The sequence below is a fragment of the Simochromis diagramma genome, unplaced genomic scaffold (genome assembly GCF_900408965.1).
Source record: "Simochromis diagramma unplaced genomic scaffold, fSimDia1.1 OVJJ01000420.1, whole genome shotgun sequence".
NCBI lineage: Eukaryota > Metazoa > Chordata > Actinopteri > Cichliformes > Cichlidae > Simochromis > Simochromis diagramma.
In genome coordinates, this window is record NW_024387071.1 from 29,898 (window position 1) to 101,986 (window position 72,089).

Here is a 72,089-nt window from a genome sequence, read left to right on the forward strand (position 1 = left end):
ACGGAAAATGTCGTTTATTTGGTTTTTTTTTTTTGTTTTCTTACCTTCGGGGCCTTATAAGCCTACACTGTTTTTTTTTTTATCCATGTTTAACTTTAGGCTTTTCTGTATAGTTTCTGGGATGCTTAGAACTCAAGTTGCACTGCTGGAAATAGTTTATTTTGATGCACATGCTGTGTTTTTGCAAATTTGCATTGTAATTTTATTTTCATTTTCCCGCAGTACATAAAAAATTGTTGTATCTCAAAAATAAATCTATGAAGACACGCAAAATAAATTCCCTGTTGTTGGAAACTATTTTGTGCAACTTTTTTCTATTTACAGTTTGAGGGATAAACCCCTTAAATTTCTGTAATTAGAAATATGTAAGGAAAACAAAAACGATTTTCAATTTCTTTGTAGTTTATTGCACTTTTTTGAAAATTACGTAGTTAATATGGTCTCAAGAATAATGTGTATGTGTTAGTCTTCATAGGGAAAATAATCCTCTGCCTTTAACCCATTCACCTAGTGAAGCAGTGGGCAGCCACCAATGCAGCACCTGGGGAGCAGTTTGTACGGACTGTACCTTGCCCAGGAATTACATCAGGGTAGCCGTTAAGTGGAGTCGAACCCCCAACTTTCTGATCATGGGCAACCACTCTACCTACTGAGCTACCCCGCGCTTATGGATACATATTATTCAAATTTTGGGCTATAACACTTGCATTGGTGTATAGCAACTAGAAATGCTCCCAAAAGTGTCACTACAGCATGTAAAAACATAAAGATAAGCTCTTGCGGACTTGGTTCAACGACAGGGCTTAAAGGGTTAAACAAAATTGATTATTAAACAAACATTGATTATTAACCAGACATTGATTATTAACCAAACATTGATTAACCAGACATTGATCCTGTGTTTTCTTTTTCTTTCTCCAAGAAGTTGCAGTTAATGAGAACGAGGAAAACTCCAACCAAGGTAAGACAATCTTGCCTGATTTGCTGTAAAGTATATTTCCATGATTTTTTGGACACAATCTAATTCATAGTTGTACTGTTAGGTCTGCACTCGCAGGCCTCGCTAACTCAGAGGCTTCTCACCATGAGCAAAGCAAGACAATAGGAGCTCAACCGGTTTTTACTTGCGCAAGGGAAGCCTGGTCGGGGTCTCAGAGTTACATGGTCTTCACCCGAGCTCAGCCGACTTCAAAATTCCAGCTTCCCCTCACAGCCTTTTGTTGAACCCAGTTGGATAGTTCTATAAATTCCATGTGTATAACCTGAAAGGGGTGACTGCAAAAATCTTTGATAAGGGATTGAATCCTACTGTATGAAATGTCATTCTAGTGCTGTTATCATCTCGCCTGTTGAGACATGACATCGCCCATGGCTCAATTGTAGCAGTCTTGTCTAAGTTCTTATCGTGCAAGCTTGCTCCTTTTGTGAGCCACATCTGTTTTCCTGCTGTCGGTTGAAGGGCAGAACACGTCGTACACCCCTGTAGTCTTCCTCAACGTCACTTTCCACCGTTGTTTTTGGATTTTGCTGTTGTTCAAAATCTCCTCATGACGATCTCTATGAAGCCAAGTGGTACAGCCCTCTGCCTTAACTCCTCTCTGGGTTGTCAGCTGTGCTGGAAATGGTCCCTGCTTCTCACTGGTTCTCTTGAAGCCTTCTGTCCTGGGCATCTGCACCTCAGTCTCTCCTTCCATACCATGCACGTCATGGTACCTACAATTTAAAAATGAAAACTACCCCGGAAAACCCTCTTTTGCCACATGGTCCTTGCCATGCGTCAACTCAGCCCAATTAGAGATGCACAATAAGTTGCACATTCTCTCTTAAAGATTCCAGGGCTTCTCCCCCGGATTAGTTCCGCCCCAGGCCTTTAAACCTGTGTCATGGTAAAACATTAGCCAGTGGCATTCATGTTAAGTCTGTTTAACTCCTAGCTCCGCCTGGAGCCTGCATCCACACCACTATTGCTTGGAAAACAAAATCTGTAAGTTAACAAAAACTTCACATTTGCAAGCAACTGTAGGCCACAAGAGCAATAAAGCATCCAACCCACAGAGACAAGTGTACCATGTGCAGTTCATTTCCCCAAATCATTAGAAACACTACTGTTTCCATAATGTGCCCAAATCATGGACCATCCTATGTATTTGTGCATAGCTACTGTAACCAGTGACTTTCCTTAAGTAATGTCACTCACTTATTTGAACCCTATGAGCTCAATAGTGGTATGATAATGAGCCCAACACTATAATCTGTTCTGTAATCACTGCACATCCTGCTTTATCGTCACTTATGTCTGTCTGTGTCTGTGCCAAATCCTCCACAAGGGCTCTTAGAGAGACAAAAAGGTTAGCAGTGGAGCATCCTGGAGGTTAGGCCGGCGTTAACCGATTCCAGAGGTGCTGCTGTAAATCATGTAGTCAACAAGCTGCCGTAAAAGGAGTGATACTGATTTTAACGCAGTATGTGTCTCACATTGTATACACATTATTAACTAACCAGACATTGATCCTGTGTTTTCTTTTTCTTTCTCCAAGAAGTTGCAGTTAATGAGAACGAGGAAAACTCCAACCAAGGTAAGACAATCTTGCCTGATTTGCTGTAAAGTATATTTCCATGATTTTTTGGAAACAATCTAATTCATAGTTGTACTGTTAGGTCTGCACTCGCAGGCCTCGCTAACTCAGAGGCTTCTCACCATGAGCAAAGCAAGACAATAGGAGCTCAATCGGTTTTTACTTGCGCAAGGGAAGCCTGGTCGGGGTCTCAGAGTTACATGGTCTTCACCCGAGCTCAGCCGACTTCAAAACTCCAGCCTCCCCTCACAGCCTTTGTTGAACCAAAACAGTTACACACAACCCCCCATTGTAAAACCCATATGGTGTGTTGTAAAGCCAAGGCACTGTGTGTGTGTATGTACGTGCAAGCATGTGAGTGTATGTGTGTGTGTGTATGTGTAAGTGTATAGATGACTTCCTGGTTACAACCGTTTTAACAACATCTCCAGTCATAAAAGGGTCATCTCCCCTCACCCCGTATATGGCTTAACCCCTTTAATGGTCCACCATTTACAAAGCACAGGTGAGCCCATAAAGGGCAGGAAGTAAACATTCCTTAGCAAATAAGGAAACCAGAAACTTAAATGCAATTTAACCAGAATCAGAGAGACTTTATTTATCCCCAAGTGGCTGTCCAGACTTGCTATCGTTGGAGATTTTAATATACACATTGATGATGTCTCTGACCCCTTTGCCAGAGGTATTCTTAGCCTCATGGACTCTTTCCATTTTACACAGCATGTCTGGTCCCACACAGCCTTTGATTTTACTTATTCTGAGGACAGTTTTTTTTTCCGGACCATCACTGTATTCTTTTTAATTTCTTTCCATCTGTTCCTCTCTCCTGCTCGTCATGTGGTTAGCTCTCGCATCAAAAATTCCTCTACTGCTGTTAAATTTTGGGATGCTTTTATGTTAGTTTTACCTCCTTATAACCATGTGGATTTACTAACAAATCTTTTTAATAACTCGTGTCTCTCTATTTTAGACAATGTTTGTCCTGTGAAAACCAGATTAGCTCCTGTTTCAAAGTCGTACCCCTGGATAAATGACGGCATTTGCTGTTTAAAGCGTTCCTGTCGCAAAGTTGAGCAACTATGGAGGAAAAACCGTTTACATGTTCATCTTCTTCACATAAAGGACCTTTCAGTTGTATTTAACACTTCAGTTCGTGATGCGAGGGCTGCCTATTTCTCAGACCTAGTATCAAAGAGCAGAGGTAACCCCAAGGTACTTTTAGTGATATTGTTGCTCCTGCTCCACCTGCTGTTTCAGTTACCTAGAATGAAGATTTCTTTGTTAAACAGTTAACCCTAACCCTAACCCACATTTTCTTGTGTCTTTGTTAAAAAGTTTATAATGTCAGGAATAATATCTCTTCATCTGTGTCTGTCTTGTCTGCTCCAACTCCACCTAGACCTGTTATCTTAGAACGATTTTTCCCTGTGTCCTGATCAAAGGTTAGTTTATTCGATGAAAGCGTCCTCCTGCTCTCTTGATATTTTACATGGATCTTTGTTTAAAAATGTCTTTCAGTCTTTCGGTCCCTGTGTGCTTGCAATTATCAATACTTCATTAGTTTTCTGGTCAGGTCCCTGGTTATTGCAAGAATGCTGTTATTCACCCACTTTTAAAAAAACCTAAGCTGACACTTCTCTTCTTAGCAGCTACAGATGAATTTCAAAAATTAGCATTCATGCTAAGATTTTAGAAAAGGTTGTTGCCTAAGCAGCTTATAGCTGTTCTAGATGAATACAACATTCTGGATGAATTCCAGTCTGGTTTTTGTAGAGCTCACTCTACGGAAAACTACACTTCTTAGAAGTCTCCAGTAACATCCTGATGAATTATAATGCAGGACAATGCTCTGTCTTACTGATGTTGGACCTGACCTCTAAATTACAGAGTCCTCTTTCTACTTCTCTCGAATATGGTGTGCCACAGGGCTCTGTTTTTGGGGCCTTTTATTGTTTTTGCTATTAGATATCCCTCTCCAGCACTTGTGTGTGTTGTAAATGCTAAGGCTCTGTATGTGTGTGTATGCACGTGCGAGCATTGTGAGTAAGTGTGTGTGTGCATGTTGTGAGTGTACAAGGAGTGCAGAATTATTAGGCAAGTTTGTATTTTGTTGAGGAATAATTTTATTATTGAACAACAACCATGTTGTCAATGAACCCAAAAATTCATTAATATCAAAGCTGAATGTGTTTGGAAGTAGTTTTTAGTTGTTTTTTTAGTTTTAGCTATTTTAGGGGGATATCTGTGTGTGCAGGTGACTATTACTGTGCATAATTCATTAGGCAATTAACAAAAAACAAATATATACCTATTTCAATTATTTATTTTTACCAGGTGAAACCAATATAACATCTCCACATTCACAAATATACATTTCTGACATTCAAAACAAAACAAAACAAATCAGCGACCAATATAGCCACCTTCTTTGCAGGACAACTCAAAAGACTTGCCATCCATGGATTCTGTCAGTGTTTTTGATCTGTTCACCATCAACATTGCGTGCAGCAGCAACCACAGCCTCCCAGACACTGTTCAGAGAGGTGTACTGTTTTCCCTCCTTGTAAATCTCACATTTGATGATGGACCAAAGTTCTCAATGGGGGTCCAGATCAGGTGAACAAGGTGGCCATGTCATTAGTTTTTCTTCTTTTATACCCTTTTCTTGCCAGCCACGCTGTGGAAGTACTTGGACGCGTGTGATGGAGCATTGTCCTGCATGAAAATCATGTTTTTTGAAGGATGCAGACTTCTCCTGTACCACTGCTTGAAGAAGGTGTGTCTTCCAGAAACTGGCAGTAGGAACTGGGAGTTGAGCTTGACTCCATCCTCAACCCGAAAAGCCCCACAAGCTCATCTTTGATGATACCAGCCCAAACCAGTACTCCACCTCCACCTTGCTGGCGTCTGAGTCGGACTGGAGCTCTCTGCCCTTTACCAATCCAGCCACGGGGCCCATCCATCTGGCCCATCAAGACTCACTCTCATTTCATCAGTCCATAAAATCTTAGAAAAATCAGTCTTGAGATATTTCTTGGCCCAGTCTTGACGTTTCAGCTTGTGTGTCTTGTTCAGTGGTGGTCGTCTTTCAGCCTTTCTTACCTTGGCCATGTCTCTGAGTATTGCACACCTTGTGCTTTTGGGCACTCCCAGTGATGTTGCAGCTCTGAAATATGGCCAAACTGGTGGCAAGTGGCAATCTTGGCAGCTGACAACGCTTGACTTTTCTCAGTTCATGGGGCAGTTATTTTGCGCCTTGGTTTGTCCACACGCTTCTTGCGACCCTGTTGACTATTTTGAATGAAACGCTTGATTGTTCGATGATCACGCTTCAGAAGCTTTGCAATTTGAGACTGCTGCATCCTCTGCAAGATATCTCACTATTTTTTGACTTTTCTGAGCCTGTCAAGTCCTCTTTGACCCATTTTGCCAAAGGAAAGGACGTTGCCTAATAATTATGCACACCTGATATAGGGTGTTGATGTCATTAGACCACAACCCCTTCTCATTACAGAGATGCACATCACCTACTATGCTTAATTGGTAGTAGGCTTCGAGCCTAATACAGCTTGGAGTAAGACAAACATGCATGAAGAGGATGATGTGGACAAAAATACTCATTTGCCTAATAATTCTGCACTCCCTGTACACTGGGAGAATCAGGGAATGGGAAAACAGGAGGGAGACACAGCTGGGAGAAATTACACTAACGAGACAGGGGAGAAGTTAAACTGAACACCACTGACATCAGGCTGGGACTACGAAAATAAACACCAAACTCAAAACAAATCACAAAGATGCAGACTTGACACTGAGAGGCAGGACTGAAAGAATATAACGCATGGAAGCCAGAGACGACATAGACTTAAGGAGAATTAACATCAAACTAAACTCATGACCAGAACCAAACTGAAACATTGATTTATAATAATAATCAAAACTGGATAGCTAAAGAATCAGACATAAATCATAATACAGAAAAAAACCAAAACATAAGAAACAGAAAATGCTGGGTCAAAATGACCCAGAACCGTGACAGATTATTGTAATTCTTTGTTCACGTGTTTGTGTAAAGCCTCTGTGAATCAATCTGCAAGTTGTTCAGAATGCTGCCGCAAAGCTTCTGACCAAAGACATTGACATTCATCGCTGTGCATAGGACAACACCACCTATATCAGAGATCTTTACATAAGTACTTCCCTCACATGTCCATGAGGTCATGTTATCAGGGCTTGTTGGTCGTCCAACATACAAGGCTGAAAACGAAAGGCGATAGAGCGTTTGTAACTGTGGCCCCCAGACTCTGGAACTCCCTTCCTTTGAACCTGAGATCTGTGGACTCAGTGGTTTCATTTAAAAAAAACAGCTAAAAATTCATCTTTGAAACTTCCATCCATCTCATCCATTTTATCCGGGGCGGGGGTCGCAGGGGGCAGCAGCCTAAGCAGAGAAAGCCCAGACCTCCCCTCTCCCCAGCCACCTCCTCCAGCTTATCCAAGGGAACACCAAGGCGTTCCAGGGCCAGCCGAGAGATATATCTCTCCAGTGTCCTGGGTCTGCCCCGGGGCTCCTCCAGGTGGGACATGCCTGGAACACCTCACCCAGGAGGCGCCCAGGGGGCATCCTTTGTCAGATGCCCGAACCACCTCAGCTGGCTCCTTTCGATGTGCAGGAGCAGCGGCTCTACTCTGAGCCCCTCCCGGATGGCCGAACTTCTCACCCTATCTCTAATTGAGAGGCCAGCCACCCTTCGGAGGAAGCTCATTTCTGCCGCTTGCATCTGCGATCTCGTTCTTTCGGTCACTACCCCCCCATAGGTGAGGGTAGTGATGGAGATCGACCGGTAAATTTAGAGCTTCGCTTTTACACTCAGCTCCCTCTTCACCACGACGGACCGGTTGCAGCGTCCGCATCACTGCAGCCGCAGCAACCAATCCGTCTGTTGATCTCCGGCTCCCTTCTCCCCATCACTCCGCGAACAAGACCCCGAGATACTTGAACTCCACCACTTGAGGCAGGAAACTCATCCCCAACCCGGAGTGGGCACTCCACCCTTTTCCGGCTGAGAACCATGGCCTCAGATTTGGAGGTGCTTGATTCCTCATTCCTGCTGCTTAGACACTAGGCTGCAAACCGTTCCAGTGCGAGCTGGAGGCCTTCACCCGATGAAGCCAACAGAACCACATCATCCACGAAAAGCAGAGATGAGATTTCTGAGGCCACGAAGTGAATTGCCCTCCGCCACTCTGGCTGCGCCTAGAAATCCTGTCCATAAAAATTATGAACAGAATCGGTTACAAAGGGCAGCCCTGACGGAGCCCATCCTTATTGCCGGCAATGCGAACCAAGCTCCTGCAACGGTTGTACAGGGATCGAATGGCCCGTAGCCATGGGCCAGACACCCCATACTCCCGCAGCACCTCCTACAGGACACCCCGAGGGACACGGTCGAATGCCTTCTCCAAGTCCACAAAACACATGTAGACTGGTTGGGCAAACTCCTATGCACCCTCAAATATCCTTGAGAGGATAAAGAGCTGGTCCAGTGTTCCGCGACCAGGACGAAAACTGCATTGTTCCTCCTGTAATCCGAGGTTCGACTAGCGGACGAACTCTCCTTTCCAGCACACTGGCATAGACTTTCCCAGGGAGGCTGAGGAGTGTGATCCCCCTGTAGTTAAACTTGCCTTTGGTTGATTTCTGTTTGTTGTTGTTTTAGCTTTTCTGTGAAGCACCTTGTGATTTTTATCTTGAAAGGTGCTATACAAATACATTTTACTTACTTTAACTTAAAAGAGTCAAAAAGCAGAGTGGCTTTGGGGACAAAGGTGGCTCTCCTCCTCTCAGTCCTGCAGGAAATGAAGCGGAGGTGCTGCCCAGAGGGGAGCCATTGAAATGTGGGGTGAAGAATGTGAGAGGGGTCATTAATAATTTGGGCTTCCTGTCTCAGGGCTTGTTGGCTGAAAACCTGTGCAAGAGTTCTGACAGGCAAGCCAATGATTTTAGAACTCCCTAATGCAGTGTGTTTGCAGTCTGTTCCTGTTCTTAAGGCTGAGGGAGTGGAACCAGCAGGTGATGGAGAAGGTGATGATGCTTTCCAGAAGGCATTGCAAAACTCATCATGATGTGTGCGCTGACTCCAAAGGAGTTGAGTTTCCTAAGGAGGTATAGCCATTGGTGGCAAGTCCTGAGATTCTCCTCTGTGTTGGCGGAGAATTTCAGGAGGTTGTCAAAGAAGGTTCCCGGGTATTTGTACTCCTCAACTACCTCCACTGGCTTCCCATGGATAGTGGTGGTGACTGAAGCAGCCAGATCCCTCTGCCTACTGGAGAAGTCACCACCATCTCTTTGGTTATGCTCACATTCAGTTCAATTTTGGAGCTGTCACACCATTCTACAAACTCCTGAAGAGCAGGTCCGTGGTGTTGTGAGGGGCCTGACTGCAATGAAAGGAGAACTGTGTCGTCAGCGTATTTCACCAGGTGACAGTTGGGAGAAAAGTTTTAAGACAGGCTTTACAACCAAACAACCAAATGAGTAATGAACCAAAGAGTAAAACAGTGAAATGTGGATTATTACGCATTAGGTCTCTCTCTTCCAAGTCTCTGTTAGTACATGACTTAATTATTGATCAACACATCAATTTACTCTGTTTACTTACCGAAACAGGAAGTAATGTCATTTTCACGGAAAATGTCGTTTATTTGGTTTTTTTTTTTTGTTTTCTTACCTTCGGGGCCTTATAAGCCTACACTGTTTTTTTTTTTATCCTGTTTAACTTTAGGCTTTTCTGTATAGTTTCTGGGATGCTTAGAACTCAAGTTTGCACTGCTGGAAATAGTTTATTTTGATGCACATGCTGTGTTTTTGCAAATTTGCATTGTAATATTTATTTTCATTTTCCCTGCAGTACCATAAAAAATTGTTTGTATCTCAAAAATAAAATCTATGAAGACACGCAAAATAAATTCCCTGTTGTTGGAAACTATTTTGTGCAACTTTTTTTCTATTTACAGTTTTGAGGGATAAACCCCTTAAATTTCTGTAATTAGAAATATATGTAAGGAAAACAAAAACGATTTTCAATTCTTTGTAGTTTATTGCACTTTTTTGAAAATTACGTAGTTAATTATGGTCTCAAGAATAATGTGTATGTGTTAGTTCTTCATAGGGGAAAATAATCCTCTGCCTTTAACCCATTCACCTAGTGAAGCAGTGGGCAGCCACCAATGCAGCACCTGGGGAGCAGTTTGTACGGACTGTACCTTGCCCAGGAATTACATCAGGGTAGCCGGTTAAGTGGAGTCGAACCCCCAACTTTCTGATCATGGGCAACCACTCTACCTACTGAGCTACCCCTGCGCTTAATGGATACATATTATTCAAATTTTTGGGCTATAACACTTGCCATTGGTGTATAGCAACTAGAAATGCTCCCAAAAGTGTCACTACAGCATGTAAAAACATAAAGATAAGCTCTTGCGGACTTGGTTCAACGACAGGGCTTAAAGGGTTAAACAAAAATTGATTATTAAACAAACATTGATTATTAACCAGACATTGATTATTAACCAAACATTGATTATTAACCAGACATTGATCCTGTGTTTTCTTTTTCTTTCTCCAAGAAGTTGCAGTTAATGAGAACGAGGAAAACTCCAACCAAGGTAAGACAATCTTTGCCTGATTTGCTGTAAAGTATATTTCCATGATTTTTTGGACACAATCTAATTCATAGTTGTACTGTTAGGTCTGCACTCGCAGGCCTCGCTAACTCAGAGGCTTCTCACCATGAGCAAAGCAAGACAATAGGAGCTCAACCGGTTTTTACTTGCGCAAGGGAAGCCTGGTCGGGGTCTCAGAGTTACATGGTCTTCACCCGAGCTCAGCCGACTTCAAAATTCCAGCTTCCCTCACAGCCTTTGTTGAACCCAGTTGGATAGTTCTATAAATTCCATGTGTATAACCTGAAAGGGGTGACTGCAAAAAATCTTTGATAAGGGATTGAATCCTACTGTATGAAATGTCATTCTAGTGCTGTTATCATCTCGCCTGTTGAGACATGACATCGCCCATGGCTCAAATTTGTAGCAGTCTTGTCTAAGTTCTTATCGTGCAAGCTTGCTCCTTTTGTGAGCCACATCTGTTTTCCTGCTGTCGGTTGAAGGGCAGAACACGTCGTACACCCCTGTAGTCTTCCTCAACGTCACTTTCCACCGTTGTTTTTTGGATTTTGCTGTTGTTCAAAATCTCCTCATGACGATCTCTATGAAGCCAAGTGGTACAGCCCTCTGCCTTAACTCCTCTCTGGGTTGTCAGCTGTGCTGGAAATGGTCCCTGCTTCTCACTGGTTCTCTTGAAGCCTTCTGTCCTGGGCATCTGCACCTCAGTCTCTCCTTCCATACCATGCACGTCATGGTACCTACAATTTAAAATGAAAACTACCCCGGAAACACCTCTTTTGCCACATGGTCCTTGCCATGCGTCCACTCAGCCCAAATTAGAGATGCACAATAAAGTTGCACATTCTCTTCTTAAAGATTCCAGGGCTTCTCCCCCGGGATTAGTTCCGCCCAGGCCTTTTTAACCTGTGTCATGGTTAAAAACATTAGCCAGTGGCATTCATGTTAAGTCTGTTTAACTCCTAGCTCCGCCCTGGAGCCTGCATCCACACCACTATTGCTTGGAAAACAAAATCTGTAAGTTAACAAAAACTTCACATTTGCAAGCAACTGTAGGCCACAAGAGCAATAAAGCATCCAACACCACAGAGACAAGTGTACCATGTGCAGTTCATTTCCCCAAATCAATTAGAAACACTACTGTTTCCATAATGTGCCCCAAAATCATGGACCATCCTATGTATTTGTGCATAGCTACTGTAACCAGTGACTTTCCTTAAGTAATGTCACTCACTTATTTGAAACCCTATGAGCTCAATAGTGGTATGATAATGAGCCCAACACTATAATCTGTTCTGTAATCACTGCACATCCTGCTTTATCGTCACTTATGTCTGTCTGTGTCTGTGCCAAATCCTCCACAAGGGCTCTTAGAGAGACAAAAAGGTTAGCAGTGGAGCATCCTGGAGGTTAGGCCGGCGGTTAACCGATTCCAGAGGTGCTGCTGTAAATCATGTAGTCAACAAGCTGCCGTAAAAGGAGTGATACTGATTTTAACGCAGTATGTGTCTCACATTGTATACACATTATTAACTAACCAGACATTGATCCTGTGTTTTTCTTTTTCTTTCTCAAGAAGTTGCAGTTAATGAGAACGAGGAAACTCCAACCAAGGTAAGACAATCTTGCCTGATTTGCTGTAAAGTATATTTCCATGATTTTTTGGAAACAATCTAATTCATAGTTGTACTGTTAGGTCTGCACTCGCAGGCCTCGCTAACTCAGAGGCTTCTCACCATGAGCAAGCAAGACAATAGGAGCTCAATCGGTTTTTACTTGCGCAAGGGAAGCCTGGTCGGGGTCTCAGAGTTACATGGTCTTCACCCGAGCTCAGCCGACTTCAAAACTCCAGCCTCCCCTCACAGCCTTTTGTTGAACCAAAACAGTTACACAACCCCCCATTGTAAAACCCATATGGTGTGTTGTAAAGCCAAGGCACTGTGTGTGTGTATGTACGTGCAAGCATGTGAGTGTATGTGTGTGTGTGTATGTGTAAGTGTATAGATGACTTCCTGGTTACAACCGTTTTAAACAAACATCTCCAGTCATAAAAGGGTCATCTCCCCTCACCCGTATATGGCTTAACCCCTTTAATGGTCCACCATTTACAAAGCACAGGTGAGCCCATAAAGGGCAGGAAGTAAACATTCCTTAGCAAATAAGGAAACCAGAAACTTAAATGCAATTTAACCAGAATCAGAGAGACTTTATTTATCCCCAAGTGGCTGTCCAGACTTGCTATCGTTGGAGATTTTAATATACACATTGATGATGTCTCTGACCCCTTTGCCAGAGGTATTCTTAGCCTCAGGGACTCTTTCCATTTTACACAGCATGTCTGGACCCACACAGCCTTTGATTTTACTATTCTGAGGACAGTTTTTTTTTTCCGGACCATCACTGTATTCTTTTTAATTTGTCTTTCCATCTGTTCCTCTCTCCTGCTCGTCATGTGGTTAGCTCTCGCATCAAAAATTCCTCTACTGCTGTTAAATTTTGGGATGCTTTTATGTTAGTTTTACCTCCTTATAACCATGTGGATTTACTAACAAATCTTTTTAATAACTCGTGTCTCTCTATTTTAGACAATGTTTGTCCTGTGAAAACCAGATAAGCTCCTGTTTCAAAGTCGTAACCCCTGGATAAATGACGGCATTTGCTGTTTAAAGCGTTCCTGTCGCAAAGTTGAGCGACTATGGAGGAAAAAACCGTTTACATGTTAATCTTCTTCACATAAAGGACCTTTCAGTTGTATTTAACACTTCAGTTCGTGATGCGAGGGCTGCCTATTTCTCAGACCTAGTATCAAGAGCAGAGGTAACCCCCAAGGTACTTTTTAGTGATATTGTTGCTCCTGCTCCACCTGCTGTTTCAGTTACTAGAATGAAGATTTTCTTTGTTAAACAGTTAACCCTAACCCTAACCCACATTTTCTTTGTGTCTTTGTTAAAAAATCTTATAATGTCAGGAATATATCTCTTCATCTGTGTCTGTCTTGTCTGCTCCAACTCCACCTAGACCTGTTATCTTAGAACGATTTTTCCCTGTGTCCTGGTCAAAGGTTAGTTTATTCGATGAAAGCGTCCTCCTGCTCTCTTGATATTTTACATGGATCTTTGTTTAAAAAATGTCTTTCAGTCTTTCGGTCCCTGTTGTGCTTGCAATTATCAATACTTCATTAGTTTCTGGTCAGGTCCCTGGTTATTGCAAGAATGCTGTTATTCACCCACTTTTAAAAAACCTAAGCTTGACACTTCTCTTCTTAGCAGCTACAGATGAATTTCAAAATTAGCATTCATGCTAAGATTTTAGAAAAGGTTGTTGCTAAGCAGCTTATAGCTGTTCTAGATGAATACAACATTCTGGATGAATTCCAGTCTGGTTTTTGTAGAGCTCACTCTACGGAAACTACACTTCTTAGAGTCTCCAGTAACATCCTGATGAATTATAATGCAGGACAATGCTCTGTCTTACTGATGTTGGACCTGACCTCTAAATACAGGTCCTCTTCTACTTCATCTCGAATATGGTGTGCCACAGGGCTCTGTTTTGGGCCTTTATTGTTTTTGCTATATATATTCCCTCTCCAGCACTTGTGTGTGTTGTAAATGCTAAGGCTCTGTATGTGTGTGTATGCACGTGCGAGCATGTGAGTAAGTGTGTGTGTGCATGTGTGAGTGTACAAGGAGTGCAGAATTATTAGGCAAGTTGTATTTTTGAGGAATAATTTTATTATTGAACAACAACCATGTTGTCAATGAACCCAAAAAATTCATTAATATCAAAGCTGAAGTGTTTGGAAGTAGTTTTTTAGTTTGTTTTAGTTTTAGCTATTTTAGGGGGATATCTGTGTGTGCAGGTGACTATACTGTAACAAAACTATTAGGCAACTTAACAAAAACAAATATATACCTATTTCAATTATTTATTTTTACCAGTGAAACCAATATAACATCTCCACATTCACAAATATACATTTCTGACATTCAAAAACAAAACAAAAACAAATCAGCGACCAATATAGCCACCTTTCTTTGCAAGGACACTCAAAAGACTGCCATCCATGGATTCTGTCAGTGTTTTGATCTGTTCACCATCAACATTGCGTGCAGCAGCAACCACAGCCTCCCAGACACTGTTCAGAGAGGTGTACTGTTTTCCCTCCTTGTAAATCTCACATTTGATGATGGACCACAGGTTCTCAATGGGGTCCAGATCAGGTGAACAAGGTGGCCATGTCATTAGTTTTTCTTCTTTTATACCCTTTCTTGCCAGCCACGCTGTGGAGTACTTGGACGCGTGTGATGGAGCATTGTCCTGCATGAAAATCATGTTTTTCTTGAAGGATGCAGACTTCTTCCTGTACCACTGCTTGAAGAAGGTGTCTTCCAGAAACTGGCAGTAGGACTGGGAGTTGAGCTTGACTCCATCCTCAACCCGAAAAGGCCCCACAAGCTCATCTTTGATGATACCAGCCCAAACCAGTACTCCACCTCCACCTTGCTGGCGTCTGAGTCGGACTGGAGCTCTCTGCCCTTTACCAATCCAGCCACGGGCCCATCCATCTGGCCCATCAAGACTCACTCTCATTTCATCAGTCCATAAAATCTTAGAAAAATCAGTCTTGAGATATTTCTTGGCCCAGTCTTGACGTTTCAGCTTGTGTGTCTTGTTCAGTGGTGGTCGTCTTTCAGCCTTTCTTACCTTGGCCATGTCTCTGAGTATTGCACACCTTGTGCTTTTGGGCACTCCAGTGATGTTGCAGCTCTGAAATATGGCCAAACTGGTGGCAAGTGGCATCTTGGCAGCTGCACGCTTGACTTTTCTCAGTTCATGGGCAGTTATTTTGCGCCTTGGTTTGTCCACACGCTTCTTGCGACCCTGTTGACTATTTTGAATGAAACGCTTGATTGTTCGATGATCACGCTTCAGAAGCTTTGCAATTTTGAGACTGCTGCATCCCTCTGCAAGATATCTCACTATTTTTGACTTTTCTGAGCCTGTCAAGTCCTTCTTTTGACCCATTTTGCCAAAGGAAAGGACGTTGCCTAATAATTATGCACACCTGATATAGGGTGTTGATGTCATTAGACCACACCCCTTCTCATTACAGAGATGCACATCACCTAATATGCTTAATTGGTAGTAGGCTTTCGAGCCTATACAGCTTGGAGTAAGACAACATGCATGAAGAGGATGATGTGGACAAAATACTCATTTGCCTAATAATTCTGCACTCCCTGTACACTGGGGAGTAATCAGGGAATGGGAAACAGGAGGGAGACACAGCTGGGAGAAATTACACTAACGAGACAGGGGAGAAGTTAAACTGAACACACTGACATCAGGCTGGGACTACGAAAATAAAACACCAAACTCAAAACAAATCACAAAGATGCAGACTTGACACTGAGAGGCAGACTGAAAGAATATAACGCATGGAAGCCAGAGACGACATAGACTTAAGGAAGAATTAACATCAAACTAAACTCATGACCAGAACCAAACTGAAACATTGATTTATAATAATAATCAAAACTGGATAGCTAAAGAATCAGACATAAATCATAATACAGAAAAAAACCAAAACATAAGAAACAGAAAATGCTGGGTCAAAATGACCCAGAACCGTGACAGATTATTGTAATTCTTTGTTCACGTGTTTGTGTAAAGCCTCTGTGAATCATCTGCAAGTTGTTCAGAATGCTGCCGCAAAGCTTCTGACCAAGACATTGACATTCATCGCTGTGCATGGACAAGCACCAACCTATATCAGAGATCTTTTACATCAGTACTTCCCTCACATGTCCATGAGGTCATGTGATCAGGGCTTGTTGGTCGTCCAACATACAAGGCTGAAAACGAAAGGCGATAGAGCGTTTGTAACTGTGGCCCCCAGACTCTGGAACTCCCTTCCTTTGAACCTGAGATCTGTGGACTCAGTGGTTTCATTTAAAAAAAACAGCTAAAAATTCATCTTTTGAAACTTCCATCCATCTTCATCCATTTTATCCGGGGCGGGGTCGCAGGGGCAGCAGCCTAAGCAGAGAAGCCCAGACCTCCCTCTCCCCAGCCACCTCCTCCAGCTTATCCAAGGGAACACCAAGGCGTTCCCAGGCCAGCCGAGAGATATAATCTCTCCAGTGTCCTGGGTCTGCCCCGGGGCCTCCTCCAGGTGGGACATGCCTGGAACACCTCACCCAGGAGGCGCCCAGGGGGCATCCTTGTCAGATGCCCGAACCACCTCAGCTGGCTCCTTTCGATGTGCAGGAGCAGCGGCTCTACTCTGAGCCCCTCCCGGATGGCCGAACTTCTCACCCTATCTCTAATTGAGAGGCCAGCCACCCTTCGGAGGAAGCTCATTTCTGCCGCTTGCATCTGCGATCTCGTTCTTTCGGTCACTACCCCCCATAGGTGAGGGTAGTGATGGAGATCGACCGGTAAATTTAGAGCTTCGCTTTTACACTCAGCTCCCTCTTCACCACGACGGACCGGTGCAGCGTCCGCATCACTGCAGCCGCAGCACCAATCCGTCTGTTGATCTCCGGCTCCCTTCTCCCATCACTCGCGAACAAGACCCCGAGATACTTGAACTCCACCACTTGAGGCAGGAACTCATCCCCAACCCGGAGTGGGCACTCCACCCTTTTCCGGCTGAGAACCATGGCCTCAGATTTGGAGGTGCTGATCCTCATTCCTGCTGCTTCACACTCGGCTGCAAACCGTTCCAGTGCGAGCTGGAGGCCTTCACCCGATGAAGCCAACAGAACCACATCATCCACGAAAAGCAGAGATGAGATTCTGAGGCCACCGAAGTGAATGCCCTCCGCCACTTGGCTGCGCCTAGAAATCCTGTCCATAAAAATTATGAACAGAATCGGTTACAAAGGGCAGCCCTGACGGAGCCCATCCTTATTGCCGGCAATGCGAACCAAGCTCCTGCAACGGTTGTACAGGGATCGAATGGCCCGTAGCAATGGGCCAGACACCCCATACTCCCGCAGCACCTCCTACAGGACACCCCGAGGGACACGGTCGAATGCCTTCTCCAAGTCCACAAAACACATGTAGACTGGTTGGGCAAACTCCTATGCACCCTCAAATATCCTTGAGAGGATAAAGAGCTGGTCCAGTGTTCCGCGACCAGGACGAAAACTGCATTGTTCCTCCTGTATCCGAGGTTCGACTAGCGGACGAACTCTCCTTTCCAGCACACTGGCATAGACTTTCCCAGGGAGGCTGAGGAGTGTGATCCCCCTGTAGTTAAACTTGCCTTTGGTTGATTTCTGTTTGTTGTTGTTTTAGCTTTTCTGTGAAGCACCTTGTGATTTTTATCTTGAAAGGTGCTATACAAATACATTTTACTTACTTTAACTTAAAAGAGTCAAAAAGCAGAGTGGCTTTGGGGACAAAGGTGGCTCTCCTCCTCTCAGTCCTGCAGGAAATGAAGCGGAGGTGCTGCCCAGAGGGGAGCCATTGAAATGTGGGGTGAAGAATGTGAGAGGGGTCATTAATAATTTTGGCTTCCTGTCTCAGGGCTTGTTGGCTGAAAACCTGTGCAAGAGTTCTGACAGGCAAGCCAATGATTTTAGAACTCCCTAATGCAGTGTGTTGCAGTCTGTTCCTGTTCTTAAGGCTGAGGGAGTGGAACCAGCAGGTGATGGAGAAGGTGATGATGCTTTCCAGAAGGCATTGCAAAACTCATCATGATGTGTGCGCTGACTCCAAAGGAGTTGAGTTTCCTAAGGAGGTATAGCCATTGGTGGCAAGTCCTGAGATTCTCCTCTGTGTTGGCGGAGAATTTCAGGAGGTTGTCAAAGAAGGTTCCCGGGTATTTGTACTCCTCAACTACCTCCACTGGCTTCCCATGGATAGTGGTGGTGACTGAAGCAGCCAGATCCCTCTGCCTACTGGAGAAGTCACCACCATCTCTTTGGTTATGCTCACATTCAGTTCAATTTTGGAGCTGTCACACCATTCTACAAACTCCTGAAGAGCAGGTCCGTGGTGTTGTGAGGGGCCTGACTGCAATGAAAGGAGAACTGTGTCGTCAGCGTATTTCACCAGGTGACAGTTGGGAGAAAAGTTTTAAGACAGGCTTTACAACCAAACAACCAAATGAGTAATGAACCAAAGAGTAAAACAGTGAAATGTGGATTATTACGCATTAGGTCTCTCTCTTCCAAGTCTCTGTTAGTACATGACTTAATTATTGATCAACACATCAATTTACTCTGTTTACTTACCGAAACAGGAAGTAATGTCATTTTCACGGAAAATGTCGTTTATTTGGTTTTTTTTTTTTTGTTTTCTTACCTTCGGGGCCTTATAAGCCTACACTGTTTTTTTTTTTATCCATGTTTAACTTTAGGCTTTTCTGTATCATTTCTGGGATGCTTAGAACTCAAGTTGCACTGCTGGAAATAGTTTTATTTTGATGCACATGCTGTGTTTTTGCAAATTTGCATTGTAATATTTATTTTCATTTTCCCTGCAGTACATAAAAAATTGTTGTATCTCAAAAATAAATCTATGAAGACACGCAAAATAAATTCCCTGTTGTTGGAAACTATTTTGTGCAACTTTTTTCTATTTACAGTTTTGAGGGATAAACCCCTTAAATTTCTGTAATTAGAAATATATGTAAGGAAAACAAAAACGATTTTCAATTTCTTTGTAGTTTATTGCACTTTTTTGAAAATTACGTAGTTAATATGGTCTCAAGAATAATGTGTATGTGTTAGTCTTCATAGGGAAAATAATCCTCTGCCTTTAACCCATTCACCTAGTGAAGCAGTGGGCAGCCACCAATGCAGCACCTGGGGAGCAGTTTGTACGGACTGTACCTTGCCCAGGAATTACATCAGGGTAGCCGTTAAGTGGAGTCGAACCCCCAACTTTCTGATCATGGGCAACCACTCTACCTACTGAGCTACCCCTGCGCTTAATGGATACATATTATTCAAATTTTGGGCTATAACACTTGCATTGGTGTATAGCAACTAGAAATGCTCCCAAAAGTGTCACTACAGCATGTAAAAACATAAAGATAAGCTCTTGCGGACTTGGTTCAACGACAGGGCTTAAAGGGTTAAACAAAAATTGATTATTAAACAAACATTGATTATTAACCAGACATTGATTATTAACCAAACATTGATTATTAACCAGACATTGATCCTGTGTTTTCTTTTTCTTTCTCCAAGAAGTTGCAGTTAATGAGAACGAGGAAAACTCCAACCAAGGTAAGACAATCTTGCCTGATTTGCTGTAAAGTATATTTCCATGATTTTTTGGACACAATCTAATTCATAGTTGTACTGTTAGGTCTGCACTCGCAGGCCTCGCTAACTCAGAGGCTTCTCACCATGAGCAAAGCAAGACAATAGGAGCTCAACCGGTTTTTACTTGCGCAAGGGAAGCCTGGTCGGGGTCTCAGAGTTACATGGTCTTCACCCGAGCTCAGCCGACTTCAAAATTCCAGCTTCCCCTCACAGCCTTTTGTTGAACCCAGTTGGATAGTTCTATAAATTCCATGTGTATAACCTGAAAGGGGTGACTGCAAAAATCTTTGATAAGGGATTGAATCCTACTGTATGAAAATGTCATTCTAGTGCTGTTATCATCTCGCCTGTTGAGACATGACATCGCCCATGGCTCAAATTGTAGCAGTCTTGTCTAAGTTCTTATCGTGCAAGCTTGCTCCTTTTGTGAGCCACATCTGTTTTCCTGCTGTCGGTTGAAGGGCAGAACACGTCGTACACCCCTGTAGTCTTCCTCAACGTCACTTTCCACCGTTGTTTTTGGATTTTGCTGTTGTTCAAAATCTCCTCATGACGATCTCTATGAAGCCAAGTGGTACAGCCCTCTGCCTTAACTCCTCTCTGGGTTGTCAGCTGTGCTGGAAATGGTCCCTGCTTCTCACTGGTTCTCTTGAAGCCTTCTGTCCTGGGCATCTGCACCTCAGTCTCTCCTTCCATACCATGCACGTCATGGTACCTACAATTTAAAAATGAAAACTACCCCGGAAAACCCTCTTTTGCCACATGTCCTTGCCATGCGTCAACTCAGCCCAATTAGAGATGCACAATAAAGTTGCACATTCTCTCTTAAAGATTCCAGGGCTTCTCCCCCGGATTAGTTCCGCCCCAGGCCTTTAAACCTGTGTCATGGTAAAAACATTAGCCAGTGGCATTCATGTTAAGTCTGTTTAACTCCTAGCTCCGCCTGGAGCCTGCATCCACACCACTATTGCTTGGAAAACAAAATCTGTAAGTTAACAAAAACTTCACATTTGCAAGCAACTGTAGGCCACAAGAGCAATAAAGCATCCAACACCACAGAGACAAGTGTACCATGTGCAGTTCATTTCCCCAAATCATTAGAAACACTACTGTTTCCATAATGTGCCCAAATCATGGACCATCCTATGTATTTGTGCATAGCTACTGTAACCAGTGACTTTCCTTAAGTAATGTCACTCACTTATTTGAACCCTATGAGCTCAATAGTGGTATGATAATGAGCCCAACACTATAATCTGTTCTGTAATCACTGCACATCCTGCTTTATCGTCACTTATGTCTGTCTGTGTCTGTGCCAAATCCTCCACAAGGGCTCTTAGAGAGACAAAAAGGTTAGCAGTGGAGCATCCTGGAGGTTAGGCCGGCGTTAACCGATTCCAGAGGTGCTGCTGTAATCATGTAGTCAACAAGCTGCCGTAAAAGGAGTGATACTGATTTTAACGCAGTATGTGTCTCACATTGTATACACATTATTAACTAACCAGACATTGATCCTGTGTTTTCTTTTTCTTTCTCCAAGAAGTTGCAGTTAATGAGAACGAGGAAAACTCCAACCAAGGTAAGACAATCTTGCCTGATTTGCTGTAAAGTATATTTCCATGATTTTTTGGAAACAATCTAATTCATAGTTGTACTGTTAGGTCTGCACTCGCAGGCCTCGCTAACTCAGAGGCTTCTCACCATGAGCAAAGCAAGACAATAGGAGCTCAATCGGTTTTTACTTGCGCAAGGGAAGCCTGGTCGGGGTCTCAGAGTTACATGGTCTTCACCCGAGCTCAGCCGACTTCAAAACTCCAGCCTCCCCTCACAGCCTTTTGTTGAACCAAAACAGTTACACAACCCCCCATTGTAAAACCCATATGGTGTGTTGTAAAGCCAAGGCACTGTGTGTGTGTATGTACGTGCAAGCATGTGAGTGTATGTGTGTGTGTGTATGTGTAAGTGTATAGATGACTTCCTGGTTACAACCGTTTTAACAACATCTCCAGTCATAAAAGGGGTCATCTCCCCTCACCCCATATATGGCTTAACCCCTTTAATGGTCCACCATTTACAAAGCACAGGTGAGCCCATAAAGGGCAGGAAGTAAACATTCCTTAGCAAATAAGGAAACCAGAAACTTAAATGCAATTTAACCAGAATCAGAGAGACTTTATTTATCCCCAAGTGGCTGTCCAGACTTGCTATCGTTGGAGATTTTAATATACACATTGATGATGTCTCTGACCCCTTTGCCAGAGGTATTCTTAGCCTCATGGACTCTTTCCATTTTACACAGCATGTCTGGTCCCACACAGCCTTTGATTTTACTTATTCTGAGGACAGTTTTTTTTTCCGGACCATCACTGTATTCTTTTTAATTTGTCTTTCCATCTGTTCCTCTCTCCTGCTCGTCATGTGGTTAGCTCTCGCATCAAAAATTCCTCTACTGCTGTTAAATTTTTGGATGCTTTTATGTTAGTTTTACCTCCTTATAACCATGTGGATTTACTAACAAATCTTTTTAATAACTCGTGTCTCTCTATTTTAGACAATGTTTTGTCCTGTGAAAACCAGATAAGCTCCTGTTTCAAAGTCGTACCCCTGGATAAATGACGGCATTTGCTGTTTTAAAGCGTTCCTGTCGCAAAGTTGAGCGACTATGGAGGAAAAACCGTTTACATGTTCATCTTCTTCACATAAAGGACCTTTCAGTTGTATTTAACACTTCAGTTCGTGATGCGAGGGCTGCCTATTTCTCAGACCTAGTATCAAAGAGCAGAGGTACCCCAAGGTACTTTTTAGTGATATTGTTGCTCCTGCTCCACCTGCTGTTTCAGTTACCTAGAATGAAGATTTTCTTTGTTAAACAGTTTAACCCTAACCCTAACCCACATTTCTTTGTGTCTTTGTTAAAAAGCTTATAATGTCAGGAATAATATCTCTTCATCTGTGTCTGTCTTGTCTGCTCCAACTCCACCTAGACCTGTTATCTTAGAACGATTTTTTCCCTGTGTCCTGGTCAAAGGTTAGTTTATTCGATGAAAGCGTCCTCCTGCTCTCTTGATATTTTACATGATCTTTGTTTAAAAATGTCTTTCAGTCTTTCGGTCCCTGTGTGCTTGCAATTATCAATACTTCATTAGTTTCTGGTCAGGTCCCTGGTTATTGCAAGAATGCTGTTATTCACCCACTTTTAAAAAACCTAAGCTTGACACTTCTCTTCTTAGCAGCTACAGATGAATTTCAAAATTAGCATTCATGCTAAGATTTTAGAAAAGGTTGTTGCTAAGCAGCTTATAGCTGTTCTAGATGAATACAACATTCTGGATGAATTCCAGTCTGGTTTTGTAGAGCTCACTCTACGGAAACTACACTTCTTAGAGTCTCCAGTAACATCCTGATGAATTATAATGCAGGACAATGCTCTGTCTTACTGATGTTGGACCTGACCTCTAAATACAGGTCCTCTTCTACTTCTCTCGAATATGGTGTGCCACAGGGCTCTGTTTTGGGGCCTTTATTGTTTTTGCTATATATATTCCCTCTCCAGCACTTGTGTGTGTTGTAAATGCTAAGGCTCTGTATGTGTGTGTATGCACGTGCGAGCATGTGAGTAAGTGTGTGTGTGCATGTGTGAGTGTACAAGGAGTGCAGAATTATTAGGCAAGTTGTATTTTTGAGGAATAATTTTATTATTGAACAACAACCATGTTGTCAATGAACCCAAAAAATTCATTAATATCAAAGCTGAATGTGTTTGGAAGTAGTTTTTAGTTTGTTTTTAGTTTTAGCTATTTTAGGGGGATATCTGTGTGTGCAGGTGACTATTACTGTGCATAATTATTAGGCAACTTAACAAAAAACAAATATATACCTATTTCAATTATTTATTTTTACCAGTGAAACCAATATAACATCTCCACATTCACAAATATACATTTCTGACATTCAAAAACAAAACAAAAACAAATCAGCGACCAATATAGCCACCTTTCTTTGCAAGGACACTCAAAAGACTGCCATCCATGGATTCTGTCAGTGTTTTGATCTGTTCACCATCAACATTGCGTGCAGCAGCAACCACAGCCTCCCAGACACTGTTCAGAGAGGTGTACTGTTTTCCCTCCTTGTAAATCTCACATTTGATGATGGACCACAGGTTCTCAATGGGGTCCAGATCAGGTGAACAAGGTGGCCATGTCATTAGTTTTTCTTCTTTTATACCCTTTCTTGCCAGCCACGCTGTGGAGTACTTGGACGCGTGTGATGGAGCATTGTCCTGCATGAAAATCATGTTTTTCTTGAAGGATGCAGACTTCTTCCTGTACCACTGCTTGAAGAAGGTGTCTTCCAGAAACTGGCAGTAGGACTGGGAGTTGAGCTTGACTCCATCCTCAACCCGAAAAGGCCCCACAAGCTCATCTTTGATGATACCAGCCCAAACCAGTACTCCACCTCCACCTTGCTGGCGTCTGAGTCGGACTGGAGCTCTCTGCCCTTTACCAATCCAGCCACGGGCCCATCCATCTGGCCCATCAAGACTCACTCTCATTTCATCAGTCCATAAAATCTTAGAAAAATCAGTCTTGAGATATTTCTTGGCCCAGTCTTGACGTTTCAGCTTGTGTGTCTTGTTCAGTGGTGGTCGTCTTTCAGCCTTTCTTACCTTGGCCATGTCTCTGAGTATTGCACACCTTGTGCTTTTGGGCACTCCAGTGATGTTGCAGCTCTGAAATATGGCCAAACTGGTGGCAAGTGGCATCTTGGCAGCTGCACGCTTGACTTTTCTCAGTTCATGGGCAGTTATTTTGCGCGTTGGTTTGTCCACACGCTTCTTGCGACCCTGTTGACTATTTTGAATGAAACGCTTGATTGTTCGATGATCACGCTTCAGAAGCTTTGCAATTTTGAGACTGCTGCATCCCTCTGCAAGATATCTCACTATTTTTGACTTTTCTGAGCCTGTCAAGTCCTTCTTTTGACCCATTTTGCCAAAGGAAAGGACGTTGCCTAATAATTATGCACACCTGATATAGGGTGTTGATGTCATTAGACCACACCCCTTCTCATTACAGAGATGCACATCACCTAATATGCTTAATTGGTAGTAGGCTTTCGAGCCTATACAGCTTGGAGTAAGACAACATGCATGAAGAGGATGATGTGGACAAAATACTCATTTGCCTAATAATTCTGCACTCCCTGTACACTGGGGAGTAATCAGGGAATGGGAAACAGGAGGGAGACACAGCTGGGAGAAATTACACTAACGAGACAGGGGAGAAGTTAAACTGAACACACTGACATCAGGCTGGGACTACGAAAATAAAACACCAAACTCAAAACAAATCACAAAGATGCAGACTTGACACTGAGAGGCAGACTGAAAGAATATAACGCATGGAAGCCAGAGACGACATAGACTTAAGGAAGAATTAACATCAAACTAAACTCATGACCAGAACCAAACTGAAACATTGATTTATAATAATAATCAAAACTGGATAGCTAAAGAATCAGACATAAATCATAATACAGAAAAAAAACCAAAACATAAGAAACAGAAAATGCTGGGTCAAAATGACCCAGAACCGTGACAGATTATTGTAATTCTTTGTTCACGTGTTTGTGTAAAGCCTCTGTGAATCATCTGCAAGTTGTTCAGAATGCTGCCGCAAAGCTTCTGACCAAGACATTGACATTCATCGCTGTGCATGGACAAGCACCAACCTATATCAGAGATCTTTTACATCAGTACTTCCCTCACATGTCCATGAGGTCATGTGATCAGGGCTTGTTGGTCGTCCAACATACAAGGCTGAAAACGAAAGGCGATAGAGCGTTTGTAACTGTGGCCCCCAGACTCTGGAACTCCCTTCCTTTGAACCTGAGATCTGTGGACTCAGTGGTTTCATTTAAAAAAAACAGCTAAAAATTCATCTTTTGAAACTTCCATCCATCTTCATCCATTTTATCCGGGGCGGGGGTCGCAGGGGCAGCAGCCTAAGCAGAGAAGCCCAGACCTCCCTCTCCCCAGCCACCTCCTCCAGCTTATCCAAGGGAACACCAAGGCGTTCCCAGGCCAGCCGAGAGATATAATCTCTCCAGTGTCCTGGGTCTGCCCCGGGGCCTCCTCCAGGTGGGACATGCCTGGAACACCTCACCCAGGAGGCGCCCAGGGGGCATCCTTGTCAGATGCCCGAACCACCTCAGCTGGCTCCTTTCGATGTGCAGGAGCAGCGGCTCTACTCTGAGCCCCTCCCGGATGGCCGAACTTCTCACCCTATCTCTAATTGAGAGGCCAGCCACCCTTCGGAGGAAGCTCATTTCTGCCGCTTGCATCTGCGATCTCGTTCTTTCGGTCACTACCCCCCCATAGGTGAGGGTAGTGATGGAGATCGACCGGTAAATTTAGAGCTTCGCTTTTACACTCAGCTCCCTCTTCACCACGACGGACCGGTGCAGCGTCCGCATCACTGCAGCCGCAGCACCAATCCGTCTGTTGATCTCCGGCTCCCTTCTCCCATCACTCGCGAACAAGACCCCGAGATACTTGAACTCCACCACTTGAGGCAGGAACTCATCCCCAACCCGGAGTGGGCACTCCACCCTTTTCCGGCTGAGAACCATGGCCTCAGATTTGGAGGTGCTGATCCTCATTCCTGCTGCTTCACACTCGGCTGCAAACCGTTCCAGTGCGAGCTGGAGGCCTTCACCCGATGAAGCCAACAGAACCACATCATCCACGAAAAGCAGAGATGAGATTCTGAGGCCACCGAAGTGAATGCCCTCCGCCACTTGGCTGCGCCTAGAAATCCTGTCCATAAAAATTATGAACAGAATCGGTTACAAAGGGCAGCCCTGACGGAGCCCATCCTTATTGCCGGCAATGCGAACCAAGCTCCTGCAACGGTTGTACAGGGATCGAATGGCCCGTAGCAATGGGCCAGACACCCCATACTCCCGCAGCACCTCCTACAGGACACCCCGAGGGACACGGTCGAATGCCTTCTCCAAGTCCACAAAACACATGTAGACTGGTTGGGCAAACTCCTATGCACCCTCAAATATCCTTGAGAGGATAAAGAGCTGGTCCAGTGTTCCGCGACCAGGACGAAAACTGCATTGTTCCTCCTGTATCCGAGGTTCGACTAGCGGACGAACTCTCCTTTCCAGCACACTGGCATAGACTTTCCCAGGGAGGCTGAGGAGTGTGATCCCCCTGTAGTTAAACTTGCCTTTGGTTGATTTCTGTTTGTTGTTGTTTTTAGCTTTTCTGTGAAGCACCTTGTGATTTTTATCTTGAAAGGTGCTATACAAATACATTTTACTTACTTTAACTTAAAAGAGTCAAAAAGCAGAGTGGCTTTGGGGACAAAGGTGGCTCTCCTCCTCTCAGTCCTGCAGGAAATGAAGCGGAGGTGCTGCCCAGAGGGGAGCCATTGAAATGTGGGGTGAAGAATGTGAGAGGGGTCATTAATAATTTTGGCTTCCTGTCTCAGGGCTTGTTGGCTGAAAACCTGTGCAAGAGTTCTGACAGGCAAGCCAATGATTTTAGAACTCCCTAATGCAGTGTGTTGCAGTCTGTTCCTGTTCTTAAGGCTGAGGGAGTGGAACCAGCAGGTGATGGAGAAGGTGATGATGCTTTCCAGAAGGCATTGCAAAACTCATCATGATGTGTGCGCTGACTCCAAAGGAGTTGAGTTTCCTAAGGAGGTATAGCCATTGGTGGCAAGTCCTGAGATTCTCCTCTGTGTTGGCGGAGAATTTCAGGAGGTTGTCAAAGAAGGTTCCCGGGTATTTGTACTCCTCAACTACCTCCACTGGCTTCCCATGGATAGTGGTGGTGACTGAAGCAGCCAGATCCCTCTGCCTACTGGAGAAGTCACCACCATCTCTTTGGTTATGCTCACATTCAGTTCAATTTTGGAGCTGTCACACCATTCTACAAACTCCTGAAGAGCAGGTCCGTGGTGTTGTGAGGGGCCTGACTGCAATGAAAGGAGAACTGTGTCGTCAGCGTATTTCACCAGGTGACAGTTGGGAGAAAAGTTTTAAGACAGGCTTTACAACCAAACAACCAAATGAGTAATGAACCAAAGAGTAAAACAGTGAAATGTGGATTATTACGCATTAGGTCTCTCTCTTCCAAGTCTCTGTTAGTACATGACTTAATTATTGATCAACACATCAATTTACTCTGTTTACTTACCGAAACAGGAAGTAATGTCATTTTCACGGAAAATGTCGTTTATTTGGTTTTTTTTTTTTGTTTTCTTACCTTCGGGGCCTTATAAGCCTACACTGTTTTTTTTTTTATCCATGTTTAACTTTAGGCTTTTCTGTATAGTTTCTGGGATGCTTAGAACTCAAGTTGCACTGCTGGAAATAGTTTATTTTGATGCACATGCTGTGTTTTTGCAAATTTGCATTGTAATATTTATTTTCATTTTCCCTGCAGTACATAAAAAATTGTTGTATCTCAAAAATAAATCTATGAAGACACGCAAAATAAATTCCCTGTTGTTGGAAACTATTTTGTGCAACTTTTTTCTATTTACAGTTTTGAGGGATAAACCCCTTAAATTTCTGTAATTAGAAATATATGTAAGGAAAACAAAAACGATTTTCAATTTCTTTGTAGTTTATTGCACTTTTTTGAAAATTACGTAGTTAATATGGTCTCAAGAATAATGTGTATGTGTTAGTCTTCATAGGGAAAATAATCCTCTGCCTTTAAACCCATTCACCTAGTGAAGCAGTGGGCAGCCACCAATGCAGCACCTGGGGAGCAGTTTGTACGGACTGTACCTTGCCCAGGAATTACATCAGGGTAGCCGTTAAGTGGAGTCGAACCCCCAACTTTCTGATCATGGGCAACCACTCTACCTACTGAGCTACCCCTGCGCTTAATGGATACATATTATTCAAATTTTGGGCTATAACACTTGCATTGGTGTATAGCAACTAGAAATGCTCCCAAAAGTGTCACTACAGCATGTAAAAACATAAAGATAAGCTCTTGCGGACTTGGTTCAACGACAGGGCTTAAAGGGTTAAACAAAAATTGATTATTAAACAAACATTGATTATTAACCAGACATTGATTATTAACCAAACATTGATTATTAACCAGACATTGATCCTGTGTTTTCTTTTTCTTTCTCCAAGAAGTTGCAGTTAATGAGAACGAGGAAAACTCCAACCAAGGTAAGACAATCTTGCCTGATTTGCTGTAAAGTATATTTCCATGATTTTTTGGACACAATCTAATTCATAGTTGTACTGTTAGGTCTGCACTCGCAGGCCTCGCTAACTCAGAGGCTTCTCACCATGAGCAAAGCAAGACAATAGGAGCTCAACCGGTTTTTACTTGCGCAAGGGAAGCCTGGTCGGGGTCTCAGAGTTACATGGTCTTCACCCGAGCTCAGCCGACTTCAAAATTCCAGCTTCCCCTCACAGCCTTTTGTTGAACCCAGTTGGATAGTTCTATAAATTCCATGTGTATAACCTGAAAGGGGTGACTGCAAAAATCTTTGATAAGGGATTGAATCCTACTGTATGAAAATGTCATTCTAGTGCTGTTATCATCTCGCCTGTTGAGACATGACATCGCCCATGGCTCAAATTGTAGCAGTCTTGTCTAAGTTCTTATCGTGCAAGCTTGCTCCTTTTGTGAGCCACATCTGTTTTCCTGCTGTCGGTTGAAGGGCAGAACACGTCGTACACCCCTGTAGTCTTCCTCAACGTCACTTTCCACCGTTGTTTTTGGATTTTGCTGTTGTTCAAAATCTCCTCATGACGATCTCTATGAAGCCAAGTGGTACAGCCCTCTGCCTTAACTCCTCTCTGGGTTGTCAGCTGTGCTGGAAATGGTCCCTGCTTCTCACTGGTTCTCTTGAAGCCTTCTGTCCTGGGCATCTGCACCTCAGTCTCTCCTTCCATACCATGCACGTCATGGTACCTACAATTTAAAAATGAAAACTACCCCGGAAAACCCTCTTTTGCCACATGGTCCTTGCCATGCGTCAACTCAGCCCAATTAGAGATGCACAATAAAGTTGCACATTCTCTCTTAAAGATTCCAGGGCTTCTCCCCCGGATTAGTTCCGCCCCAGGCCTTTAAACCTGTGTCATGGTAAAAACATTAGCCAGTGGCATTCATGTTAAGTCTGTTTAACTCCTAGCTCCGCCTGGAGCCTGCATCCACACCACTATTGCTTGGAAAACAAAATCTGTAAGTTAACAAAAACTTCACATTTGCAAGCAACTGTAGGCCACAAGAGCAATAAAGCATCCAACACCACAGAGACAAGTGTACCATGTGCAGTTCATTTCCCCAAATCATTAGAAACACTACTGTTTCCATAATGTGCCCAAATCATGGACCATCCTATGTATTTGTGCATAGCTACTGTAACCAGTGACTTTCCTTAAGTAATGTCACTCACTTATTTGAACCCTATGAGCTCAATAGTGGTATGATAATGAGCCCAACACTATAATCTGTTCTGTAATCACTGCACATCCTGCTTTATCGTCACTTATGTCTGTCTGTGTCTGTGCCAAATCCTCCACAAGGGCTCTTAGAGAGACAAAAAGGTTAGCAGTGGAGCATCCTGGAGGTTAGGCCGGCGTTAACCGATTCCAGAGGTGCTGCTGTAAATCATGTAGTCAACAAGCTGCCGTAAAAGGAGTGATACTGATTTTAACGCAGTATGTGTCTCACATTGTATACACATTATTAACTAACCAGACATTGATCCTGTGTTTTCTTTTTCTTTCTCCAAGAAGTCGCAGTTAATGAGAACGAGGAAAACTCCAACCAAGGTAAGACAATCTTGCCTGATTTGCTGTAAAGTATATTTCCATGATTTTTTGGAAACAATCTAATTCATAGTTGTACTGTTAGGTCTGCACTCGCAGGCCTCGCTAACTCAGAGGCTTCTCACCATGAGCAAAGCAAGACAATAGGAGCTCAATCGGTTTTTACTTGCGCAAGGGAAGCCTGGTCGGGGTCTCAGAGTTACATGGTCTTCACCCGAGCTCAGCCGACTTCAAAACTCCAGCCTCCCCTCACAGCCTTTTGTTGAACCAAAACAGTTACACAACCCCCCATTGTAAAACCCATATGGTGTGTTGTAAAGCCAAGGCACTGTGTGTGTGTATGTACGTGCAAGCATGTGAGTGTATGTGTGTGTGTGTATGTGTAAGTGTATAGATGACTTCCTGGTTACAACCGTTTTAACAACATCTCCAGTCATAAAAGGGTCATCTCCCCTCACCCCGTATATGGCTTAACCCCTTTAATGGTCCACCATTTACAAAGCACAGGTGAGCCCATAAAGGGCAGGAAGTAAACATTCCTTAGCAAATAAGGAAACCAGAAACTTAAATGCAATTTAACCAGAATCAGAGAGACTTTATTTATCCCCAAGTGGCTGTCCAGACTTGCTATCGTTGGAGATTTTAATATACACATTGATGATGTCTCTGACCCCTTTGCCAGAGGTATTCTTAGCCTCATGGACTCTTTCCATTTTACACAGCATGTCTGGTCCCACACAGCCTTTGATTTTACTTATTCTGAGGACAGTTTTTTTTTCCGGACCATCACTGTATTCTTTTTAATTTGTCTTTCCATCTGTTCCTCTCTCCTGCTCGTCATGTGGTTAGCTCTCGCATCAAAAATTCCTCTACTGCTGTTAAATTTTGGGATGCTTTTATGTTAGTTTTACCTCCTTATAACCATGTGGATTTACTAACAAATCTTTTTAATAACTCGTGTCTCTCTATTTTAGACAATGTTTGTCCTGTGAAAACCAGATAAGCTCCTGTTTCAAAGTCGTACCCCTGGATAAATGACGGCATTTGCTGTTTAAAGCGTTCCTGTCGCAAAGTTGAGCGACTATGGAGGAAAAACCGTTTACATGTTCATCTTCTTCACATAAAGGACCTTTCAGTTGTATTTAACACTTCAGTTCGTGATGCGAGGGCTGCCTATTTCTCAGACCTAGTATCAAAGAGCAGAGGTAACCCCAAGGTACTTTTTAGTGATATTGTTGCTCCTGCTCCACCTGCTGTTTCAGTTACCTAGAATGAAGATTTTCTTTGTTAAACAGTTAACCCTAACCCTAACCCACATTTTCTTTGTGTCTTTGTTAAAAAAGCTTATAATGTCAGGAATAATATCTCTTCATCTGTGTCTGTCTTGTCTGCTCCAACTCCACCTAGACCTGTTATCTTAGAACGATTTTTCCCTGTGTCCTGGTCAAAGGTTAGTTTATTCGATGAAAGCGTCCTCCTGCTCTCTTGATATTTTACATGGATCTTTGTTTAAAAATGTCTTTCAGTCTTTCGGTCCCTGTGTGCTTGCAATTATCAATACTTCATTAGTTTCTGGTCAGGTCCCTGGTTATTGCAAGAATGCTGTTATTCACCCACTTTTAAAAAACCTAAGCTTGACACTTCTCTTCTTAGCAGCTACAGATGAATTTCAAAATTAGCATTCATGCTAAGATTTTAGAAAAGGTTGTTGCTAAGCAGCTTATAGCTGTTCTAGATGAATACAACATTCTGGATGAATTCCAGTCTGGTTTTTGTAGAGCTCACTCTACGGAAACTACACTTCTTAGAGTCTCCAGTAACATCCTGATGAATTATAATGCAGGACAATGCTCTGTCTTACTGATGTTGGACCTGACCTCTAAATACAGGTCCTCTTCTACTTCTCTCGAATATGGTGTGCCACAGGGCTCTGTTTTGGGGCCTTTATTGTTTTTGCTATATATATTCCCTCTCCAGCACTTGTGTGTGTTGTAAATGCTAAGGCTCTGTATGTGTGTGTATGCACGTGCGAGCATGTGAGTAAGTGTGTGTGTGCATGTGTGAGTGTACAAGGAGTGCAGAATTATTAGGCAAGTTGTATTTTTGAGGAATAATTTTATTATTGAACAACAACCATGTTGTCAATGAACCCAAAAAATTCATTAATATCAAAGCTGAATGTGTTTGGAAGTAGTTTTTAGTTTGTTTTTAGTTTTAGCTATTTTAGGGGGATATCTGTGTGTGCAGGTGACTATTACTGTGCATAATTATTAGGCAACTTAACAAAAAACAAATATATACCTATTTCAATTATTTATTTTTACCAGTGAAACCAATATAACATCTCCACATTCACAAATATACATTTCTGACATTCAAAAACAAAACAAAACAAATCAGCGACCAATATAGCCACCTTTCTTTGCAAGGACACTCAAAAGACTGCCATCCATGGATTCTGTCAGTGTTTTGATCTGTTCACCATCAACATTGCGTGCAGCAGCAACCACAGCCTCCCAGACACTGTTCAGAGAGGTGTACTGTTTTCCCTCCTTGTAAGCCTCACATTTGATGATGGACCACAGGTTCTCAATGGGGTTCAGATCAGGTGAACAAGGTGGCCATGTCATTAGTTTTTCTTCTTTTATACCCTTTCTTGCCAGCCACGCTGTGGAGTACTTGGACGCGTGTGATGGAGCATTGTCCTGCATGAAAATCATGTTTTTCTTGAAGGATGCAGACTTCTTCCTGTACCACTGCTTGAAGAAGGTGTCTTCCAGAAACTGGCAGTAGGACTGGGAGTTGAGCTTGACTCCATCCTCAACCCGAAAAGGCCCCACAAGCTCATCTTTGATGATACCAGCCCAAACCAGTACTCCACCTCCACCTTGCTGGCGTCTGAGTCGGACTGGAGCTCTCTGCCCTTTACCAATCCAGCCACGGGCCCATCCATCTGGCCCATCAAGACTCACTCTCATTTCATCAGTCCATAAAACCTTAGAAAAATCAGTCTTGAGATATTTCTTGGCCCAGTCTTGACGTTTCAGCTTGTGTGTCTTGTTCAGTGGTGGTCGTCTTTCAGCCTTTCTTACCTTGGCCATGTCTCTGAGTATTGCACACCTTGTGCTTTTGGGCACTCCAGTGATGTTGCAGCTCTGAAATATGGCCAAACTGGTGGCAAGTGGCATCTTGGCAGCTGCACGCTTGACTTTTCTCAGTTCATGGGCAGTTATTTTGCGCCTTGGTTTGTCCACACGCTTCTTGCGACCCTGTTGACTATTTTGAATGAAACGCTTGATTGTTCGATGATCACGCTTCAGAAGCTTTGCAATTTTGAGACTGCTGCATCCCTCTGCAAGATATCTCACTATTTTTGACTTTTCTGAGCCTGTCAAGTCCTTCTTTTGACCCATTTTGCCAAAGGAAAGGACGTTGCCTAATAATTATGCACACCTGATATAGGGTGTTGATGTCATTAGACCACACCCCTTCTCATTACAGCGATGCACATCGCCTAATATGCTTAATTGGTAGTAGGCTTTCGAGCCTATACAGCTTGGAGTAAGACAACATGCATGAAGAGGATTAAGTGGACAAAATACTCATTTGCCTAATAATTCTGCACTCCCTGTACATAACACAAAACATCACATGGGGAAGACAGGTCAGAGAGGTATAACAATGGAAAATGCACCACATGAGGAAAGATAAGGAGAAAATAATAACTCCCCCCAGACTGAGCTCCAACAGGGAGATCAGTTTGAGAACAGAAAAAAACACCTCTGCACATAGCACATGAAAAAACTCTTAATACACCAAAGAAACACATGACAAGCAACAGGGGTGGGTAAAGGGTGAGAGACAGCCAATGTAGACAATACATCAGGGCCTGCAGCCTATGCGCTGGTCTCCTTGATCCACCGTCAGCATCGGAAGGGAATAAGCGTCGAAGGCATTTGGAGGGGGGAGGGGGCACGAGTGTATATCTGCATGTGTATATGTCTGTGCGTGTGTGTGTGCGTGTCCAGAGTTCAGCTGAGACAGTGTCCTTGGCCCTGCCAGGCTAAGTAAACAGTCTTTCAGCCAACCCAGGTGGCCTTGCATAGAATGGGAAGAACAGACTAAACACAGTCGGTATCAGGTTGTTGTTGTTCAGCTCCAGCCTTGAGACCGCAGCTGGCGCCAAAGGGGTATCCGCATGAAGTAACGGTGGTTTTTACTTTAGTGCAAACAACTCATATGAATTTCAAAGCTGTTCTAACACACTGGTCTCTCAATCTCCCGTTGGAGAGCCGTGGGCTTCTCCATGATGTTATCAAACTTACGCTCCGTGATGTTGTCATTCTTGTGCTCAAAGAGCCAATTTCTGAGAACTCACGACCGCAGTGAGCTTCTCCCAAGATGTGATCCAATTTGCGCTCAGAGGTGTTATTCCGAGCGAGCCCCTCCAAGATGTAATCCAGTTTGCACTCAGAGATCTTATTCTGAGTATTCACGGCAGCCGTAAGCTTCTCCAAGATCTTATCCATGCTGCACTCAATGAGCCCATTTTGAGAAACTCACGCCTCGTCCCATCGTCTCAATCCCAGCGGGCAGCCTTATGGGGGTTTGAACAGCCAGTTCCGCTCCCTTAATTCTTCGATAAGCCAGGGCCAAGCGCAAGAGATGGAATTGAGGGTCTCTGTGGCACATTTTTGTTTTATCAGAATGTTAAGGTGAATCTGCTAGCTAAACACAAAAGACTAGTAGTATCCTGAGCAGTCACATTATCTGTCTTTCTGCTTTTTATCTTGCAGGTCCCTCAGATGATGACGAGAGTGGAACGAGGGTAGGAAAGTCCACATCTCACAAGATCTTAAAGACTATTTCTATTTTATCGCTTTTTAAAATGTTGTATTCTGTAATCTATATTCTTGCTTGCAAAGAAACATAAACATCTAAATTTGTAAGTTCAGGGTGCATTCACTGTCTGCATTCACGGCCTCTTGTCGTCTTCCAGGCTGGGAAGGGTTGGTTTGGAGATAAGACCTGTTTCACTTAGTGCAGACATCACGTTCTTCTGTTGTTTAGGGCTTTTAAACAGTGCTGCAGTATAATATATCCACTGAATCAAGTTCTTCTAGTATTCCTGACAATGTCGCAGATTTTGTAGGAGAACCTAATTAAAGTCCTTACCTAAACTAGAAAAAGTGTGACTCACTAGGAACTGTTTAACTTGCCAAGTCCTGCTTTATTGATGGACAATAATTAAATTCTGGCCTATATTACTGATGCTTTGGTGATCCAGCTGTAATATTTGCACCTTTTTCACACTTAGAATTAAAAAGGAAACAAAACTCTGCTCTTACTGGTTTATTTTCCAAACAGCAGTAATGTCAACCACTTTCGGGGGATGCACTCAAAAATTACCCATATGTTTCCAAAGTTAGTCACCTACAGGTTTAAGGACACAACTGTAATGCAGTGGTCCCTCGTTTATCGTGGGGGTTACGTTCCAAAAATAACCCGCCATAGCTGAAATCTGTGAAGTAGCAAACTTTATATTTTACAATTATTATAGATGCTTCAGGCTGTAAAACCCCTCACTACACGCTTTATACACTTTTCTCTGACAGGCATGAACATTTTCACAATTTTCTCTCTTGTTTAAACACTCTCAAAGTTCAAGCCTTCGTAGGAAAAACAAAGTCCAGTATTACAGAATGAAACCAAAGACACCCACGGTTGCCTTTGATGGTGCAAAATGTTTTGTCGACATTTTTGTATTCGTTGTGTAGAAAACAAACATACATGTGGCACGGCTGCAGTAGGAAATTTTGCACCGGAGCTGCATTGGCTCATCACGTCGCTCTGCATAAGTTGTACTGGGTCCTGAGTGGGAGTGTTGTTGTTGTGGTTGATGTGTGCGGCTGGCAGCAGGAGTGCTGCAGCCGAGTGTGTACACCAACCGTGGTGAAACAAAGTATGCTGAAAAGCATTAATCCACATTAATGCATTAACGTTGACAGTAGGGGTGGAGCTGAACCCAAATACAGTATTCGGAAAGGCACAAATAACATGCTTTTAATGAATATTAATTTTGAACAAATACTACATCACCATTTTTGCTGAATAGATTTTTTTTTCTACCATAACTGGTTCGGGAGGCAGTTTATAACTTTTGTGAAGATCAGGAGATTATTCCATTACACTGCATTATTGACGTCTGCTGTCGGGTGCTCTCATGTTCGCCATGTTTACGTAGCTCTGTTAGCTTGGTAATTTAGACAATAGGCTGTTGACAGAGTAATGCTAACATTCGGTTAAAAAGGTTAAAACAATGCTTGTGTAGTTGTATGCACTTGTGGGAGTTATATTGTATGTTTAAGTTACTCTGTATTTTGCAGACAGCAAGATGTAGACTATAGCGCAGTTAACATTAGCAAAGCTTCCCGTCACTCATTAACTTAGCTGAAGGTCCCCACATGGATTTGGGAAACCAAATAGAAAAGAGTGCTGCTGCTGCTGAGCCATCTCTTGGTCCTCCAGCAGCCAAAAAACTTGCTCAATTTTTGTGTGGAAGCATTTTACAGTCAATGCTGCAGATGAAGCAAAAGTGATATGTAATGTGTGCAAAAGTCAAATCAGCAGAAGGCAGATATATCAAACATCTGTCAACATCTGCTATGCATAATAACATGGAACTTAAAGTATCCTCTGCTGGTACTGTCTGCCAACTCCCCCCACCAGCACCAATTCATCATCACGACCATGTTCTGCCCCTGCAGGTCAGTTTCTGTCAGGGCTAATGAGCGGTATGGATTCAGGCGCTGAGCTCTGGGTTGAAGCCGACAGTGCGTTTAATTACAGTGCTTGAAATACAGTCTTCAAACAGTGAGATATCCAACAATGTCCTTTCTCTAAATTCCCAAAAGTGGTGAAGGTGAGTTTCCCCATGAGTTCGGTGTGCACTCCTTCCGTGTGAATTCCTCCTCCCGAAAACACCAGTGAATCCCTTTTCTCCACTCCTCCGTCCGGTACTTCTCCACCTGAGAGACGAGCAAACACAACAGCGGATAAGAAGGCTTGCCTTGCTATGCGGGTTATAAGATCACGAGCACACTTATCTACCGAGCTCCGAGTACAATCCAGCGTCGACTGCCGTCTGGACACACCGTTAAATATCTCCGTGTAGTGAGGAATGATTAGCGGCAGCTGGAGCTGAAGATTACTCTTCCGGGTCAGAGGTCGGCCTTTCTCGCTCTCTCGGAGACGCCGCCCCTAGGCATAGCCCGACCCGCAGAATAGGGAGGAAGACAGAAAGAGAGGAAGGCGCACACACATCACAAATAAACAAGCAGGTCGTCCGGGGAGGACCGTCCGACTGTGACAGTTTCATTGTCTGTTCAGTGCCCTCCGAGAAGGTAGGGTTGTGGGGGGGGGGTTCATAATGTTCACAATGGTATTTTGTTAACAATGGATGAGGCAATGGCTGTTATGTTATTTTCTTTTCAATGATGTTACATGTTCATTGCTGGATTTATGGAAAAACATCAACTAATACTGCATATCCATAATTATTAAAATGGATGTAATTAAAGAATACTTACACTATAACTTTAATTAGAAGTTTAATGCAAAAAAAAAGGATTTTTAAGCATATTTTGAATTTTACTCGAATACAAATACTTTTCCTCCTCAACAAATACAGATACAGATACAAATATTGGCTGCTTTGCACATTTGTAGTTGACATGTTTTTATTGTCTTCAGTGTATTTATTGAGCTTTTAACTTTACACTGACACCATCATTAAACAACACAAAACCAACAGAACAGAACAAAATAAAAGAGATAAAACAAAACAAACAACCCGGCTGAAGAATACAAATAAATAAATAGAAAATCCACAAACTTCGGTTATGAGATAATAGGAAATCTAGGGACACATATTCCAGTACCGTCCAGTGCCACTGAATCCTAGATGGGGTAGTGAATGTGATCCAGTTCAAAAGGACATATTTCCTTGCACAGAACATTAATAGTGCGTAGAGCTGCTTTCCAAACGTCCCCCTAATCTTGTCATTTGCCAATCCAAATGCATATTGGATTGCATTCAGTGTCAGTGGTAAAATCTTATCCAGTTCACACTTCATGACAAACCAAAATTCTTATATTTTCCAGCAGGACCACAGAGAGTGCATGAGGTTGCCCACCTCTATTTTACATTTAGGGCACCGTGGAGAAAGGTCTGAATTGTATTTATGGCGTTGAGAAGGTGATATGTCAGCTCTGTGTAGAATTTTAATTTGGATTGCCTTTACTTTATTACAGACGCTCAGAGATTTAGCGTTCTCCCAGACTTCGTCCCAGGCCTTGTCACTAATCTCTATATATAATTCCTTTCCCCAGCCCTCTTCAAATTAGTTGTGTCCGTCACCCCAAATTCTGTTAACAGGTCATGACAAATTTTTATAGAAGTTCTGAGATTTGGCTCAAATATCTGCTTTTCACAGTTAGAGACAGTTTGATTATTATGTATTGTTATAGCCCTTTGGATATGGTCCCACACTTGTAAATATCTAAAGAAGTCACATCTAAAAGCAACCTTTCCAACACTCCATTGACTGGAACACAAGTGAAGAGAAATGTAACATCGTACGAGACCATGGTTTTATCTGGTTCCATAATGAACCAGATATGTCACCAGCAGGAAAACTATTTGATGATGCTTTAATGTCTTTTTAGTTTGGCTTATACAATCCCTTCTGATGTTAGGTTAGTTTTAATTATGTAACACATAAAGTAAGCTAGACCAGTGCAGGCCAGCTTGAGTTACCTATCAGAGCTCAGCAGGTTATGTGCAACAATGTCATTAAAACCTGCAGTCAGCTGAGACTTTAGAAGTCACTTGGATGAGTGATGAAACCTTTCTCCCACTGACAATGCTACGTCCAGATGAGCAGAATCAACCTTTTGGGATTTTCTTACCTGGATGACTGAGCATGAATCAAGACATTGTTAAAAATCATTACCATATTTTTATTAGCAAAGTCAGAAACATTTTAAACGACATTCAATAAAGTGCACACAGCAGGTCCTTCAGAGAGAAAAAAAATTAAAAAAAACTTTTACATTTGAACTATTGAAAATAGAAGGGATTTCAGTACATGTAAATACAAATTTTAAATTGAAGGTTTACTGGTACTGTTTTTATAACAGTCAGTTTCCTTATATCTTCGAACAAATTAGTTCATGTCCAACTGCCCTAAATAATATTTAAATCCTTTATCACAAACTTTGATCTTAATGTAACTGCTTTCACATCCAAAGTTTTGTTATCAGAAATCTGAAAACTGACCTACAGTTTGGACTCCTGAGTAAAAAGGAGCAGCAAGGGTTAAGCATCACGTCTCTCAAACACAATCAAACTTTACCCATAAAATGAAAACACTAAACTGTCAGCACTGTTACAAGTTGCTTAGGTTTGTTATTAAATTCATGTTTACATTTTCATGTTTTTTAATTGCAGATGACAGAAGATGTGATTAAAGTCCTTGGAAAATTAAGGCCTTTGGTAACACGAGATTGTTTTCAGTGTATGTATGGCTACACTCATTCATTTGATGAGTTCAGAAACAAATCTTTTTTTTCCCCATTTTTTTTAAATAAATAGTATTATTATGTGTATTTTATTTACCATGTGAAATATTGTGATTGAGTGTCTTTTCTTTGTAGATGCTGAAAATTTATTGAAGAAGAAGAAGCCAGTTAACCCGAATGAACTAGTGATGCTCTGCAGTTATTTTGTGGAACAACTACAACAAGCATGCAAAAGTGAGTTTGAAGCAAACATAAAATCTGGCCAGGGCCTTTCTGTGTGGAGTTTGTATGGTACCCCACCAATTTGTATTGCAATAATAAATTCCAAACATATTTGAAAGTGGTTGTGACATGCTCAAAGGCATTAAAGTAAGAATCAACCTCATTTTCTCTGAAAGGTGGCACTAAGGCAATTTATTTTCAATTCAATTCATTTCCGTTTTATTTAAATAGCGCCAAATCACAACAACAGTCACCTCAAGGCGCTTTATATTGCACTGTAGATCGTACAATAATAAATACTGAGAAAAACCCAACAATCATATGATGCCCTATAAGCAAGCTATTTGGCAACAGATGAAAGGAAAAACTCCCTTGTAACAGGAAGAAACCTCTGGCAAAACCAGGTGTTGGGTTTGTTAAAGCATAAAACCCCCACTGGAACACAAGACCAACAGCTGCATGGCAAAACAACACACAAGACAGAGCTCTTTTGTATTTACACTTGCGAGGGAGGCCGGCCAAGGTTGAGAACTGTTCCCTTCATTTGAACCCAGCCAATCTCGGAATGGACTCCCGGTACCGCTTCTTTTATTGAGCACAGGCAGTTCATACATGAATATGCAATTACAAATACACATGACTGTCTTAAGCAGGCGTGTGTGTGTAAAGTATACGCCTGTGTGTGTGTGTGTGTCACTTCCTGTCACCATTTATGGTGTGACCCTTTAACGAGTGTGATCGTCTTGCTGAACTATAAAAACAGGAATTTGTAGCTCGCTATACTTGCAGTGGAAATTAGCAAAGCTGAAAATAAATCTTCTAATCGGCTAGAAGATTTATGGTGCACAATGACAACCATATTAGGACACATAGAAGCAATTTTCATGTGATTTCCTATATTCTGTCCTTCCAGAACATGTCTTTCTTGTGAGATGACAGGAACTGGCAGGCGCAGTCGTGGTTTCAGTTCCTCTATATTGTAGGACTCTGTGAGATTTTAAAAGGTTACAACATGAAACAGTCTGGCAGGTTTGATAGGTCATGTTATAACAGTTTATGTTTATAGGCATTTGTTTTTGATCATGTATTCTTTACACATAAATCATTCTCACTAATGGCAAACCTGAAATACTGATCCATATGCGTAGATTTGCGGTACACATCAGCTTTTAGATGTCCCCCATTACTGATGGAAATCTCAGAGTCTAAGAAGGCTAACCCGCCACTTTTCATATCCTCCCTGGTGAATTTCATGTGTCGGTCCTCCGAGTTATTGTGATCCATGAAATGTGGTACATCCCAAGATTTGATTTTCACCCAGGTGTCATCCACGTACCTGAAAAAATGACTTGGTGGTGTTCCAGGGTAGGATAGCAAAGCCATCTCTTTCCGCTTCTTCCGTGTACAAATTGGCAGTGATAGGTGAAACTGCGGAACCCAAGGCACACCCATGTTCCTGCCTGGAGAACTAACCCTTGTATGTGAAATTGGTGGAATGAAGACAGAGTTACAAAAGCTGACACATTTGATGCTGAGAGTGGTCCTGTTGCTGAGGTTGGGGTCATCCTGTAATTTCTTACAAACTACCTCCAACGCTTCAGTTGGAGGTAGAGATGTAACATCGTACGAGACCATGGTTTCATCTGCCTCCATAATGACATCTCACACCTTCTCAACAAAATCCAAGTTGGTCTGGATGTGGTGTTCAGAGCTGCCTACCAGCGGGTTGAGGATCGAAGCCAGGAACTTAGAGATGTTAGAGGTGACCAAGTTGATCATACAGACAATTGGTCTTGGGATGGGAAATGGGATGACACAAATTTAGAAGATCATCATTTGGCGAATGGAGAAATAGTTTGTTGCTTTATAAGAAAGCTCTCTGCAAAGCCAGAACATCTTACTACTCATCACTGATTGAAGAAAACAAAAACAACCCTAGGTTTCTCTTCAGCACTGTAGCCAGGCTGACAAAAAGTTGACCCAACTATTCCTTTAGCGCTAACATGTAATGAATTCTTGAACTTCTTTACAAATAAAATTTTAACCATTAGAGAGAAATAATAATCACAATCATCTCACAGTTGTAACATTATCTCCAGCAACTTTGTGTACCATTGATATCCATGTAGAATCTTTTTCTCCAATTGAGCTTTCTGAATTAACTTCAATAATTACTTCCTCCAAACCATCAAAGTGTCTTTTAGACCCCATTCCTACAAAACTGCTCAAAGAAGTCCTGCCATTAATTATTCCTTCAAATCTTAAATATGACCAACCTTCCTCTAATAATCTGCTATGTGCCACAGGCCTTAAAGCTGGCAGTAGTTAAACCTTTACTCAGAAAGCCTTGTCCAGACCCAGCTGTCTTAGCTAAATACAGGCCAATCTCCAACCTTCCTTTCATATCAAAAATTCTTGAAAGAGTAGTTGTCAAACAGCTAACTGATCATCTGCAGAGGAAGTTTCAGTTTCAGAGTCCATCGCAGTATGGCCTCTGACAGTGGACTCATCTCTGTGCTTGTCCTGCTAGACCTCAGTGCAGCGTCCGATACTGTTGACCATAATATTCAATTAGAGTGATTAAAGTATGCTGTAGGTATTACAGGTACTGCACTGCAGTCCTTTGTGTCATATCTGTCTGATAGACTCCAATTTGTTCATGTAAATGGAGAGTCCTCTTCACACACTGAGATTTCCTATGGTGTTCCAAGAAGTTTAGTGGTAGGACCAATTCTCTTTACATAATACATGCTTCCCTTAGGCAGTATCATTAGAAGACATAGCACACATTTTCAGTGCTATGCAGCTGACACCCAGCTCTATCTATGCATGAAGCAAGATAACACATGCCAATTAGTTAAACTGCAGGAATGTCTTAAAGACTAAAAGACCTGGATTTCTGCTTCTTAATTCGGATAAAACTGAGAATATTGTATTCAGCCGTTGAAAATCTTAGAAATATGTTATCTAACCAAATGCTTACTCTGGATGGCATTATCGTGACCTCCAGTAACACTGTGAGGAACCTTGGAGTCATTTTTGACCAGGATATGTCCTTCAGTGCACATATTTTTTTATAAGATTTATTTTCATTTTTAAATTGAAAAACAAAGAAACAAAGTGAACAAACAAACAAAAAGCTCACAGCTATGGCACACAGCAAACATCTACAACTAATCACAACATGGCAGGCCATCGTGACCACAGGAGCACTTCTAGGTGCACACTCTTATATCCATTCCATTCAAGGATAACCTCAGACATCTGAAAACCAAACACAAAAAGTAATAACATAATGAAAATAACAATAATAATAATAATAATATAATGACATTGGTAATTACAGAAAGAATTAGAACAAAAAAAGGGCAAAAACAAGAACTCAAAAAAGTCAGCAAAAAACAAAAAGCACAAAACACATCATGCGAACTCCTCCCACCCTCCCCCCATCCCTCTACCCCTGTATGGCTCTCAACCTCACATTTGTATATCCAGACAGCCCATATTTACACCTATCTATAGAAACTCCCATGCACAGGAATCAGCTCCCCCCACAATAAAACCACAGCATTCAGAAAGTCGAGTCAGGAAAGCCCAACCGGGGATCAACTCAAAGCAGACCCAGGGGGGTTTGCGTCACCTCTATGATCTGTTAGGTCCAGAGATGGTAGTACTGCCAGGAAGGGGCCCCAGATTTTTCCAAAGGTTCCATACTTCCCTTTTACACTATACGATATCTTCTCAGGTGTGCAGTAGGACACTAGCTCATTAATGCAGTCTCTCAATGTTGGAGAATTTTCAGATTTCCAATGTAGCAGAATACATTTTTTCACTGCTGTACTCGCAAGTAAAATAAAATATTTCTTATGGTAATTGATAGAACCTGTGTCACCTAGAATCCATAGTTTTGGGTCCAGTTCAATTTGGATCCCCATTACCCTTGAGATTATTTCAATGGCCTCCAAAATTCTTCTATCACTGGGCAATTCCATAGCATGTGTAGTAGATCGCCATCTGTCAGCTTACATCTCAAGCATCTGGGGGAATAATTACTATCAATTTTATGTAACCTGTAAGGGGTGTAATATATCCTATGGAGTATGTTAAATTGTATTTGCCTGTGTTTTGTAGAAATTAACATGGTCTGTGCCTGTTCCAATAAGTGGTGTCATTCTACCTCTTCATAGACATAGCCCAGGGGTCCGTTCTTCGTACCTCGCTTACTACATCCAAGATCAAATGACACATCCAAGATCAAATCATCGCGCTAACTTTGAGCTCCCTATTCCGGTTCTTCGAACACACCTGTTGTTGACGATTAGTATAGCTGGATGAAGTAATGTGAGATCACTGGGTGGCTTAACAGGGGCTACGCATCGATAGTAGAAACATTGATCGGCAACCCTTTGATTGGTCGGCGAAAATGTCGAAGGAGCGCGCTCGGTTTTTTTTTCGGCAGCAGATCAAGAACTCTTGATTGAGGGATTTCAGGAGTTTCAGTGTTTATTTCAACTTTGTTTTATTAATTTCAACAATGACATACAAAGTTAGCAACAGCTAAGTCAATCTTGATTTCAGAACAGTGGTATGTCCATTATACCCTCCAACCCCCCAACCCAAATTCTCCCCCTACCAGGTCTACAATAAACAAAACACTGCAGAAAACCAGTTTCTGCCCACACACACACACACACACACACACACACACACACACACACACACACACACACACACAAAAACCCAAAAAAAAAACAACAAAAAAAACAACAACACCTCAGGACCCATACACATAACAAGCATAACCCCCAAAAAACAACAACAACCACAACTCCCCCCCCTCTCCCCCCCGCCCCGTAACCAAACAGACAAACAAAAACAAACAAAACAAAAGCAAAGAAAACAATAGCAGAGAAAGGACCAAACAAAACAAAAGGAAAAACAAATAGATAAAGTATAATTAAGATTTAAAAAAAAAAAAAAAAACATTATAATATAGCTTCGCTCAGTTCACTTCAGACTCAGGAAGTAAAGTAATAGTGTCGACCAGCAGGAGAAATGATTTCCAGATTTTATTAAATTCCCTAATAGAACCTTTTAGAGAGAATCTAAGTTTTTCCAGCTTTAAGTTAAAGAGTACATCTCTCACCCAATGGTCATGAGTTGGGGGGTGGGGAAGCTTCCACTTCAACAGAATAAGCCTCCGGGCCAGTAAAGTGGTAAAGGCTAGGGCCTGTTTGAGGGGACCAGATAAATTCAAGTCGGGAGGAATGCCAAAAATTGCAGAGAGTGGGTTAGGAAGGACAGTCTGGCCATATGCTCGGCTAAGTGTGTCGAATATATTCCTCCAAAATGCACTCAGTTTCGAACATGACCAAAACATGTGGACATGGTTGGCAGGCGATAGTCCACATCTGCTACAGGCATCACTGATGGTTGGATAGATTTTAGATAATTTTGCGTTTGTATAGTGTACTTTATAGACCACCTTGCACTGAATCAAAGCATGACGAGCACAAATTGAAGACGAGTGAATCAATTTCAAAGCACAATCCCACTGCTGTTCTGGCAGGGTTGTCTGAAGCTCTTCCTCCCATCTTAGCTTAATATGAGAAATGGATTTGGGGACCAAAGCATCTAGTATTTTATACAAGACTGATATCAGTCTGTTTTGATGAGGGTTCGTCTGCAGGATGATATCCAGATTTGTTTCTGGAGGCCGATTGGGAAAGTGAGGGAACTGCGTTTTTACAAAATTTCTAGCCTGAAGATAGCGAAAAAAGTTGGAATTAGGCAGGTCGTATTTGGACGATAGGTCAGCAAAAGATAGAAAGGTGTCCTGACTGTACAAGTCCTTAACAGTCCTAAGTCCGTTATCTTTCCAACTACTAAAGGCCGCATCAGTGTTTGAAGGTGCAAAATTACAATTTTTTGATAAAGGTGTTAGCAAAGACGGTCCAAGTAGCCCGAAGTATTTTCTGAACTGTCGCCAAATAGTTACTGTTTCCTTAGCTATTGGATTATCCCCAACAAAGGTTGGAGAAAAAGGGAGTGGTGAGCTGAGTATTGATGATAATGAGTAACAGCTAGATGCAGTTTCCATTTGTACCCAGGCTGTTACAGGGGGGTCGTTATGAACCCATTGTAAAAGTTTTTGTATGTTAGCTGCCCAATAGTAGTGTCTAAAATTGGGCAGACCAAGACCACCATCACTTTTAGAGGACTGAAGAATAGATTTGCGAATTCTAGCTTGTTTCCCTCCCCATATGAAATGTGACAGAATCTTTTCTAACTTGTCAAAAAATGCCTTGGTAAGAAAAATCAGGACATGTTGAAAAAGATACAAGAATTTTGGGAGGACACTCATCTTTATCAGGTTAACTCTCCCTGCCACTGACAATGGTAGAGAAGTCAAACGGTCACAATCTTTCCCAACATTTTCTAGTAGGGATAGAAAATTCTCCCTCATCATTTTATGTATAGAAGAGGAAATAAAAACCCCCAAATATCTAAATCCGGTTTCTGTCCACTTAAAAGGCACTATTGAGTGGGGAAGAGCTCTGGCCAGGGAATTAAGGGGTTGCAACTCACTTTTTTGATAATTGACCTTATATCCTGACAGTGTACCATATTGGTCCAGTATGTCAAAAAGCACCGGGAATGAGTTTAGAGGGTCAGAAATATACAGGAGCAAGTCATCTGCATAAAGGGAGAGTTTGTGAGTCACACCGAACCTTGTAATGCCTTTAAATCTATCCTCTGAACGCAGCCATATTGCAAGAGGCTCGATAGCAATGGCGAATAGGAGGGGTGAGAGAGGGCACCCTTGCCTAGTGCCCCTCTCAAGTGGAAAAGGCAAAGACAGGTTATTGTTAGTACGAATACAGGTGGATGGCGAGGAATATAGTAGCTTAACCCAGAGAATAAAGTCAGCCCCCAAGCCAAACCTATCCATCACCTCATAGAGAAAGCTCCACTCGACGCGGTCGAAAGCTTTCTCCGCGTCAAGAGATACCACAACCTCTGGAATTGAGTTGCACGATGTATGGATAATATTCAAGAGGCGTCTTGAATTGTCATATGAGTGCCTGCCGGCCATAAACCCCGTCTGGTCAAAGGCGATAATTTGTGACAGAACACGTTGTAGCCTAAGTGCAAGGATTTTAGATAGTATTTTAAAATCAATATTTAAAAGAGAAATTGGTCTGTAACTACTGCACAACAGAGGATCCTTATCCTTTTTCAAGATTAAACAAATAGTAGCTTCGGACAAAGTCTTGGGTAATTGACATTTTGAAAAGGCTTCATTATACATATCTTTCAACAACGGTGCCATAAGATCAGAATTGACTTTATAGTATTCTGCAGAGTAACCGTCAGGGCCCGGCGATTTACCTGTGTTTAAGGATTTAATGGCTTCTTGTACCTCTACTACAGTAATAGGTCCCCCTAATCCTTTCGTCAGATCTCTATCTATTCTTGGAAAATGTATATTTTGGAGAGTTTCTTCTGATAGAGGGGGAGAGCTTGAAGTATACAGATTGGAATAGAAACTTACAAATACTTCATTAATTCCCTCTGGGTCTGATATTATGTCACCAGCAGCAGACTTGACCTTTGGGATTAGCTTGGAGGTTGCTTCGGCACGGGCTTGATAAGCCAGAAGTTTCCCTGCCTTGTCGCCAGATTCAAAAAAGCGTTGCTTAGTCTTAATTAATTGAACCATAGCTGTTGCGGTGGTGGTTAAATTGAGACTGGCTTGAACTTTCACACGTTCTGTATAGAGGTTAGGATCTGGGTTTGATGCATATCTGCCATCTAGATCTTTGATCTTATTCAATAAACTGGACGTGTAAGTTCACTCTTTCTTCTTTAAATTTGACACAAATCCTATAAGCTGGCCTCTCATGTAGGCTTTCGACGTTTCCCATAATACACCTCTTGACACTTCAGTAGAATCGTTCAACTCAAGGAAAAGTGAGAACTGTGATCTCAAAAAATGTGTGTAGTCATCCCTTATCAACAGGCTAGAGTTAAATCTCCAATGTTTAATGGGTCGAGACGGGGTCGCTAATACCACATCAAAAGAAACTGGTGAATGATCTGAAATGGCGATAGCATGATACTGACAATGGCTAATTTTACAGAGAAACCTAATATCAACAAGAAAAAAGTCTATACGTGTATATGTACGGTGGGGATGAGAGAAAAAGGAAAATGCCTTAGTAGTGGGATTCGCATGTCGCCATGGATCCACAATCCCCAGCTGAGTTTTGAAAAATTCTAGGGTTTTAGCAGATTTATTCAGGGAACAGGCCTTAGTTGACGATCTATCCAGCAGAGTGTCCTGAACCAAGTTAAAATCACCTCCAATAATAAGATGATAGTTTTCCAAATTTGGAAGTGAAGAGAAAAGTTTAGCTATAAAAGAGTCGTCATCCCAGTTCGGCCCGTACACGCTAGCCAGTATCACAAGTGAGCCCTGCAAGTTTCCTGACACAAATGTGAAACGGCCATCTGGATCAGCAATAACTTTATGTTGCTCAAACAGAATATGATTACAAATAAGTATGGCTGTCCCTCTAGCCTTGGCGTTAAATTTGGAATGATATATATTGCCGATCCAGTTTCTCTTGAGTCACCTCACTTCTCTGTTGCAGAGATGTGTCTCTTGAAGAAAAAACACATCTCCTTTAAGCTGCTGTAAATGCGCCATAACTTTGTTAACTTTGGTTGCATTCCCCACCCCTCTCACATTCCAGGAGACAATTCTAAGACCATTGATTGTGCTCGACATACCTTAATATATTCAGACAGGTCTTTGATTTGACAAGTTGACAGTGGCCAGGGGAAAGCTGGTGTCTGTATTTGAGGTAGTAGACTGTGAACAGAACAGGGGAAAAAAAAACAGAAAGAAAAATAAATAAATAAAATAAAATAAAATAAATAAGACACAACAACAACAACAACAACAACAACAACAACAACAACAACAAAAAAAAAACATAAAACAAGGCAATACATACATGCAGATCGAACAACATAAATTGGACCTGGAAACCCCCGAAAACAAAACTTGCAAGTGTCCATTGCACAGCAGGGTGTAACCATTCCCGTGTGAAGACTTCGCCATCACAACTCTTATCAAATGGCTTGCTTCCCTGTGGCAGCAAGGTCTCACTATGAAAATATGCCTTGTCAATATTCTGCTAGAAAAAACTGAGGAACTAGGATGTATCTTACTATACAAAAACGGACAGAAGAAAAGCGCAAAAAAGGCAGGCTGAGGTATTGTTGTCCTCCATTTGTACATGGCAGGAATCAAACTGTAGGAGAGGCAATAATAATGAAAGAATGTGTGTTTATATAAAGTAAAACAGTATATACATATATGTGTACGTAGCAGACTAGCGTGCCAATGGTGGCATTATAACAAAGTATAAACAGGGGTATTGTAAAGGAAAATGAGAGAAAAACAGAAAAAACAATGAGGTTAGAATTACTCAAACCATGCTGTCCTCTAGGTACCAAACATCAAACTAAAGTGTCATGAGCCCTTCTACGGAAGTGGCAGGAGCCAACCCTGACCCTCAGATCAGGTTTCCAGAATGTTAGAACTCAGGGGACGGTGTGAGGCGATGTAGCGCCGTGCATCGCCTGGTGACGCCAGTCGCTTCCGGTTCCCCTCGTCAGTCATAACGAACAGTTTGGCCGGGTAGCGAAGCTGAGGCTTGAGTCCAAGATTATACAACTCCTTCATAACTCCGCGGTAAGCGGACCGTTGTTCCAGCACCTCAGGGCAATAGTCCTCGACAATATGGATGGGGGTGTCCTTATATTTCAGTTTAACCCGCATTTCCCGAGCTTTGCGCACAACAAGCTCACGGGTCTGGTAGCTATGAAAACAGACAACAACCGCTGGGGGTTTCGCGTTGGAGCCTGGTCTTGCCACCAGCGCCCGGTGGGCTCGATCCAACTCTGGGGCCGTTTTCAAAACGTCCACTCCAAATATGTCCACAAGCACCTGAGAAAACAACACAGTTGGCCTGGGCCATTCAATATTTTCAGGGACCCCCAAGAGGCGAATATTGTTGTGGCGGCTCCTGCTTTCAACGTCAATTAGCCTAGCTCTCAGCTTATCGTTATCCTCCGCCACCACCGCTAACTTAGCCACCACGTCCTGGAGCTCCGCGTTTGTAGTTGTGGCCATGGTTTCCAAAGTTGTAATCCGTTGGTCATGGCTGTTGAGAGTCGTTTGGGTGCTGTCCAGCTTGTTTTCAAGTCGCTGAACGGATGTCTTGAATTCTGCCGAAAGCGAGGCTTTGTGCTCGTCCAGCGTGGTCTTTAGCATAGCCATGATAGCCTCATTAGCCGCACTGAGCTCATCTCTTTTTTGCTCCTGGTTCCTGGTGTTTCTACTGGTCATCTTGGCAGATTATGACACCAGACACACAATACCATCAATACAAGTCCACACTTTGTAGCGGGTAGTGAGAAATTATCAAGTAGTTGTGATAAATGTAGGAGCCCTACGATGAGCGACTATTCCGACATGCCGTCTACCGGAAATCGAGCCGCTGCAAAGGCTGCAAAAGCAAGGAGAGAGGGCTGGCAGAAAGTTGCTGACAAATTAAACTCGTAAGTAATTTAATAATAATAATAATAATGGATTGGATTTATATAGCGCTTTTCAAGGCACCCAAAGCGCTTTACAATGCCACTATTCATTCACTCTCACATTCACACACTGGTGGAGGCAAGCTACGGTTGTAGCCACAGCTGCCCTGGGGCAGACTGGCAGAAGCCAGGCTGCCATATCGCGCCATCGGCCCCTCTGGCCAACACCAGTAGGCGGTAGGGTAAATTTATTATATTATATTACATTATATCCTCTTTCACATTAGAGCCACGACAGGACCCACTAGAACATGGGAACAAGTAAAAGTGAAATATAAGAATATTCTACAGAATGGTAATATTTATCACTTATATTGCTTTTAGTCTCTTGAAAAGAGACCCTGAAATAATCTGTTTGTTTGTTTATAACAGCAACCAAGAAAAGGGCAGAGCAAAAAAAGACAGGTGGTGGTCCTGCACCCCCTCGTCAACAAGTTGGTTAAGTAAATAATACCCTCACGGGAAAATCGATATCTCTCTATGAGCACACTGTCGCGCTGAGCTAAAGGATCCTGTCTATCCCGCAATATACACTGAATTCTGAAAACTCTCCTTATCAATCTTGCACCTTCCGCAATGGGTGGCTCGCGTATACGGACAGGACATGGCTGCGACAGACTTCCCAAATCCACCTTCGCTTTTATAGCCGTGGTCTCTCATCTTGATTACACGACGTAATTTACAATTACAACTCTAAAATATGAATTACATCTGAAATAATCAAATACATGAAATAGAATGATTAATAGTACATTTCCCTTTTTTTAGGAAATGACCTGTATGTATCTGTATGGAATCAATAAAAGGATCAAGTACTGCATTATCTTTAGTTACATTGATAATATTTATTTATGGAAAAACAGTGGTAAAATATCGCTGTTGCTTTCGTATACATGAAGCGGACATACCTGAGTGGCCGCGATCTAATCTTGTTTACATAAAGTAAACCTGCTCCTGAGCAGGTTTACGCTTACGGATATGTTGCTATGACAGCAAGTCCCGGATGAGCTTCGGAGAACCGAACGATCCAAGATCACGCGAAATCGTCAACAATCAAATCCAGCTAACTTACTTAGCGAGGTACAAAGAACGGACCCCTGGTCTGTCTCCCATTTTCTTTTCATGGATACTTTGTTATGATCAGGTAACTTTTCATTGATAATAGCATATATAGAAGATGCTATTCCTTTTATTGACTTTCATGGTTTGGTGCAAAGATGGGTTTCAAGAGGAGTTTCTTTTGGTATCTCGGGGAATGCCCCTTTGGATTTCTCTTTGACCCACTCTCCTTTTTGTAGAAATTTGAAGAAACTTTGTCTTGGAAGTTTTAATTTTTCCTTTAGTTGTTGAAAGTCAATAAATGTATCGTTATTGTATAAGTCATGTCACGGTCCTGGGTTGGTTCTACCCAGCATTTTGAGTTTCTTATATTTTGGTTTATTTTTGCATTATGGATTATTTCTTATTCTCTGGTGCTTTGATTATGATTATAAATATGTCTTATTCTTGGTGAGGGATTAGTTCTTATGTTCATGGTATTTCTCGGGATTATGAGTTATATGCTGTTTACTTTGTGATATTGGGTTTATTATTGTATTAGTAGGTTTTGTTCAGTGTCAAGTCCGCCTTTCTGTCTAGCCCATGTCTTGGTAAAGTGTGGTTTCCTGTTTTATTGTGAAGGTCTGTGTCTTATGTTAGTATGTCCAGCTTCGCTCTCCCTGTCTCGTTAGCCCTGATCTCTCCCAGCTGTGTCTCCCTCCTGTCTTCCATTCCCTGATTACCTCCCTGTGTATATTAGCCCTGTGTTTGCCCTTGCTCAGTGTCATGTCGTACCTTCGGATTATGCCTGTGTGTTTTTGTGTTCAGTACTTTCATGTTCAGTACCATTGCTCAGTTGATGTTTTGTTTTCTGCCAGCAAATAAAGCTGAGGTTTTTTGGAGTTACAATTCAGTGTTCGAGTCCTGCATTTGGATCCTCCTCTCCGCCTGCCCTGACAGAACGACATGACCAGTATGGATCCAGCAGACTCACTGAGGAAGCGCAGCTCACCTTTTGACGGGACCCGGCTAGCGCTTGGAGGGCCTCCGTGCTGCTGTTCCTCGCTAGCAGCCTACCCTTCAGCCCACGTACCTGCTTATTCCCCCCGGACGCCCCGGTCTCACAGAAAACGCTCCAGCCGGTCCTGGGAGGATTACTATGAGACTGCGAGCAACCAGCTTACACCTGCACAAGCATTCTACAAGATGTTAGGGATTATTATCGTGCCACCCGACTCACCCAGCGTTTCCACATCACAGCAGGAGCAGCCACAGCTGAGTCTTCCCTCGTCACATTCAGCCAGCGCTGCTCCCTCTTCAACAGGGAAGCAGCGAACGCGCCGCCAGCACTCACAGCTCCAGCAGGAGCCTGGGATGCTTTGCAAGCAACCGCCTAGGGTGAGTGACAGAGTCTCCCTTCATTCACCTTTTATGTCAAGGGACAAACAGACTGTTTCCCCCAAGGCTGCGAACGCCAGCTTCATGAACACTAGAGCTCGTGTTTCTCCTGTTCGGGAAAATAAAAGTATTCGTTTTGAGAACGATTTTTTTCCCCTTGGTTCAAAAGACTGTGCTCCTGATGTTCCTTCGGACCCAGGAGTTAAGACTGTTTCATCTGGAACTGTTTATTCTTGGGATATGTTTTTTCAGGCAGCTGCCCGGCCACCTTCAGCTCAGTTACCTGCTCAACAGCCACCTGTAGCTCAGTGTCCAGTGTCCCCAGCTCAGTTTTCAGTGTCCCCTGCTCAGCAGCCACCTTCAGCTCAGTTTTCAGTGTCCCCTGCTCAGCAGCCACCCTCAGCTCAGTTTACACCCCCACCACAATCAGCACCGCTACCCGTAGCTCAGTCTTTAGCCCCGCTACCCATAGCTCAGTCTTTAGCCACTTAGTCACTACCACAAACAGATTTACTACAAACTTTGTTACAGCCCATAGCCCAATCAGTCGCTCAGTCAGTTGTTAGAGGAATCATTAGCTTTATCATCAGTTCAGTCTCCAGTGTCCTCATTACCTGTAGCTCAACCATCTTCTCCACCACCAGTTTCATTCTCACTTCAACCGGCACCTCAGTCTTTAGCAGCCCCGTCTCCTGTTTAGGGTTAGGGGTTCCAGGGGCCTGTGTGTTCCAGGGGCCCCTGTGCCCACTGGTCCTGTGACTGCCCCTGCTGGAGGGCCCGTGGAGCCCGTCCAGCCTCCTGCCTCGTTAGCGGGTGGGTCCGAGGAGCCCATTCTGCACTACGCCTTCTCAGCTTGGGGTCTTGGAGGACCCAGCCAGCACATCCTCATGTCTACTGACGGTTCCGGGGAGATCGTTCACCAGCCACCACCTGCTCCATCACCTGCAGCGTCCACATCGTCGCCTGCAGCATCACCACCTGCAGCATCACCGCCTGCAGCATCACCGCCTGCAGCATCACCGCCTGCAGCATCACCGCCTGCAGCGTCCTCATCATCAGCTTCCCCTGCAGCGTCTGCATCAGCTTCAGCTTCGCCTGGTCCAGCTTCCACCTCGTTTTTGCCGGCCGCTTTCCAGGCCTCTAGTTGGGTGTCATGGGGGTCGAGGTCGGCCTCCTGCACGAGGTCTTTGCCACCGCTGGCTTCGCGGTCGGCTTCCGGACCTGCTCTGTCGCCACCGCTGGTTTGGCGTGGCCGGCCTCCGGACCTGCTCTGTCTCCGCCACTGCCTTCCGCGTGGCCTGTCTCCGGATCTCCTCTGTCGCTGCTGCTGCTGTCCGCACGGCCAGCCCCCTGAACTGTTTTGGCACTGTGCTGTCGACCTCCGGGTCGACCCCCTGAACTTTTCTTGGACTCGTGTTACGAACCATTCTAGTTTTGTTTTGTATCTTTGATGTATTCCTGGACTGTTGCTCCTCCAAATACGTGAAACCATTATTACGCCACTGTAATGGTTCAGTAAGAGCTCTAATACGGCTATCTTGTATATTTAATGGCATGATCTTACTTTTGGTATAGTTTAACTTGTATCCTGAGGCTGCACTGTATTCTTTGAGACATTTCATTAAGGAGGGAATTGTTTTAAGTGGGTCCGTTATGTATAGTAGGAGGTCATCTGCGTATAGAGAAAGTTTATGTTCACTTGTACTAAATTTGATTCCAGATATGGAGGCACTAGTACGAATGGCATCGGCTAGTGGTTCAATCACAATAGCGAAGAGCAAGGGAAAGCTTGGACAACCTTGTCTGCAGCCTCTGGTTAAAGAGAACGTGCCTGATAGCACATCATTTGTTATGATATTGGCTCTAGGGGCATTAAAAACTGTCCTAACATAGCGGGTGAACCTCTCTCTAAAGCCCATAGCTTCCAATGCCCAAAATAGAAAGTTTGGCTCAATCCTGTCAAATGCTTTATTTGCATCGATAGAAATTATTAGCATGGGGTTTTGATTTTTTTGAGCAGTATTCAATATATGGCGCAAACGTCGTACATTATCTGCTCGATGCCTGTTTTTCATGAAGCCTGTTTGGTCAGTGTGTATTATCTTAGGCATAATGTCTTCCAATCTGAGTGCAATTATTTTGGATAATATCTTATAATCTGCATTTAAGAGGCTGAGGGGTGTGTAAGAGTAACATCTGTGTTTGTTCTTGCCCGGTTTTGGGAGTAATGTGATTGTTGTGATTTCCAATGATTCTGGTAATTTATTATTTTCTAAAGCTTCTATAATCATATTCGTGACTGGGGCCAGTAATTTATTTGAGAAAACCTTATAATAATCGACTGAGAATCCGTCTGGTCCAGGGGTCTTATTATTTTGTAAACAGTTGAGGGCTCGGAGTACCCCCATCTCAGATATATCTGCATCAAGCAGTTCTTTGTCCTCATTATGTAATTTGGGAAGGGTTATTCTATCTATATATCTTTTTGCAGCAGTACTGTCAGCCTCTTGCTCAGTTTTATACAAATCTTCATAGAATCGTTTAAACTCTGCATTTATGGGTGCTGATTCGTCAAGAAGTTTACCATCTTCCGTTAATATTGTCTGTATAAATGTGTCAGATGTTTCTTTCTTAATTTGCCAGGCCACTAGTTCACTCTTTTTGTTTCCAAATTCGTAGTAGTGATATCTAGTTCTGGCCATGGCTGCTTCCGCTCTGCTGGTGCATAAATTATCATATTGCATCCTTGTTTTTGTTAATGTATTGAGGTATTCTTCCTTTTTGGTGGCAATATATTCCTGCTCCAGGTTTTTAATGTCAACCTCCAATTTGGTTATCTTCTCTCTAATTTTTTTTAACCTTGTTGGCACCATATGACATAACCATACCTCTCATATAGCTTCACAGATATTGGCATGTGAAGAGGAATTTGAATTAGCATCTAGGAATATTTCAATATTAGTGTTCATATATGAGATGAAGTCAGGGTCTCCTAGCATGTAATTTTTAAATCTCCACCTGCAGGTTGTAGGTTGTGACATGTTAGTAGCCAAAGAGAGTTTGATGGGATTATGGTCCGAAAAAGTGGCTGCTAAGTAGGAGCAATCTATCACCGTCACCATCATATTTTGTGGTACAGAAAACATATCAATTCTAGAATGTGTGTTATGTACTGGTGAAAAAAAAGGAGAAGTCCCTCTGGCCTGGATGAAGGTTTCGCCACACATCAATTATGCCTATATCCTTCATACCTTGGTTCAGTGCTGTTGCTGCCTTCGATAATAAAGATGTTTTGGGTGAAGGCCGATTTAGGACTAAAATAAAGTCTCCAACCCACAATATACTGACCATCAATTGTAGCCAGTTTCATAATTAAGTTGTTAAAGAATAAGGGGTCGTCATAGTTGGGCCCATATATATTTACCAGAGTTATCTTATTTCTGTTTATTTCACAATCTACAAGTAAGAATCTGCCATTTTTGTCCTTTTCAACTGAGTTTAGTTGAAAGTAAGATAAGATAAGATAAGATAAGACTTTATTGATCCCACAACGGGGAAAGTTTTGCGTCACCTCAGCTCAGGTACAGATATATGAAGGAAATACAAAAATACAATTAAGTAAAATCAATGAAAAAAAGTAAGATAATACACTATATACAATGGTAGCATACACAGTATGTGATTATGGATATAGTTGGAAATATGGAAGACATAAACTATATAGCTTGGAAGGTCATGGAAGGTCCATTATGCATGAAGTGGTGACCGTGGATGTTCACAGTGTCCAGTGACTTATGACATCGTGATTGAGGAGTTATAGAGTCTAACTGCTGTTGGGATGAATGATCTGCGAAAGCGCTCCTTCCTGCAGCAAGGGTGTTTCAGTCTCTGACTAAAGGAGCTGCTCAGCCCACTCACATACTTATGCAGTGGGTGATGTGGGTTGTTCATGATGGATGTCAGCTTTACTAACATCCTCCCCTCACCAACCACCTCCACAGACTCCAGGGGACATCCCAGCACGGAGCTAGACCTCCGCACCAGTTTGTCAATCCTGCTCCTGTCCCTGTCCGTGCATCCACTCCCCCAGCAGGCCACTGCATAGAAAAGGGCAGATGCTACCACAGTGTCATAGAATGTCCTTAACAGAGTCCTGCAGACTCCGAAGGACCTCAGTCGCCTCAGCAGGTGGAGTCGACTCTGGCCCTTCTTATACAGGACGTCTGTATTTGTAGTCCAGTCCAGTTTATTGTTGAGGTGAACACCCAGGTACTTATAAGAGTCCACTATCTCAATGTCTTTCCCTTGGATGTTCACCGGTGTTGTAGGGGGTGACTTCCTTCTGAAGTCTATGATCATCTCCTTTGTCTTGCCGGCGTTGATTTGGAGTACGTTGGTCTCACACCAGCCAACAAAGTCACTGATGACCCCCCTGTATTCCTGATCATTCCCGTCTGATACGCATCCAATGATGGCTGTATCATCTGAGAACTTCTGTATATGGCAATCGTCTGAATTATAACAGAAGTCTGAAGTGTAAAGGCTGAACAGGAAAGGTGAGAGAACCGTGCCCTGTGGCGCCCCCGTGCTGCAGATTACCACCTCGGACACACAGTCATGGAGCCTCACATACTGTGGTCTGTTGGTAAGGTAGTCGATGGTCCATGCAGTCAGCTGTTTGCCTACTCCGGCTCCCTCCAGCTTCCCTCTCAGTAGTGCGGGTTGGATGGTGTTGAAAGCACTGGAGAAGTCAAAAAACATGATCCTCACAGTGCTCCCCGCCTGCTCTAAGTGAGAGAGGTAGATGACAGCGTCATCCACCCCAATTCCAGAACGGTAGGCGAACTGCAGGGAGTCCAACACTGTGGCTTAAGGTGGTGCAGGATGAGCCTTTCCATGGTCTTCATCAGATGAGAAGTCAAGGCAACAGGCCTGAAGTGCTTGGGCTCCCTGGGGTATGCGATTTTTGGCACCGGAACCACACAGGAAGTCTTCCACAGTTCAGGAACCCTCTCCAGGCTCAGGCTCAGGTTGAAGATGTACAGGGCCACCTGACAGAGCTGGTCTGCACAGTCCCCGAGCAGTCTGGAGCAGATTTCATCCGGACCTGCTGCCTTCCTTGCCTTCGTCCTCTTGAGCTGATTTCTCACCTGATCAGCTGTGAAGTAGATGTGAGGCTGGGCTGGAGTGGGGGGTGGGGCTCGCTTTGTTGTGGATAGATGTGTGGATAGGGGTGAAGCAGAATTGTGGTGAGAGGAGAGCTCAGGTGACAATGGCATTGCACCCGGAGGGGGGGGGCGGCAAATGGAGGGGGGTTAATAGAACCTGGGGGGTGGGAGAGGTGATAAGTGGGCCATTGTCAAATCTGTTAAAAAACAGATTCAAGTTGTTAGCCCACCCCCGGCCAGCAGACACTGTGGCTCCTCCATTGTCCTGGAAATGTCCAGAGATTTGTTTCATGTTCCTCCAGACTTCTCTGACGTTTTGGTTTTCCATCTTCCTCCTGAAGCACTCCTTGCCTTCTTGGATCTTGTATTTAAGATCCTTTTGGACTTTCTTAAGTTCCTCCTTGTCTCCCGACCAGAAAGCACTCTTCTTGTTGTTCAGCAGGGCCTTCAGTTCTGGAGTGACCCACGGTTTATTGTTTGAGAAACACTGTATCTTCTTGGTAGGCACAGTGTTCTCAACACAGAAATTAATGTAGTCCGTGATGCAGTGAGTGAGGGCGTCGATGTCCTCACCATGAGGCTTGCAGAGTTTCTGCCAGTCTGTGCATTCAAAACAGTCTCTTAAGGCCTCAGTGCATTCCTCAGACCACACCCTTATCACCTTCTTCGTGGGGGGGTTCCTCTTCACCATAGGAGTGTAGGTGGGGTGGAGAAGGACCAGGTTGTGGTCTGAGTGGCCAAGCGGGGGGAGGGGTGATGCACTGTAAGCCTGCTTTGTGTTGGCAAACAATAGATCCAGGGTTTTGCTGTCCCTTGTATGGCAATCAACGTACTGGGAGAAGTTTGGGAGAGTGACAGATAGTGAGACATGATTGAAGTCCCCAGAAATAATAATAAGGGACTGTGGATGTGCCATCTGTAGCTGAGAGACAGTGGAGTGAATGTAATCACAGGCTGCTGTAGCGTCGGCCGAGGGTGTGATGTAAACAGTCAGCACAATAACGTGTGAAAATTCCCTGGCCATTTCCATGGCCGGACGCTAACTGCCAACAGTTCAATGTCTTTGGTACAGCGCTGTTCCTTCACAGTGATGTGTCCTGGGTTACACCATCTCTCATTGACATACATTGCTAGTCCCCCACCTCTCCTCTTACCACTCTCCATTGCATTCCGGTCCGCTCTAACCAGTTGAAAGCCATCCAGAGTTATGACAAAGTCCGGTGTGTGGTACGTGAGCCATGTCTCAGTGAACAGGAGGAGGCTGCTCTGCTTGTACTCCCACTGCAGTCTGGTTAGCGCAATTAGCTCTTCCATTTTGTTGGGTAAAGATCTTACATTACCCATGAGAATGGATGGAATGCTTGGTTTGTACCGTCTCCTTCTTTCCTGGTATTTCACTCCAGCCCTGCGTCCCCTCCTCCAACATCGTAATTCCTTCGGAATCTTTCCTGTTGCCCAGTGCTAGCAGCTGCTCCCTACTGTAAACAATGGCTTGGCTTACAGATTCTCCAGAAGTGGTGGTAAAAAGTCCCAAAAGAGTAGAAGACATACTACTACTCTCACGAAAATTTGTGGGTCCATGTCCCGTTGCACAACAAATAAAACACGACCAAGAGTGTCGGGTAAAATAAGCTTAAAGCACAAGAAAAAACAGAAAGGAAAGGAAAAAGCTGGGAGCTGAGGAAACAGGCTGCCTACCGTGGCGCCATCTTGGATAGATGTTCAGGTGTTCAGGTGTTTATTAATAAGCAGGGTGACGCCCCTTGCTTTGGAAGTATATGACGAGTAAGAAACATTACCCACCCAGTCTCTACGTAATTTTAAATGTTCAGTATCTGTGAGGTGACTCTCCAGGATAAAAACAACATCTACACCCTGCCTCTTTAAGTATGTCAGCATTTTTTTCCTCTTAATTGGTGAATTGATCCCTCTACTATTCCAAGATATACAAGTTAGATGATCCCTAATTTAAGTTTTTGATATGAATATCTTGGATGGGTAAGTGTCATAGTATTCAACTCTGGGGATTTCTGAACACATTCCTGCTTTCCTTAGTTTCAATGTGGTGGAGCTCTGCACACGGGTATACAGTGGCTTGCAAAAGTATTCGGCCCCCTTGAACTTTTCCACATTTTGTCACATTACAGCCACAAACATGAATCAATTTTATTGGAATTCCAGGTGAAAGACCAACACAAAGTGATGCACATGTGAGAAGTGGAACGAAAATCATACATGATTCCAAACATTTTTTTACAAATAAATAACTGAAAAGTGGGGTGTGCATAATTATTCAGCCCCCCTAGTCAATACTTCGTAGAACCACCTTTTGCTGCAATTACAGCTGCCAGTCTTTTAGGGTATGTCTCTACCAGCTTTGCACATCTAGAGACTGAAATCCTTGCCCATTCTTTTTTGCAAAACAGCTCCAGCTCAGTCAGATTAGATGGACAGCGTTTGTGAACAGCAGTTTTCAGATCTTGCCACAGATTCTCGATTGGATTTAGATCTGGACTTTGACTGGACAATTCTAACACATGGATATGTTTTGTTTTAAACCATTCCATTGTTGCCCTGGCTTTATGTTTAGGGTGGTTGTCCTGCTGGAAGGTGAACCTCCGCCCCAATCTCAAGTCTTTTGCAGACTCCAAGAGGTTTTCTTCCAAGATTTCCCTGTATTTGGCTCCATCCATCTTCCCATCAACTCTGACCAGCTTCCCTGTCCCTGCTGAAGAGAAGCACCCCCAGAGCATGATGCTGCCACCACCATATTTGACAGTGGGGATGGTGTGTTCAGAGTGATGTGCAGTGTTAGTTTTCCACACATAGCGTTTTGCATTTTGGTCTCATCTGACCAGAGCACCTTCTTCCACATGTTTGCTGTGTCCCCCACATAGCTTGTGGCAAACTGCAAACAGGACTTCTTATGGTTTTCTGTTAACAATGGCTTTCTTCTTGCAACTTTTCCATAAAGGCCAACTTTGTGCAGTGCACGACTAATAGTTGTCCTTTGAACAGATTCCCCCACCCGAGCTGTAGATCTCTGCAGCTCATCCAGAGTCACCATGGGCCTCTTGGCTGCATTTCTGATCAGCACTCTCCTTGTTCGGCCTGTGAGTTTAGGTGGACGGCCTTGTCTTGGTAGGTTTACAGTTGTGCCATACTCCTTCCATTTCTGAATGATCACCTGAACAGTGCTCCGTGGGATTTTCAAGGCTTGGGAAATCTTTTTGTAGCCTAAGCCTGCTTTAAATTTCTCCATAACTTTATCCCTGACCTGTCTGGTGTGTTCTTTGGACTTCATGGTGTTGTTGCTCCCAATATTCTCTTAGGCAACCTCTGAGGCCATCACAGGGCAGCTGTATTTGTACTGACATTAGATTACACACAGGTGCACTCTATTTAGTCATTAGCACTCATCAGGCAATGTCTATAGGCAACTGACTGCACTCAGAACAAAGGGGCTGAATAATTACGCACACCCCACTTTTCAGTTATGTATTTTTAAAAAATGTTTGGAATCATGTATGATTTTTGTTCCACTTCTCACGTGTACACCACTTGGTATTGGTCTTTCACTTGGAATGTCGCGCTGACCTAGTAGGTGTGGCTGTTATTCCTCTCTTCCTCCTCCTGCCCACTACCTGTTCGGTGCTGCTGCTTGCGCATGGCCGCTGATTAGACCTTGGGTGCAATCAACAACTAAGCCCGGCCTGGTGTGCGCCGCCCTGCCAGGTGAGCCACATTAGAGCAATCAAGGGTGGGTGTGCCTAGTAGACCTTAAAATGCATGCAGCAGTCATTTGACCCGTGCGCGACATACTGAGAGGACAGCAAACAAAGTACGATCCACTTTTCCACTGTGAGGAAGACTTTGAACAAGACGGGCTATCGGTAAGCTCTTGAGCTCACATTTGCTGCACATATATTTGGAACTATGGAAGCTCAGTTGTGCAAATGTTTTACGCTTAGGGAAATAGTTGCTGCATTTAAGTTTAAAAAATTATATTGACAAAAACGAATGTTTAAGTTTGAATAAATTGTTTGTGCAGTTAGTGTTCCCACATATTTATGTTACTTAATATTAAAAATAGTTACCCCCAAATCCTTGGGTGGATCGTAAAACTAGTGAATAAATGTTTGGTTTTGATTTAAAGAAAATAATTCTTTGTAAAGAAAATCCTTAGTTAAAGTCTATTAAAATGTTTGTGAACTCTAAAATGTATACATTAAAATACAATTGTTTATAAAAAAGTGTTAAATGCAAAGAAGACACATTTTGTATATTTAAGAACCACAGTTAAATTAACACAATTAACCACATGGTAAATGGCTTTACTGAAGTGAATTTTGTTATTTCATCTGTCTTCTGTGTAATGCATGTAATTTATCTGAATGGTTACTGGTTAATGAAATGTTCTTTATTTTTGTGTTGAAAGGTTTTTTACCTGCTGCTACCTACCAGCTATCAAACTAGTTGGTCTAAATAAAGTTGAGTGAAATTCAAAGTCTGGTCTTTTTCAAGTCTGGACACCTCACAGGCAGAGAACACTTGACATGGAATTCAAATTGAATTGATTAATGTTAGTGGCTGTAATGTGAAAAAAATGTGGAAAAGTTCAAGGGGGGCGAATACTTTTTCAAACCACTGTGATAGTAAGATACAGCTTAGACCAGGGAGCTGTCTGAACAATTCAATTCAATTCAATTTTATTTATATAGCGCCAAATCACAACAAAAGTCGCCTCAAGGCGCTTCATAGATACAGAGAAAAACCCAACAATCATATGACCCCCTATGAGCAAGCACTTTGGCGACAGTGGGAAGGAAAAACTCCCTTTTAACAGGAAGAAACCTCCGGCAGAACCAGGCTCAGGGAGGGGCGGCCATCTGCTGCGACCGGTTGGGGTGAGAGAAGGAAGACAGGATAAAGACATGCTGTGGAAGAGAGACAGAGGTTAATAACAGATATGATTCAATGCAGAGAGGTCTATTAATACATAGTGAGTGAGAAAGGTGACTGGAAAGGAAAAACTCAATGCATCATGGGAATCCCCCGGCAGCCTACATCTATTGCAGCATAACTAAGGGAGGATTCAGGGTCACCTGGTCCAGCCCTAACTATATGCTTTAGCAAAAAGGAAAGTTTTAAGCCTAATCTTAAAAGTAGAGATAGTGTCTGTCTCCCGAATCCAAACTGGAAGCTGGTTCCACAGAAGAGGGGCCTGAAAACTGAAGGCTCTCCCTCCCATTCTACTTTTAAATACTCTAGGAACAACAAGTAGGCCTGCAGAGCGAGAGCGAAGCGCTCTAATAGGGTGATATGGTACTACAAGGTCATTAAGATAAGATGGGGCCTGATTATTTAAGACCTTGTATGTGAGGAGCAGGATTTTGAATTCAATTCTGGATTTAACAGGAAGCCAATGAAGGGAAGCCAAAACAGGAGAAATATGCTCTCTCTTTCTAGTCCCTGTCAGGACTCTTGCTGCAGCATTTTGGATTAGTTGAAGGCTTTTCAGCGAGTTTTTTGGACATACTGATAATAATGAATTACAGTAGTCCAGCCTGGAAGTAATAAATGCATGAACTAGTTTTTCAGCGTCACTCTGAGAAAGGATATTTCTAATTTTAGAGATGTTGCGCAAATGGAAGAAAGCAGTCTTACATATTTGTTTAATATGTGCGTTGAAGGACATGTCCTGGTCAAAAATGACTCCAAGGTTCCTCACCGTGTTACTGGAGGCCAAGGTAATGCCATCCAGAGTAAGAATCTGGTTAGATACCATATTTCTAAGATTTTCAGGGCCGAGTACAATAACCTCAGTTTTATCTGAATTAAGAAGCAGAAAGTTAGCGGCCATCCAGGTCTTTATGTCTTTAAGACATTCCTGCAGTTTAACTAATTGGTGTGTGTCATCTGGCTTCATGGACAGATAGAGCTGGGTGTCATCAGCATAGCAGTGAAAATGTATGCTATGTCTTCTAATGATACTGCCTAAGGGAAGCATGTATAATGTAAACAGAATTGGTCCTAGCACTGAACCCTGTGGAACTCCATAATTAACCTCAGTGTGTGAAGAGGACTCTCCATTTACATGCACAAACTGGAGTCTATTAGATAGATATGATACAAACCACTGCAGTGCAGTACCTGTAATACCTACAGCATGTTCTAATCGCTCTAATAGGATATTATGGTCGACAGTATCGAATGCTGCACTAAGGTCTAGCAGGACAAGCACAGAGATGAGTCCACTGTCAGAGGCCATAAGAAGATCATTTGTAACCTTCACTAAAGCTGTTTCTGTGCTGTGCTGAGCTCTGAAACCTGACTGAAACTCTTCAAATAAACCATTCCTCTGCAGATGATCTGTTAGCTGTTTGACAACTACTCTTTCAAGGATTTTTGATATGAAAGGAAGGTTGGAGATTGGCCTATAATTAGCTAAGACTGCTGGGTCTAGAGATGGCTTTTTGAGTAAAGGTTTAACTACAGCCAGCTTGAAGGCCTGTGGTACATAGCCGATCATTAGAGATAGGTTGATCATATTTAAGATCGAAGAATTAATTAATGGCAGGACTTCTTTGAGCAGTTTTGTAGGAATGGGGTCTAAAAGACAGGTTGATGGTTTGGAGGAAGTAATTATTGAAGTTAACTCAGAAAGATCAATTGGAGAAAAAGAGTCTAACTTAACATCAATGGTACTAAGAGTAGCTGTAGATAATATTACATCTGTGGGATGATTATTGGTAATTTTTTCTCTAATGATAAAAATTTTATTTGTGAAGAAGTTCATGAAGTCATTACTAGTTAACGTTAAAGGGATGGTTGGCTCAAAAGAGCTCTGACTTTTTGTCAGCCTGGCTACAGTGCTGAAGAGAAACCTGGGGTTGTTCTTATTTACTTCAATCAGTGACGAATAGTAAGATGTTCTGGCTTTGCGGAGGGCTTTCTTATAAAGCAGCAAACTATTTCTCCAGGCTAAATGATGATCCTCTAGATTTGTGACACGCCATTTCCTCTCCAGATTACGAGTCATCTGCTTTAGGGTACGTGTTTGAGAATTATACCACGGAGTCAGGTACTTCTGATTTGAGGCCTTAGTTTTCACAGGAGCTACAGTATCCAGAGTCGTACGTAGTGAGGAGGTGAAATTATTAACAAGATAATCGACCTCTGTTGGGGTAGCGTTCAGATAGCTGCTCTGCTCTGTGTTGGTACAGGGCATTGGAGATGATAACAGTGGGTGGATTATATTCTTAAACTTAGTTACAGCACTTTCAGAAAGACATCTACTTTGATAAAGTCTACTCTTCACCGCTGTGTAATCAATTATTGTAAAAGTAAATGTTATCAGGAAATGATCAGACAGGAGAGGGTTTTCAGGAAACACTGTTAAATGTTCAGTTTCTATGCCATATGTTAAAACAAGATCTAGAGTGTGATTAAAGTGGTGGGTGGGTTCTTTTACATTTTGAGAGAAGCCAATTGAGTCTAATAACAGATTAAATGCCATGTTGAGGCTGTCATTTTTAGCATCTACATGGATGTTAAAATCACCCACAATAATTATTTTATCTGAGCTCAGAACTAAATTAGATATAAAGTCTGAGAAATCAGACAGAAACTCTGTGTAAGGCCCAGGTGGACGATAGATGATAACAAGTAAGACTGGTTTCTGAGTTTCACAGCTGGGGTGGACAATGTTAAGCATCAGGCTTTCAAATGAATTAAAAGTCTGTCTTGGTCTTTCATTAATTAATAGGCTGGTGTGAAAAATTGCTGCCACACCGCCCCCTCGGCCTGTGCTTCGAGATTTCTGGTAGTTAGAATGACTCGGGGGTGTTGATTCATTTAAACTAACATAATCATCCTGCTGCAACCAGGTTTCTGTAAGGCAGAGTAAATCAATTTGTTGATCAATTATTAAGTCATGTACTAACAGAGACTTGGAGGAGAGAGACCTAATATTTAATAATCCACATTTCACTGTTTTACTCTTTGGTTCAGATGTGGATACTGTATTGTTCTTTCTTTGTAATTGTTTATGTTTAAGTTGTTTGTTGCTGGTTTTTAGTTTGTTTTTTGTCTTTTTGGAAGCTGACACAGTCTCTATGGAGATGGGTTTTTGGGGGGGTAGCAGGAGGAGAGAAGCTGCAGAGAGGCGTGTAAGACTGCAACTCTGCAGTTGTGTAAGTGCGAATAAGATTTTTGGTAAGAGACCATACATAACCCCACAACGTTAAAGTAAAAACCTGCCTCATAAAACCCCTGTAACAAAACCACAGTAGGTAGGTAACTCTCTTGAACAGTAGTGGAGGCCCAGGCAGCTGCTAAGATTGAAACTTTAGCCACTCTCGGTAAAATATATACAGCAAAGTATTGAATTTTACAATGTCAGTTATGGAACATAACTGTATAAGAGATAGATAAACTGGTTGATCAAGATGTGATCACACTCACCCAGTAAAGGGGGGGGGGGGGGGTGTAATGTCATGGTCATAAATGCACACAAGATACTATACTATATATATACAATGTTCTTCCTCTGAGTTTCTATGTCACTGCTTGATATTATAGTCTTTTCTTCCTTCATGTCACTCCCATCCCCAAAGTTAACAATGAAGGTCTTCTCATCTGAGAATATAAAGGTGAATTGCTTGTTTGTTGAAATCTCATTAGCATAGAATAGAATAGAATAATCCTTTAATTGTCCCACAAGGGGAAATTTGGTTATAACAGCAGCCAGAAAGACACATATACAACAAACAGTACACAGGACACAGAACAGAAGCGTACACAATTTTTCTTACATATTTACATTTTTAAATTAAGGACAATGGTTACTATAAACAGAGTACTGTACAGTTATTAAAATAAATAAAAATAACTACAGGTAAGAGGCAAAACAGGTTGTAGTGTGAATCGGTTCTTTAAATTATTGCAGTTACAGCGCAGATGTAAACATCTATGTTTCTTGGGAACAGTTTTGACTGTACAGTCTGACAGCTGCAGGGAGGAAGGACCTGCGGAAACACTCCTTCATGCATCTAGGATGCAGCAGTCTGTCACTGAAGGAGCTCTGCAGTTCAGCAACATTTACATGCATGGGGTGGGAGACTCTGTCCATCAGAGATGTTATTTTGCCCAGAGTCCTGTCTCCCACCACCTGCACTGGGTCCAGGGTGCATCCCAGAACAGAGCTGGCCTTCCTGATGAGTTTATCCAACCTTTTCCTCTCAGCTGTCGATAAACTGCTGCTCCAACATACAACACTGTAAAAAATGACAGATGCCACCACAGAGTCATAGAAGGTCTTTAAAAGCGCTCCCTGTACGCCAAATGACCTCAGCCGCCTCAGCAGGTAGAGTCTGCTCTGAGCCTTCCTGTAAAGAGCATCAGTGTTGTGGCTCCAGTCCAGTTTATTATTCAGGTGAACACCCAGGTACTTATACGAGTCCACTATCTCAATGTCCACTCCCTGGATGTTCACCGGTGTCAGTGTGGTGGGTCTGCATCTCCGGAAGTCCACCACCAAATCCTTGGTTTTCCCAGCGTTGATCAGCAGGTGGTTCTGCTGACACCAGTCTACAAAGTCCAGAGTCCACTGTCTGTACTCTGAGTCGTCCTCACCTGTGATGAGGCTGACTATGGCAGAGTCGTCAGAGAACTGCTGTAGGTGGCAGCGTGGGGAGTTGATGGAGACGTCTGCAGTGTAGAGGGTGAAGAGGAACGGTGCCAGCACAGTTCCCTGTGGGGCCCCCGTACTGCAGACCAGCGTGTCAGAGACACAGCCCTGTGTCCTCACATACTGTGGACGTTCTGTGAGGTAGTCCAGTATCCACTGGGACATGTGGTGGTCCACTCCTGATAGCTCCAGCTTGTCTCTCAGAAGTCGTGGCTGGATGGTGTTGAAAGCACTGGAGAAATCAAAGAACATGATCCTCACAGTGCTTCCAGGCTTCTCCAGGTGAGTCAGAGATTGGTGCAGGAGGTAGATGATGGCGTCCTCCACCCCAGTGCCAGGCTGGTAAGCAAACTAGTGGATCCAATAAAGACCTCACCAGGGGGCGCAGATGGTTTAGAATCAACCTCTCGAGGGTCTTCATCAGATGTGATGTCAGGGCTACCGGCCTTTAGCTGCTGAGGTCCTTGGGATGGGAGGTCTTTGGTACCGGTACCACACAGGAGGTCTTCCACAGCTGTGGTACTTTCCCCAGTGACAGGCTCAGGGTGAACAGATATCCTAGGATGCCACACAGTTCATCTGCGCAGCATCTGAGGAGCCTGGAGCTGATGCCATCTGGACCCGCAGCCTTCCGCACCTTGATCTTGCGAAGCTCGTTCCTCACTTGAACTGCTGAGATAGAAAGAGTGGATTTTGGGGGAAGGGGTGTATGTTGGAGTCCACAGAAACCGGGAGTGGGTGTAATGACTGGGAGGTTTTGAAGCTGAGAGATGTGAAGTCCTGAGATGAAGGACAGGCAGTCCCTGAAGATGAAGGAGATTGCAGCAGGGGGGACGATGCTGTGGGAGGGGTGGGTGGTTGAGCAAACCTATTAAAATATTTATTTAGATCATTCACCCACCCCAAGTCTCCTGCAGCCTGGGGGGTTGGTTTTTGTCCTGATATTTTCTTCAGGCTGTTCCAAACCCCTCTGATGTTGTCCTGTTGCAGCTGCTTTTCCATCTTCCTCCTGTAGTTTTCCTTTCCTTGCCTTATCTTCCATTTCAGCTTCTTCTGGACAACTCTCTGTCAGGGCTCTGTGTGCGGGCAGGCGGAGAGGAGGATCCAAACGCAGGACTCAGACACTACCGTGAAACTCAAAAACCTCAGCTTTATTGCTGGTACGAAAACAAAACATGAAGTGACCACTGAAACCGGAGAACAGGAACACACAGGCATAATCTGAGGGTACGACGCGACACCGAGCATGGGAAAACACAGGGCTTAAATACACAGGGTAGTAATGAGGGAATGGGCAACAGAAGGGAGACACAGCTGGGGGAGATCAGGGCTAACGAGACGGGGGAGCTAAGCTGCACACACTAACATAAGACAAAGACTTCCACAATAAAACAGGAAACAAGAATCACTAAACCAGATGCAGACATGACACTGAGAGACAGACTAGACAGTGAACAGAAACTGCAATACACATGAGAACCCAAAGCCTAAGAACTGATCCCTCACCAAGAATAACAGAAACAGATCCATAATGATAATAATAAACAAAGCACCAGAAAATCAGAAAACAATCCATAATGCAAAAATAAACCAAAACATAATAAACTCAAAATACTGGGTCCAACGGACCCAGAACCGTGACACTCTCAGCTCCTGTTTGTCTCTAGATCTAAAGACTCTCTTCTTCTCCTTGAGGAGAGCCTTCATTTCAGGATTTATCCATGGCTTGTTGTTAGAAAAACACAGTACTTTTATGATGGGTACGGTGTTGTCCACACAGAAGTTCATGTAATCCGTAATGCAATCTGTGAGGCTGTTGAGGTTGTTGAGGTCATCCTCCACAGGGCTGCAGAGGTTGTCCTACACAGTAGAATGGAAACAGTCCCTCAAGGCATCTTCAGTCTCTGCTGACCATTTCCTTACTGTGCGTTTCACAACTGGTTCTCTGTGTACCAGAGGTTTATACACAGGCTGGAGATGAACCAGATTGTGATCTGAGCCCCCTAGGGGAGGGAGAGGAGGGTGATGAGCTGTATGCCTCCTTGGTGTTGGCATACAATAAGTCCAATGTTTTATTGTCTCTGGTGTAGCATGTGACATACTGGGTGAAGGTGGGGAGAGTGGAGGACAGGGAGATGTGATTAAATTCCCCAGAGATCAGGAAAAGGGCCTGAGGGTGCTGTGTTTGGAGTCTGCTGGTTACAGTGTGCAGGACCTCACAGGCTGCTGCAGCATTAGCAGAGGGCGGGACATACACAGCTATCATAATCACGTGTGTAAACTGTCGCGGTAGATAGTATGGTCTCATGCTAACTGCTAGCAGCTCACTGTCCTTACAGCATAGCGTCTCTTTGATAGATAAATGCCCAGAGTTACACCATCTATCGTTCACAAACACAGCTAGACCCCCTCCTCTTTTCTTACCACTCTCCGTTGTTCCGTTGATCAGATGGAAACCATCCATGTTTACGTGTAAGTCCGGAGTTAGCGCAGTTAACCACGACTCTGTGAAGCACATCAGGCTGCACTCCCTGTAGCTCCTCTGATGTTGGGTAAGAGCCGCCAGTTCGTCTACTTTATTGGGGAGAGATCTCAGATTCCCCATAATAATAGATGGAATCGCTGGCCAGTACCTCCTAACTTTACTGTGAAGCCCGATCCCGGCCTGAGTACCGCGTCTCTTCCTCCTCACCTCACGGGGGATGTTAGCTTGCTCGGTGGTAAGCAGGGCAGCGGAGGCTCCGAGGGCTAACATCTGATCCCTGCTGTAAACAATGGGAGGTCGGACCTCCATGCGCTCTCCGGACAAAGACGCCATAAAAAATGTAATAAAGAACACCATTCCATAGAATTCTGAGCTCCATAGAATTCTGAGATAGACTACTTTAGTCTACTCACTTGGCAGATCTTTCAGATAACGTTGTGCAGGAGTGGAGAAAACTTTAATGGATCCCTGGTGCCTGATGCGAAGCTGAGCTGGGTACATCAGTGCATATTCAATCTCCTTCTCTCGCAGCGTTTCTCTCTTTTGCATTGCAGGTCTGCACTGTAATACGGAAAGAAAGATATCTTCTTATTCTCGTATGTCATCTCTCCCCTACTTCTGGCCAGTCGGAGGACTTTCTGTTTGTCTCTGAAGTTCAGGAACTTAGCGATGAGGAGCCGAGGTCTGTCCGACTTCTTCCCGACGCGCTGCGCTCTTTCAAGGGTGATGTGTGATGTGAAGTTATCATTCCCCAGGATTTGTGGTATAAATTTCTCCAAAAATCCCACAGCGTCGCAGCCTTCTGCTTGCTCAGGGATGTTCAGTATCCTCAGGTTGCACCTTCTGCTGCGGTTCTCCAAGTTGTCAATTTTGTCTTTGAGTTGCATTGTAAATTTCTCCATTTTATCGACACGGTTGCGTGCACCTTTAATGTCGTCTTCGTTTGCGCTCACTCGCACCTTCATCTCCTCAACCTGCTCCGAAAGCGCATTGAGAGAGGATTCAATTTTCATTAGGGTTGTTTGTATGTCGACCGTTTTCTTGTCATTGTGGTTTGTGAGGTCCTCTTTAGTTTCCTTGATAGCATTGAGAAGTTTGCTAACCGGCAATTCCTCCTCCCCACCCGCCATATTTCTTGTTGTTACTGCGTGCAGGTGCCCTGAAGTTTTCGCCGTTTTCTTTCGTTTTGAGTGTCAAAAATGATAACTTGCCATACAGAAGTTTCCTTAGTAACTTTGCCTCTTGCGTATGGTCCAGAATTATGTGAGGGCCAGTCAGGATAAAGATAGATTCCTGGGCCTACCACCGAGAGCTCACGAATACACATCTACTCTCCTCCGCTGCATCCGGGTCCCCCCCCTCGATGCATATATCAAACAATTATGTAGCACTGCTTTCTTCCATTTGTGCAATATCTCTAAAATGAGAAATATCCTGTCTCAGAGTGATGCTGAAAAA

The 72,089-nt window shown here is 43.1% G+C and overlaps 1 protein-coding gene across 4 annotated transcripts; it reads left to right on the forward strand.

Annotated features, from left to right (window-relative positions):
• Nucleotides 1-18,738: 18,738 nt before the first annotated feature.
• LOC120742201 (proline-rich protein 36-like) lies at nucleotides 18,739-53,971 on the forward strand. Of its 4 annotated transcripts, XM_040045363.1 has the most exons (8): nucleotides 18,739-19,504; nucleotides 21,084-21,122; nucleotides 28,718-28,756; nucleotides 30,338-30,376; nucleotides 35,170-35,201; nucleotides 39,885-39,951; nucleotides 40,091-40,189; nucleotides 52,768-53,971. In XM_040045363.1, exon 8 carries the CDS (start codon nucleotides 52,856-52,858, stop codon nucleotides 53,777-53,779), a length of 924 nt encoding a protein of 307 aa, XP_039901297.1. In that variant the 5' UTR covers nucleotides 18,739-19,504; nucleotides 21,084-21,122; nucleotides 28,718-28,756; nucleotides 30,338-30,376; nucleotides 35,170-35,201; nucleotides 39,885-39,951; nucleotides 40,091-40,189; nucleotides 52,768-52,855; the 3' UTR covers nucleotides 53,780-53,971. The 4 variants fall into 4 exon arrangements, with proteins under 4 accessions (XP_039901297.1, XP_039901298.1, XP_039901296.1 ...); XM_040045364.1 differs by lacking the exon at nucleotides 30,338-30,376; XM_040045362.1 differs by lacking the exon at nucleotides 18,739-19,504 and having other exon boundaries at nucleotides 20,986-21,122.
• Nucleotides 53,972-72,089: the final 18,118 nt, after the last annotated feature.

What these genes read in the sequence shown, in the direction of transcription:
- LOC120742201 (XM_040045363.1), top strand. Translation starts at nt 52,856, where the DNA reads ATGACCAGTATGGATCCAGCAGACTCACTGAGGAAGCGCAGCTCACCT.